This window comes from Leiobunum rupestre, chromosome 9 (genome assembly GCF_980474605.1).
Source record: "Leiobunum rupestre chromosome 9, qqLeiRupe1.1.hap1, whole genome shotgun sequence".
In the NCBI taxonomy this organism is placed as follows: Eukaryota; Metazoa; Arthropoda; class Arachnida; order Opiliones; family Sclerosomatidae; genus Leiobunum; species Leiobunum rupestre.
In genome coordinates this window covers 54,385,038-54,457,126 of record NC_143392.1, presented here as the reverse complement: position 1 = coordinate 54,457,126, position 72,089 = coordinate 54,385,038, and the positions used below count along the sequence as shown (strand labels likewise).

At 38.9% G+C, this 72,089-nt stretch overlaps 2 non-coding genes and 7 pseudogenes across 2 annotated transcripts; all 9 read left to right on the top strand.

Annotated features, from left to right (window-relative positions):
- Positions 1-20,345: 20,345 nt before the first annotated feature.
- LOC149930930 (U2 spliceosomal RNA) lies at positions 20,346-20,534 on the top strand. Its single transcript, XR_016476471.1, has one exon. It is a non-coding gene; the product is annotated as a U2 spliceosomal RNA (small nuclear RNA).
- A 2,710-nt stretch (positions 20,535-23,244) lies between these two features.
- Positions 23,245-23,403, top strand: LOC149930929 (U2 spliceosomal RNA; annotated as a pseudogene).
- A 165-nt stretch (positions 23,404-23,568) lies between these two features.
- Positions 23,569-23,650, top strand: LOC149930928 (U2 spliceosomal RNA; annotated as a pseudogene).
- Positions 23,651-31,023: 7,373 nt separating this feature from the next.
- LOC149930927 (U2 spliceosomal RNA) lies at positions 31,024-31,212 on the top strand. Its single transcript, XR_016476445.1, has one exon. It is a non-coding gene; the product is annotated as a U2 spliceosomal RNA (small nuclear RNA).
- A 4,529-nt stretch (positions 31,213-35,741) lies between these two features.
- LOC149930926 (U2 spliceosomal RNA) lies at positions 35,742-35,879 on the top strand (annotated as a pseudogene).
- A 4,835-nt stretch (positions 35,880-40,714) lies between these two features.
- LOC149930925 (U2 spliceosomal RNA) lies at positions 40,715-40,894 on the top strand (annotated as a pseudogene).
- A 9,810-nt stretch (positions 40,895-50,704) lies between these two features.
- Positions 50,705-50,807, top strand: LOC149930924 (U2 spliceosomal RNA; annotated as a pseudogene).
- A 15,412-nt stretch (positions 50,808-66,219) lies between these two features.
- Positions 66,220-66,398, top strand: LOC149930923 (U2 spliceosomal RNA; annotated as a pseudogene).
- Positions 66,399-67,835: 1,437 nt separating this feature from the next.
- Positions 67,836-67,964, top strand: LOC149930922 (U2 spliceosomal RNA; annotated as a pseudogene).
- Positions 67,965-72,089: the final 4,125 nt, after the last annotated feature.

The window sequence follows — 72,089 nt, the reverse complement described above, 5'->3', positions numbered from 1 at the left end:
ATGGATATTTTCATTCGGATACATGATTACCTGATATGAAAACTGTACAAGTTTCAATATTTGGTTAAGTTGTCCCAAACAGGGGAAAACGGTTTTCGTGTAAAGTTAATCTAACAATGCCTCACGTACATAAATCGTTTACGTATACATTGTTTTATATTACCGTACCATCGAACCATTGGTCTGGTCTAATATGAAAAAGGAATAGCTCACGAAAGATAATCTGTCTAGGGAGAATGATAGGAAATTAAAAAACCATCATTTTTAATATTACCACTTCTATAATGAATTAAGGTAGTGATTTGGGGTTCAGTTGCATTGGAGACATGTCCTACTGTTAGATATTTTTAATGTATAATAAACAAAAAATAATAACTTCTAAGGGGGCCAGCGTCGGCGTTTTGTCCTTAATTGTTATCAATTACTTGTAAAAGTATATTTACATCGTCTTTGTTATGTTAGGTTGACTTCTTAACAGTACATAACGGGTAAATTGTCAAGTGTGGCCATCTTTGCTATTTTTAGGAAATGTACACGCCATATTTCCTTTAGATCATGTTCAAGCTTGTTTTTAAACAAATGGTCCTTAAATCATTTTTATATTAACACGTACCTAAAAGCCGCTAGATACCTTGGGCCTTTGGTATTAGCTGATTATAATTATGACTTTGTTTCGGCATCGTTATTTTAAGTTCAATGTTAAATTCGTTAACCTCGCAGTTTGAAACAAGTTTTTCTTATATTAAGAATAAGCTTGGTACGTCGGGTATTATTAACAACGTTTGCAGCTCTGGCCTTATAAATGTTTCACAGTCTTTACGCACATCGTATACATTTTCCTCAAAATATCAGTTTTACGCATAAAATTTAATATTACCGCTTATAAATCCTAGTAAATATAATGCATTTATACATTGACACTATACGAAATAATTACGTAACAAGGTCGTTTCGCGCTCATGAAATTTAAATAATAGTAAACTTTGTAGGGTAAATCACTTGACTTTGTAATGGATATTTCAATAACCGTTCATCATTTTAATAGATCAATGACGGTTTGAATTAATACTGTGGTATCTTAGGTATAATTAACAACGTTTGCAGCTCTGAATTTTCGTCGCTAAAGGATATGTCCATAAAGATTGATTATAAAAAGTTTAAATCGCTGGTATCTATGGATTCGGGTTACCTAAAACCGTTACTTAAACAAGTCGCCCCTATATGAACTTTTAAACGGTTATTCGTGTTAAAGGTGTACATTGCATGAAACATTTACGACAACATATAACCTTTGTAGTCGAACATGTCTTCGATTCTTTATAATTTTGCGTTAGTTTATCAATAATATCGTGTATATAAAGTATAGTATTAAGAACTGTACTTGTATTGAGGCGTTATAAATGTCGTAAAAATCTTTAATATTGAAATTTAAATCTATCGTATACTACATGTATATTATTCCGTGTTTACCAAGCGGCACGAGGAATGTTTACGTAGCGGTTTAATAAACTTTAACATGTGCGGTCCGTTAATTTTCGTAAGTGGTAGCGAAAGTATGGGAGGAGCCACTACGTGAAAGAACGCTCATTCAATTTGTGAACCTTTAAAATGACTAATAATTTTATTAAATGAGTGTAAAGGTAAAATAGTGGTAATTATATCGTAGCAGACATGGGCTTTTTGTGATATTAACAGACCCTATTTAGTTTTTAGAGCGGCATTGCCATTTCTCACTACCAGGGGTAAACTGAACTCTTATAAACGTTCGATTATTATTAAAGAGCATTATAGTATTGTCATTTCTCACCACCAGGGGTATATTAAGAACTTAGTGGCAGCACACACTATCCTGATTGTAACGACTGCAGTATTAATGTAAGCAATGTTTAAATACTTGACCAACGAATGTTCCTCTATGTTAGTTTAATGTTGATATTTCGGTTAATATTGCAGTAAAAAGCTAAGCCTAACAAATACGTTGTCGTCAAAACTCGGACCAAAAGCTATAACTTGTTACTGAAAACATTTATACTTTCTGTTATAATCTCCCGCGTATTTTACTTGGTAATAATAATGGTTAAACGATTTGAATATAGTTATTGTCAACAGTAAATATATGCCATGGTCGTTGGTATTTTATAGCGTCATATGAAATAATGGGCGGAAATAACTTACTAGCAGGTGTTTTCGGTACCGAGTGTGGTGCTGAAAGTGCAATTTTGGACTATTTGGTCCCGTTTGAGAGGCAGTATTATTGAACTATACTTGATTAGTTTGAATTAAGTTTAACATATTGGAAGAAATGCCTTTCTTCGAAGAGTACCCTTTAATAACGCTCGTCTGTTTAACTATATATTTGGTTTTTTTCCTTGTGCCAGGTGTTTTGAAAACCATAACCACTAGGTAGCGGTTTTTAAGTTACAGCTATGTGACGCCAGTTAAAATTAACCGCTAGGTGACGACAGCGGCCGCTACGTGACGCCGGTTACATTTTACACTAGCTAATTTTTTTACCAGATTTAAATACGTAAAATGCATTTTGAAAGAAAAAGAATAGAGAGTTTCAACTCAAATTTTCCAGCAACCTTTTTAAATGTAAACGAGTTGGCAAACGCCGGCTTTTTTTACACTGGGAATAAAAATATTGTCATGTGCTTCTGTTTTGATGGTTTGGTTAACGATTGGAAAGAGGGGAATGTACCTTTACTAATTCACATCCAACGGTTCCCGAATTGCAAATTTGTTTAGGATGAAACTACGGATAACATTCCCGTGCTTCGCGAAACGAACGATCCATGGCATTTAGGACCTATGCGATCTGAATTTCTAAGATTACAGGCGTTTAAGGATTTTCCGATTGATTACATAGACGTGAGAGATTTAGCACAAGCAGGTCTCTTCTACACGTATAACAAAGATTGTGTCAAGTGCTTCTGTTGTGCTGGAGAGCTATTATTTTGGGACAAGAACGATATTCCGATGGAAGAGCACGCTAAATATTACCTGAGATGTAAATTCGTTTTAAACCAGAACTGCGGAAACATACCTTACGAGTATGATTCAAATCTAGCGCCCTATTCAAGCACTAACGAGAAGGCTCTGGTCTATAGCTTAATTACTCATGTCATTGAAACTCTAGATCGAAAAAAATCTAGACCGTTTGGTAGCATTTTATAATTTTCAACCAGAAACAATTAAATGAGTATTAAAATGTAGACGTTAAATCTATAAAACTTTGTGAGCGAGTGTCTTTCCCCTCGTTTTCAACTGAAAAATTGTGCGAAAAGACTATTCTGAACAAGTTGGTATTGTAATGTTATGGAAATGATGTACAATTAAAATAAGCTAACTATTTTCTGACGTTACGCATCGTCGCTAGGTCTAAAGTAGTGCCTGTTTATTAACCCGAGGAGGCTCTATAACGGTGAAACTATTATTATCATGGTTCCTCGTGTTTATAATTTGCTAGTGTACACTAATTTTTCGTATGGTATAATAACAAAGAACACATTTACTAAAAAAAATTATTTATAAACTGTTTTTCAAATATATTACATCATTTAAACAATGATCAATCAAATCCCTTACGTCAAATGGACAATAACCTATAAATTGTTCCAAAAAATCTTTTTCCACTTGGTGATCCTGAGAAATACGAAACGCGGCGTAAATTTCTATAAAGTCACAGGGGACTTGCTTCTGTAATGGTTTATAACCCGCTTGAAATTTCGAAAAATTGTTGACCAAAACACTAAACATTAGGTCTATAACCGGTACGCTTTGCTTTAACAGACTTAACTGTTCATCTATACACACTTTAATTTCATTTAAAGCTAGCACTTGCGCTCTACTAAGTGATAGACTGGCTGATAAGTTTATTTCGTATTCCAAATATTTTTGAGTAAACGGCATTAAATTCCATGAAAATCTTCCTCCCGAACAAGAAATTTCGAAATTGTGTTCAAAAGTACAATCGGAATAAGGTTCGACGGTCGGAATTGGCAGATAAATCTTTTTTATTGTTGTTGAGTTTAGATTTTCAATGACCGAAGACCATTGTTTTGTAAGGGCGTCCCATGTTTCTAAGGAAATGTCCGTACTTTGTGCTAAATAAGAAATATAAATACCTGGCTCTTTGTTAAAAATTGATACAGTTACCACCAATTGAGTGGGTGATTGTAACGTCAGAGAAACTAAAATAAAATACGTGTTAAATAAAATTAAAGTTTAAAAAGTTTTAACGTACCCTTTTTAAAGGACATTGTATGAATAATCCACTTTTTGTTATCGAATCAATTCAACTATAAAATTTTGTCCTTGTATAAAACGTGCAGGAATTTTTTAATAGCTCGCGGCCTAGCTTCCTTGGCAAAAAACTTTCTCTTTCAGCGAAACTCTCTATCTCTCTCGACGTCGCGCTTTTCGGGGAACCTCGCTTCTTCGGCTAACAACTCTCTCTCTGCGCTTTCGGGGAATCTCGGTGAAACGCTCTCTCTCCACGACGGTGTGGTGCGTGTTTATATCTCACGCCGAGATAACCAGCTGGTGAAACTGCGCTTGAATGAGGGAGGTGTGTAAATTTATACCAAACGCTTTTGGGTCACGTCTGTGTGCATATTATTTAATGTTAAATAATTACACATTTAAAATTTAGTGATATGTAACAATAAGTTTGCCTCTTTTGATTAGTGTGTTGCTTTATTTTTATACAACTTATTATACAATTTTTTATACAATTTTTTATACAATTTTTTATACAATTTTTTATACACTTTTTTATACAAGTTTTTATACAATTTTTTATACAACTTTATTACGGGTTATAAGATAATTTTTAACTCGGAACCTAGAAATGAAAAATGCTATTAGAATTGTAATTATTTTTTCGGAACCTAATGTTTTACCTCCTTCTACTACGATGGTGATTCCCGGAGCTGTAATAAAAATTAAAAATTAAAAATGAGAAACATGATAGTTTTGTTTTATAATTACCATTTCAAAAATCAAGCTCCCTAGGTTTGTTCACTGGAGGTTCCGGGTTTGTCGGAGATGTGGCATGTGGCGATTCGGTCGTGTCGTCCTGTTTCTCGGGATATATTTCTAGGGGATTACCCTCTATACTTTTTACATAAGCGGCCACTTGCATCGCCTTTTCTTAGGCGCACACATTTCTGTAAAATAAGAAATACTATATATTTTCACCGACAAAAGATTGCGGTCATTGATTCATACCGCGTATGGTCGTTTTTAAAATGGTGGTGAAATTCTCCCGGCTGTAGCTCTAAATCGGGGAAATTAGGACACTCGAATCTCGTGGCCACAATTATTCGATCTAAGTCGATAAAGTTTCCCAGGTACTCTTTGGTTTGCCTTTCTTTGACAATAACGTATTCGGCCAGTCGCGCTATATTTAAAACATGGCGATTGACGGCCTCGATATCGTATTGTCCCTGAGCCCTGAGAAGCTTGAGAGAAAGATGTCCTCGCTTAGGATACCAAAGAAATGCTGGATATGTGAGGAACGATACCAGTCCGTGAGAGGTTTCAAACAACATTTAATGACTCATTTATCTTGTAATAAAATAAAAGAAGAATCGGATCTGGCGTGTGATTGTGAGGCGAGTGAATCTCTCCATTACACCGAGCAAGAGGAAATGTCAGATGATAAAATTATCGATTATCTTAACGAACTTGGATGTAAAAAGCGCGATGAAAGAATGGAATCATACGAGTCAACAAAAACTACATCTAACGTGGTTTTCCCGCCAAATTCAAAATGCTGACTGAAAAGCAAATGTATGCTCTGATTTATTTTCAAGAATATTGTAAAACTAATCAAATTCCTAATATTAAAACCGTTGTAAAGAAATTGTGAATAAACGTTCTTTCTATTGAATTCATTGTTATTTTTTAATAACATATTAAGGGGGTCGTATAAATTTCTTTTTAATTAAAGTAAACTAACAATGATTTTTTACAGAAAAGTTCACTGTAAAACGCGAAAATAATGTAAAGGCGGTATTAAAAAACTCGGATACATTTTTTTACATTGGAAAATTGATACTTTATTATAATATTTTTCGTTACACTTTGAAATTAAAAATATGTTAACGACTTTTGTAATATTGTTACATTTCCAACTTGGCATCCTCGAATGAATGGACACAATGGAATTTGATTGCAATGAACTATTAACGGTATGTTGCCCTCTTGCCATTTCTCAACCACTAGTCCGCAAAAAGGACATTTGACACTTGAGTCGTTCTTGAGCAAATAAAATCCCCAGGCGGCCAACTCTTCGGTTCCATATTTAACCCAGTTTTTAAAACTTAATAATCTTTCTTGTTCCGAAAACATTTTTAAAGAAGGCTTCTTTCGTATCGTAGGAAAACCACTTTCAATTTTTATCCTCTGTGCGATATATTTCGCTTGAAGTTTTCGTCTCTGTTGTTTCAATATATTTATACGTTTCAACAGTTCCTTATTTTCCTTATCACTCATTATTCGACTGTCGTCAAGAAATTTTACTGTAAAATTAAATATGTAATTCTTGCTTCGTAGTGTTCACCCTAAACTCGTTACCTAAAACACCGGCCCGTATGTTATTTCCGCCCATTATTTCATATGACGCTATAAAATACGTTTAACCATTATTACTAAGTCAATACGCGGGAGATTATAACAGAAAGTATAAATGTTTTCAGTAACAAGTTATAGCTTTTGGTCCGAGTTTTGACGACAACGTATTTGTTAGGCTTAGCTTTTTACTGCAATATTAACCGAAATATCAACAATAAACTAACATACAGGAACATTTGTTGGTCAAGTATTTAAACATTGCTTACATTAATAATGCAGTCGTTACAATCAGGATCGTGTGTGCTGCCACTAAGTTCTTAATTAAGCCCAGGTAGTGAGAAATGGCAATGCCGCTCTAAAAACTAAATAGGGTCTGTTAAAATCACAAAAAGCCCATGTCTGCTACGATATAATTACCATTATTTTACCTTTACACTCATTTAATAAAGTTATTAGTCATTTTAAAGGTTCACAAATTGAATGAGCGTTCTTTCACGTAGTGGCTCCTCCCATACTTTCGCTACCACTTAGGAAAATTAACGGACCGCACATATTAAAGTCTATTAAACCGCTACGTAAACATTCCTCGTGCCGCTTGGTAAACACGGAATAATATACATGGAGTATACGATAGATTTAAATTTCCATATTAAAGATTTTTACGACATGTATAACGGCTTAATACAAGAATAGTTCTTAATACTATAATTTATATACACGATATTATTGATAAACTAACTCAAAATTATAAAGAATCGCAGACATGTTCGACTGCAAAGGTTATATGTTGTCGTAAATGTTTTATGCAATGTACACGTTTAACACGAATAACCGTTTAAAAGTTCATATAGGGGCGACTTGTTTAAGTAACGGTTTTAGGTAACCCGAATCCATAGATACCAGCGTGTTAAACTTTTTATAATCAATCTTTATGGACATATCCTTTAGCGACGAAAATTCAGAGCTGCAAACGTTGTTAATTATACCTAAGATACCACAGTATTAATTCAAACCGTCATTGATCTATTAAAATGATGAACGGTTATTGAAATATCCATTACAAAGTCAAGTGATTTACCCTACAAAGTTTACTATTATTTAAATTTCATGAGCGCGAACCGACCTTGTTATGTAAATATTTCGTATAGTGTCAATGTATAAATGCATTATATTTACTAGGATTTATAAGCGGTAATATTAAATTTTATGCGTAAAACTGATATTTTGAGGAAAATGTATACGATGTGCGTAAAGACTGTGAAACATTTATAATGCCAGAGCTGCAAACGTTGTTAATAATACCTGACGTACCAAGCTTATTCTTAATATAAGGACAACTTGTTTCAAACTGCGAGGTTAACGAATTTAACATTGATTTTAAAATGACGATGCCGAATCAATGTCATAATAATAATAATCAGCTAATACCAAAGGCCCAAGGTATCTAGCGGCTTTTAGGTACGTGTTAATATAAAAATCCTTTAGGGACCACTTGTTTAAAAACAAGCTTGAACATGATCTAAAGGAAATATGGCGTGTACATTTCCTAAAAATAGCAAAGATGGCCACGCTTGACAATTTACCCCGTTATGTACTGTTAAGAAGTCAACCTAACATAACAAAGACGATGTAAAGATACTTTTACAAGTAATTGATAACTATTAAGGACAAAACGCCGACGCTGGCCCCCTTAGAAGTAATTATTTTTTGTTTATTATACATTGAAACTATCTAACAGTAGGACATGTCTCCAATGCAACTGGACCTCAAAGCACTACCTAAGTTCATTATAGAAGTGGTAATATTAAAAATTATGGTTTTTTAATTTCCTATCATTCTCCCTAGACAGATTATCTTTCGTGAGCTATTCCTTTTTCATATTGGACCAGACCAATGGTTCGGTGGTACGGTAATATAAAATAATGTATACGTAAACGATTTATATACGTGAGGCATTGTTAGATTAACTTTACACGAAAACGCTTTCCCCTGTTTGGAACAACTTAACCAAATATTGAAACTTGTACAGTTTTCATATCAGGTAATCATGTATCCGAATGAAAATATCCATAGATAGCGACGTTTATACCTAAAAAATGCACTGCATGATTGACAAACTAATAATTTAATTTATGGAAGACCCCTTTCATTAACCATAAATCAGATGAAGACGTGACGCGGCTTTTTGATCGAACCATATAGGGAAAACTTATTACAAACGCCGAAACGCGAGTTATTGAAATGTCTTTTGGCCACGCTTGATATTCAATTGACCTTGAACAAATGTTTACGTAAAATGACCCCAAACACGCTTCCTAAAGGACGACAGGATATACTATCTTTACTGTCATTAACGTATTGACTATGTTAAAAACTTGAAATACCCAGCAAACACAAATCGTCCCTGGGACGTCCCAGCATGGTCCTTAGAGCCCAGCTTGGTCCCGTCCAAAATTTGTCCTACGGGACGAATAACTGGCGTCCCATTTTAGTCCTCGTAGAACCAATTTCGTGACATCCGATATTCAGCCCAATCGACGTCGCATGGATCTCCACTATTCGTCCGAAATGTTTCGTCCATCAACGCTCTCGAGAGGTGCATTTATCAGCAATTAATTTTAATTTTTTTCACCTGTATTTGTATTTGAGCTGATAATGATTAATGAACCACAAAATATTAATTTTATTAAAAATATTATTATTTAAATTTACGAGTTTATTTAACGTGAATTTATGAAATTACGTGTTAAATCAAAACTACTTAATTATTTAATTATTTTTTTTGTTCTTAATTTTTATATTTTTTTATATTATTATTTTCTTAATTTTTATTTCCATTGTTTTCATTTGATGAATTATTTCTACAATCACAGCCAATTACTGCGAAAAAGCTGATCTAAGTTGGCCGAGCTAAAGTCCTTTTAAAATATCTGGTAGCCCAGTTTGTAGTTTCTTTTGTACGACGCCATTACTCGATAGTTTGGAATCGGTCACCATAAAGTACATAATGCGTTCTACACAAACGTTAAAGAGTATAACATAGTAATCTCTAGTATTGATGATAATATATCCTAAGAGTAATTATTTTATTAAAAAACTGTTTGATTTTTTGAATGATTTTAACTCGATTTTTTTAATGTGTCTTTTACAGAGGAAGAAAGAAAATATGTTTGATCAAAGTCTATTCATTTTGGACCTGTAAATGTTTCAATTTAACTTTTTAATATTATTCATTACTCTCACTGAACGGTTGGCCTAAAGCTTTATTTCATACTGTTATATTTTATATATTGAATTTTGGAATTCCAAAAGTAAGATTAGCGTTGAATTCTCTGAGAGTTAGGGAAGGTTCGCTGTTTTTAAAGTTCATTTTGGACCTGTACATGTTTCAATTTAACTTTTTAAGTTTATTTTTCATTACTCTCACTGAGTGGTTCGCCTTAAGCTTTATTTCATTTTGTTATATTTTATATATTGGATTTGGAATGCCAAAAGTAAGATTTGCGTTGAATTCTCCGAATGTTAGGGAATGTACGCTGTTTTTAAAGTTCATTTTGGACCTGTACATGTTTAAATTTAACTTTTTAAGTTTATTATTCATTACTCTCACTGAGTGGTTCGCCTAAAGCTTTATTTCATTTTGTTATATTTTATATATTGGATTTGGAATTCCAAAAGTAAGATTTGCGTGTAATTCTCCGAATGTTAGGGAAGGTTCGCTGTTTTTAAAGTTCATTTTGGACCTGTACATGTTTCAATTTAACTTTTTAAGTTTAGTATTCATTACTCTCACTGAACGGTTCGCCTAAAGCTTTATTTTATACTGTGATAATTTATATTGTTAAATTGTAATTCCAAAAGTAAAATTTGCATTGAATTCTCCGAATGTTAGGGAAGATTCGCTGTTTTTAAAGTTCATTTTGGACCTGTACATGTTTCAATTTAACTTTTTAACTTTATTATTCATTACTCTCACTGAGTGGTTCGCCTAAAGCTTTTTAATTTTGTCATATTTTATATATTGGATTTGGAATTCCAAAAGTAAGATTTGCGTTGAATTCTCCGAATGTTAGGGAATGTACGCTGTTTTTAAAGTTCATTTTGGACCTGTACATGTTTAAATTTAACTTTTTAAGTTTATTATTCATTACTCTCACTGAGTGGTTCGCCTAAAGCTTTATTTCATTTTGTTATATTTTATATATTGGATTTGGAATTCCAAAAGTAAGATTTGCGTGTAATTCTCCGAATGTTAGGGAAGGTTCGCTGTTTTTAAAGTTCATTTTGGACCTGTACATGTTTCAATTTAACTTTTTAAGTTTATTATTCATCACTCTCAATTGAGTGGTTCGCCTAAAGTTTTATTTCATTTTGTTATATTTTGTATATTGAATTTGGAATTCCAAAAGTAAGATTTGCGTATAATTCTCCGAATGTTAGGGAAGGTTCGCTGTTTTTAAAGTTCATTTTGGACCTGTACATGTTTCAATTTAACTTTTTAAGTTTATTATTCATCACTCTCACTGAGTGGTTTGCCTAAAGCTTTATTTCATTTTGTTATGTTTTATATATTGGATTTGGAATTCCAAAAGTAAGATTTGCGTTGAATTCTCTGAATGTTAGCGAAGGTTCGCTGTTTTTAAAGTTCATTTTGGACCTGTACATGTTTCAATTTAACTTTTTAAGTTTATTATTCATTACTCTCACTGAGTGGTTCGCCTAAAGCTTTTTAATTTTGTCATACTTTATATATTGGATTTGGAATTCCAAAAGTAAGATTTGGTGTAATTCTCCGAATGTTAGGGAAGGTACGCTGTTTTTAAAGTTCATTTTGGACCTGTACATGTTTCAATTTAACTGTTTAAGTTTATTATTCATCACTCTCACTGAGTGGTTCGCCTAAAGCTTTATTTCATTTTGTTATATTTTATATTTTGAATTTGGAATTCCAAAAGTAAGATTTGCGTGGAATTCTCCGAATGTTAGGGAAGGTTCGCTGTTTTTAAAGTTCATTTTGGACCTGTACATGTTTCAATTTAACTTTTAAAGTTAATTATTCATTACTCTCACTGAACGGTTCGCCTGAAGCTTTATTTTATACTGTGATATTTTATATAGTTATATTGTAATTCCAAAAGTAAGATTTGGATAAATACTAAAATTAAGCTTCGAGAAACAGTAATTTCTAGAGTACATTTTTCATCCGATAGTCTTAATTTTTTTTAAGGAATAGTATTAAATGGCTTAGTTTTATTTTGCTTCTGATTTAAAAATTAATTTTATTGTTTTTTACATTTGTATAAGGAAGGTTATTTAATTTTTTAATTGTATAGTTCGAAATTTATTTTGTTATATAAAAATTAAATAACTATATAAGTTTTGTAATTTATATGTTATCTACCAATACTTGTAGAGTTCGTGTTATTACAATCAAATTGTACACTGGTTGCTAAATTTTTTCCATTATCTTGTATTTTAATGTTTTGAATAAAATTTTAATATCAAGTTTGGCTTTTTAAATTATTTGTTCCGAATACGATATCCAATAAACGTCCTAGTTTCATCCCTATTGAAAGTAGGAGGCCACCAACGGTCAATATATAAGAATTAAACGACAAAACTGGTAAAAAAGACCGTATATTTAATAAAAATAAATCGCGATTTATTTTTATTAAATATACGGTCTTTTTTACCAGTTTTGTCGTTTAATTCATCCCTATTGAGCCATGATTGAACCAAATTAAAGGCCTAAAGACATCTCTAGGTTTTATAGAAAGACATCCAGGGGACGACCGCCGTAATCGCCGTTGGATGTCCGAAAACTCGTCCCCGGGACGTTCTACGGCTATAGACAAACCGGACATTTGGACGTTCTTTAACGTCCAACCGACGTCAACCCCGGATTTTGGGATGTCCTACGGACGAAGGCAAGATCCGAGTGTGACGTCTATCGGATGTCCATAGGACGTGTTTGTGTTTGCTGGGTATCCAATAAAAAACTAAACTACCTAATTTCTTGACCACAAAAATAACCTTGCTAGACTTAACAATAAAACTTTACCACGTAATGCACAATGTTTCTCGCGCGTCGTTATTAAAGGTTAAGTGACGGTAATATATAGTTTTTGATGCATTTACCTTGTCATAATAATAATCAGCTAGGCCCAAGCCATCTACCGACTTTTAATGCGACGTTTTATGTAAATATATATAAAAATCCTTTAGGGACAACTTGTTTAAAAACCAGCTTGAACATGATATAAAGTAAATATGGCAAATTTCCTAAAAAATAACAAAGATGGCCACCCTTTTTAATACACCCTACAGAACCCGTTTGAATATGAAACATTAAAGATGGCGACCAAACTTAAGACCACTTGTTGATTAACCCCAAGACGTTACCTAACGGTTATAAAACATACAAATATGCTAATTTTAAGAGTTCAGCCACGTGACCTCTAAGACGCTTCCTAGCCGTTGACAGGTAATAAAACAGTACGCACCCTACCCATTTCAAATATGCCGATTTAATAATCATGTTAATAAACCTTTCATAATTCAGAGTCTATGATTCATACGTTTACATCACTTAAACACATGTTAAATTCCCGCCAAAAATGCTAATGAGTTGTTAACCATATAGCAACCAGATCAAATACCCCTAACGGTTAATTATAAAGGTACAAACATGTAATAGACCTATAGAGTACAAACTATACCCCTTTTCCGCGCCAAAATCATGTCAAACATGTAATAGACCTATAGTGTTTAACCACTTGTTCACTGATCCTTCCGTCGCTTTCCCAAAACACATTTAAATTCACGCAAAAAATGCTAATGAGTTGTTAACCATATAGCAACCAGGTCAAATACCCCTAACGGTTAACTGGTAATTATAAAGGTACAAACTTTATAACTAGTAAATACAAACTTTACCTCCCCTCCACTTTTTCATTGATCCTTTTCGCGCTTACCAAACACATGTTACTATACTATCCATATAACAGGTCAATAACCCCTAACGGTAATCCACCTAGTAAAACAATAACACGCTCATTAATATTCACCCTTTTTAAATGACCTTGAACAGGTTGATTGACAGGTCGACTAATTAACACTTGTTAATCTCATTAACTTTTCAGGTCACGCGCGCGTGACACGCGCCCGAGGGGGGTCGGCAACGCGGTACCCCGCTTCATTTCCCCGCCCCCGTCACGCAGCTGTGGACGCGGTAGCCACGCCCCCGCTTGGCTAGGAAGACGGGGGTAAACTACTACCATGCTCTACCCGAAGTTGACGTTCTTCGCCGGGATAATTGCGTTCTCGTCACCATTCTTGATTTGGCTCAACTCTTCGGTGGTGGTGCGCGAGCGCGTTCGGTACCATCTCCGCCATCGCATCCGTCTGGACTTCCATCGCTTCGCTCGTCCACTGTTCCTGTCCCGTTGGTGTGATCCCGTTCGGCCGCTGGTGTCCTGGTTTGATGACCTCGACTTTATTTTGCATTTCTAAATTTTTTCGGATTTGATTTTTTCCGCTGAGGCCTTGTAATGTTTCTTGTTCTTTTCAATAAACAATTTTAAATATCTGTTCTTATCAGCTTAATATCTAATACAGGTCTTATCGGGGCACAAGATATTAAACTTATTTTTGGACGGCGGCGGAGAGGTCCTGACGTCATAAGAGGGAAAGTCGTCATTGGCTAGTAGATCATTTTGAAGATTCGGACGGATTTGTTTTGTAATTTTTTACCTTAATTGTCGTACGTTACCAACGGTATGATTTTTTTAAAACACTTTCGTTACTAACAGGAGACATGATTAGAAGTTCACAGCCGGCCGCTTTTCGACATTCACGTTGGCAACACGTCTTCCCCTTTAAAAAAATTATCCCCTCCCAAACCATGGTAACTCCGTTCTCGAAACGGACCCCATATAAGTTATTTACATCGAGTTACCTAGCGAGGATTGCGGTACTATCGCTGTAGAAATAGGGGACTGTTAAAAGCGGGATGGTTTGGAAAAAACGAGTTTTTGTGTTGCTGATGCCGGGGCGCGTACTACGCGGCAACCACGGTCAATTCGTAGTGCCATATCTCATGACACTTCTCTACAGCTGTTCGGTTAAGCGTGCAGGAGGAAACTCCGTATGATCAAGATCTTACTTTTTCTAATTATCGATTAAGCACGGTTCCATGTTGCCACTTATCAAAAAAAAGACCCAGAGAAAACCGAAGATAAATTTAGCCTTGGCGAACTAGTTAGAAACAGCGTAAAAGAAAATATTTAAAAATACACAAATTTTATTAAAAAGAATCAAATACCCCGTTAATGGAAAAAAGGGGGAGATAGGAAGAGAGCAGCCACCGGCACGCCGTGTTCCCCGGTGGTCTCCCTCCCATGAAATGACCCCACTCGACGCGGCTTACCGTCGTTGATGGGTCCGCGTGATATTTCCGTTGACGGCTGAAAACGCTCGATAGCCGTCGATCTTTTTGTTTGAAATCAAGAAGTTGCCTTCTTTGGTCAGACGTGATGGTTATACACGCTCTCATCTCCAGCCACGAGCAATCTGCTTAAACATAATTATGAAATATATGAATGCTCAATCTCACTCTTTTTTTTTTCAACCACCAAAGCCCCCTTTGCCGGTTATCGCTTCTCGGCCTTTTGGCTAAGATCAAAGTGTAGTATCAAGGCAAGCCTGGAGCTATACCACGATCTTAGTCTGAGACGAGAAGCTACGCTACGTTACGTTACCAACGTTTTACGTCACGAATCTTTCGCATATCCGGCTCAGTCTGACGCTGTCAGGCACTGGTCTGTCGCTGTCAAGTTCCTGGCTATCACTGTCTAGTTTCCGGTCCGAGAATCTAGCACGTTCCGCATCGAGTTCCTGTAAGCACTATCAGGGATCGATCCCCGTCGGTAACTGAGAATACTTACCACTCGTCGTCAACAGTCGTCTCTGACATGGCTCCTGTTCCGTCGCAGATGGCTCAACCTGTGAATCCAGCGTTGAAGAAAAATACCGCTAGAATTAAATTCGAAGGAGTTGCGGAGGAAGAATTAGCTACGGCTCTTTTTGACCTCGTCACTCCCTCGGGCATTACCATTTTCCAGATCTTAGGCAAATACGATGTTCTGGTAACTTTCAAGGATGCTGCCTATTACAAAAAAGCCGTGGAAGCAGGGCTAGTAATCGGAGAAAAACAACTAGACATTGCTGGAGTCGCTGATCCCATATCGTTTATTACGGTCAAGGACGCACCCTGTTGGGGGGAACTCCAGTTCCTGAAGGCGGCATTACAAACATACTGTGAGGTCGTTGGCGAGACTGGGGAGACATTCCAGAAGGGTCCTCTCAAAGGTCTTAAAACGGAAACGGGACGGTTGGAAGTTAAGATGAAGAGCCCGATACCAAATCTTATGAAGATTAGCGGTCATCGTGATTGTCCGAAGAAACAAAAGAAAGTACCTATTCTCGCGAAAGAGAATCCAGTAACCAATGACCAACAAGGAGCTGAAGACGAGATCATCTTAGCCAAAGACGAAGGTACGGAGGGTACTTTGAGAGATCAGGTCAACGAGACAAGCGGCGCTGCTGAAGAAAACATGGACGTTCAATCTGAACAGACACGTACCAAATCAGGCTAGGCCTTGGGAAGTGGGAGGGATTCCTCACTTGAGTTGTCACCATCGTCGACTTCGACACCTGAAAAAAAGAAAGAAGCAATTACGAATACTTACCAAACCTCAACATCTTATAGAGATGCACTACAGACGCCAGCGCACGACTCAGCGGTGATGAGCCAAGTCCACACTGATGACCTGAACCAGGGAAACATGACGAAGCTCCGACAACAGACGTCTACACACAAGAGGACCAACTCCGTGAGTTCGTTCTTGTCTCAGAAAAGAAGCAAGTAAATCAAGTACTTTTTACGTTCTTTAATTATCTCTATCTATGATAAGTCTAAATATGGATGCTCTCCTTTAACAAGAGACTCATCTTTTAAGCTCAGACAATTGGTGGTCTATAAGACGCAAATTTTTTACTGACTGTATTATTTTAGTCAGGGGTCGAATAAATCTCGGGGAGTGGTTTTAACCTTTAAAAAACATTTTAAATCTGTAATCAAAAGTTTTCGAGCCGACTATGACGGCCGTATAAGAAGTGTCGATATTCTGCTGGCAAAAAACCGGTTCCGAATTATAAATGTTTATGCCCCGTGTGTTCCGCGAGAAAGAAAAATATTCTTTGATCGATTGTATACCTTTTCCGATGGTCGTTACGACCACCTTATTATTGGCGGAGATTTTAACTGTATCGTCAACCCGGCCCTAGACAGGGAAGGCGGTACTATTTTTCCGGACCTTAGCGTAAAGGCTTTAACCTTAGCTACATCTAAATTAAACTTAGTAGACGCCTGGCGGCATTTATACCCTACTGTCCCTGGGCTTACGTGGGGTAATGGCAGTGTTTTTAGTAGACTGGATCACTTTTATGTCAGTAAAAATAGAGTTATTCATATAGACAAAATTCAAATTACACCTATTGCATTTTCGGACCATAAACTTATCGATTTGGGGGTTAAGAATAAAAGAAGGGGTTCCTAGAGGACGTGGGTTTTGGCGTTTAAACGACAAACTCCTAGTCCCCGAGGACGCCAACGACCAGAGTATCCAACATGAAATTAAATTACTTTCGTCGAATGTTAAAACCTATAAAGATTGGGATAATTTTAAATTTAAAATTGCCGATTTTCTAAAGGCAAAGGGTAAAAAAATGGCCGCTAAAGATCGTAAGAGGTCAGCCGTGTATAGGTGGGTGTTGGGAATCATGAACCAAGCCCCGATAAAAATATCCACTCAGTAGCTATAGAGGAAAAGTTTAAAAACCTATTGCAAGAACAATATAAAACCAAAAACGAGCATATGTGTGGTTTTTCATCTTCGTTCTATCTGCAAATTAAAGGGAGTATTATGCCGATCTGTATAAGGCTGATCAAACTAGTGTCTTTGTAAGGCCGCATAACTTACCATGCCTTTCTATCGAAGACAGTGAGCCTTTGGAAGGCGACATTACTAAGGGAGAATTGCTTTTCGCCTTAAATTCGTTTAAACCCGGGAAGGCACCGGGTCTCGATGGTTTGACCGTCACATTTTATTAGATGTATTGGACTTTGTTTGGACCAATACTTACTTTAGTGGTCAATTCCGCTCTTGAGGCGGGGACGTTGCCGGTGTCAGACAGGGATAATAACTCTGCTCTGTAAAGATGTTCTTTGTAAGCATTTAGTCGAGTTTTGGCGTCCTATTACCCTACTTAATTTGGATAGGAGAATGGTTGCGAAGGTGCTGGAAAACCGTTTAAAGAGCGTCACCGATAAATTAATTGGTCATGGCCAATCTTGCGGGGTCAAGGGAAGGTTGGCGTCCCATAACCTTGTACTACTAAGGGACACCATAGAATCATTAAGCCGCCGACATCAAGCGGGTTACCTACTTTCTACTGATTTTAACAAAGCCTTTGATCGTTTAGACCATTCGTTTATGTTAAAGGTTTTAAACACTTTTGGGTTGGGTACAAATTTTATTGGTTTTATTGACATTTTATATTCTAAAAACACTAGCTCTATTTTAATTAATAACTCTTTAAGTTCTGAATTCCCCGTGTAGCGAGGTGTAAGGCAGGGGTGCCCCCTATCTCCCGTGCTATTCTGTCTCTGTATCGAAATTTTACTTTTCAATATTCAGATGAGCCCCCTGATAAGAGGTCTTCCATGTCCCGGTGCCGCCGTTGTCGATACTTTAGATTATGCTGCGCACGCTGATGACGTCAATTGCGTCAGTGCTGACGTAGATAGTGTTAAAAATTCAATGGTTGAAATTCAGAATTACTGCGATATGTCGGGAAGTTAACTAAATGTTAATAAATCAAAAGCAATCCGACTTGGATCGGGCCATTGTGAAATCTTAGAACATATGCCAATAGCAATAACAAATGGAAGCGTAAAAATTCTGGGTATTGTCTTCGACGCTCGAGGCATCGACTCAATTAACGAGAACACTTACAAAACTCGCTTTAAAGAAACAGTCAAAAATTGGGGCGATCAAAGCATCTCTTTAATTGGCAAAGCTCAATTACTACGCCAAGTAGCAGTCCCACGTTTAACGTACCCTGTTCCGTTGGTGAATTTTTCCGTTAAAACGATACTCGAGCTCGAAAAAGTCATGTTTCGATTTCTGTGGAAAGAAAAAACAGAATTAGTAAATAGAAAAACCATGTACTTACATGTAGATGAAGGAGGCGTCGGTGTCCCAAATCTAGAAAATGTCATATCTAGCTTCAATTTGTCACGCGTGTTAAGCTGTCTAAATGCCGAAGGGCATTTGGTAAACAAATCGGTAACTTATAATTTATCGACTTCTGTAACCACTGTTTTTGGTTTAAAATGGGATTTAAAAATGTCCCACTGTGCAAACGTTAACCCAAATTATATTAAAACAAGAGACTACGCTAAGACTGTTAAATATAAACTTAAAGCTGGTGAAAACCCTCTAGGAATGAATAACGCTGAGATTGGTCAGAAATTAACTGTCAAATATGTACCCCGAATTGGGTCAATGGAACCGCATTTAAATTGGAAATTAATTTTTAATAGAATTGGGTCTCGATCTATAGAAGGACATAAACGCGACTTCTTGTTTAAAATTTTATACAACGTTTTAACAGTAAGAGACATTTTATACAGTCGCCATGTGGCGAAAACCAGATCATGCCCAATGTGCACCAACAACGAGACGGTTGTCCATCTTTTTTATCAGTGTGACAACGCTAAATTGCTTTTGAACGATTTACGAACTTATTTTAATGTTAAGTATCTCTCTGTGCAATCTGTTTTGTACCACGTTCCACTTCCGGTCCCTATAGCGCTTGTTTATCTATTTTCCATAATACTCACTGAGACCAAGTATCAAATCTGGAAAGCCAGAAACAACAAATTGTTCGAAAACAAATTCGTCCCTGCCTTTGTCATCAAAGAAAGAGTTCGTCACGAAGTGTTGAAGCGAGCTCGTGCCGACATTGTGCGCTTTCCGCGGCCAGTCTTTGAACTGAAATGGTGCGCGCAAGAAAAGTCAATCATTAAAATAAATAACAATAATTTATTATTGTTATTCTAAAATGTCTGAACTATAAAATTTTCAAAAATGTTAAATATTTAGTTTCAGCTGATAATAAGTAAATACATAAAAACAAAATAGTCTATCTACTTGGAAAACGTTGCACCGATAGGATAATCTTGGTTGTTTAACGAAAGATTAATTTCAACCTACTTTGACAATACCAGGGATATTTACATATACAATGTATTTTAATTTTTTGTCTTGCCCGAAAGCACAAAATTAAATTCCCGTACGTGGAAAAACGCTGATTATGTTAAATTACATATACTTACGAATATACTTATACACTTTTGAGTATAAATTTTTGTTAAAATTGCTTGACCTGAAAAGAAAACTTGATTAATTAATTCATTTTTTTGTATTTACTTTGCATGTAATAACCTAAAAAAGAATATTTATTTTGTAATTGTTCAATTGCCACCGATAATTTTATGTACGCGAAAGCTTTACAACTATCAAGTTTCTAAGAACCAATATTTTTTCTGACGCGGTGTTTTTTCAAAACACGAAAGTTTAAACTATATTTCCGCTTTTCAATTGCTCGCGATAATTTAAAACCTTAATAACGCGAACAATGTAATTTTGACTGTTTTCAAATAAACAAATTCAGTATCTGTTCTTATCAGCTTAATATCTGATACGGGTCCCATCGGGGCCCAAGATATTAAATTTATTTTTGGACGGCGGCGGAGAGGTCGGAGCTTGCTCCACCTCCGCCACGGGTTGGCCTGGTATTGCAGTTCTTCCAGGATTGGCCCACCTCGCTCAATGAATCTAAAATCAAACACCATTTTTATATATATATATATATTCCTGACGTCATAAGAGGGAAAGTCGTCATTGGCTAGTAGATCATTTTGAAGATTCGGACGGACTTGTTTTGTAATTTTTTACCTTAATTGTCGTACGTTACCAACGGTATGATTTTTTAAGTCACTTTATTTACTAACAAAAGACATGATTAGGAGTTCACAGCTGGCCGCTTTTCGACATTCGCTTTGGCAACACGTCTTCCCCTTTAAAAAAATTACCCCCTCCCAAACAATGGTAACTCCGTTCTCGAAACGGACACCATATAGGTTATTTACATCGAGTTACCTAGCGAGGATTGCGGTACTATCGCTGTAGAAATAGGGGACTGTTAAAAGCGGGATGGTTTGGAAAAAACGAGTTTTTGTGTTGCTGATGCCGGGGCGCGTACTACGTGGCAACCACGGTCAATTCGTTGTGCCATATCTCATGACACCTCTCTACAGCTATTCTGGTAAGCGTGCAGGAGGAAACTCCGTATGATCAAGATCTTACTTTTTCTAATTATCGATTAAGCACGGTTCCATGTTGCCACTTATTAAAAAAAAAAGACCCAGAGAAAACCGAAGATAAATTATGGCCTTGGCAAACTAGTTAGAAACAGCGTAAAAGAAAATATTTAAAAATACACAAATTTTATTAATAAGACTCAAATACCGCGTTAATGGAAAAAAAGAGGGAGAGAGGAAGAGAGCATCTACCGGCACGCCGTGTTCCCCGGTGGTCTCCCTCCCAAGAAATGACCCCACTCGACGCGGCTTACTGTCGTTGATGGGTCGAGAACCAAAGTATTTCGCGTGATATTACCGTTGACGGCTGAAAACGCTCGACGGCCGTCGATCTTTTTGTTTAAAATCAAGAAGTTGCCTTATTTGGTAAGACGTGATGGTTATACTAGCTGTCATCTCCAGCCACGAGCAATCTCCTTAAACATAATTATGAAATAAATGAATGCTCAATCTCACTCTTTTTCTTTTTCAACCACCAAAGCCCCCTTCACCGGTTATCGCTTGTCGGCCTTTTGGCTAAGATCAAAGTGTAGTATCTGTTTCCAGCTATTTCGCTGAAATCCTGGCCGAAAGGCCGTTAAGCGAGTATCCCAGCTCTACAGCTAGTTCCTGTGATGCATACTTACCTGCCGGTATCCTGACGTACCCGTCCCCGTTCCTGTTCCTCTTCCTGTGCCTGCTCCTGAGGCTGCTGCCGCTGTTCCTGGTTCCGTTACTGATCCTGGTTCCGCTGCTGTTCCTGCTGACACTTATTTGTCGCTGCTGTTCCGGACTTCTACGCTGTATCCTGAACTGATTGATTTCTGCCACTACTACTTGACGCAGTTCCTTCCTGGGACTTGCCTTCACCTGACGACCCCTCTAAAGCCATCATGGGTGCAGAGGTGAAGAAACGGACTACTCGCCTGGAAGTAAACACGGACTTCTTGGAAGTTGCCGGAACCTTCCACGAGAAACTGGGAACGGAATGCATAGACACGTTGCAATCCGTGGGTAAAGACTCGTTCCTTCTGACATTTACAACCCTGGAATTCCTACAACAAGCCATATCTTATGGAGAACTAACGATCGCAAACAAGACCTGTAGAATCACCAGCGTAGAAGATGACGGCGTCTGGCTGACCATTAAGCACTAACCATCATGGATCCAATGGGATGCCATATTAACCAACATACGGAAATATGGAGAAATTAAAGCACATCGCTCAGACGAGTATAAAGAATTAAAGGGCATCAAGAATGGAGATAGAATGGTAAAAATAAAAATTTCTCAGACAATACCTAATGTACTTTACTTTGGAAGGACCCGACCCCTGGTATATTATACCGGGGTTGCCAAGAAGTGCTTCATTTGTGAAGAAGAGGGGCACTTTGCCTCTACCTGCGGAAAAAAGAATAACCAGACGACCGAGAAGACAAAACCCCGAACAAACGACAACTTACCCAAAGATCCTGAAATAACTAAAAACTCCACACCTATACTCACCAACGCCACCATTCGAGACGATATCCTGAAAGAAAACCAAGAAAATCAAACAAGTAACTTACCCATACTTACCGCAGCCGACGTATCAAAAAGCTCTGAAGAGAGCTGGACGATGACGTCACCCGAACCATCCAAGAAGAACCCAGATCCTCCAGTCCAAACCAGTCAATACTCCAATGCCCTGAAAACCGCTCCCAAACCCGATGAACCTGAAAATCAATCTAAATCAACAAGCAGTGAACCAAAAAAGAACAACTCCGACTCCGGTACCACCTCAAAAGAAATCACCGCAACAGCCAGACCTCCATATGATCCTACGACCTGGATACCAGGAACGAAACCACCTCTAAAGCATTTAAACAAACAAGAACTACAGATGCTTATCGAACACATGGCCAGGACGGTAATGTTAACTGGTCCATAGGCAAATACTTTGCCGAAATTAAACTAGAAATTCAAAACTACCAAAAACGCCCACGCAGTACCACTCCCACCAAAGAAGCCAAAAAAGGGAAATCTTCACGTTGAAGTTTTTATTGATTTTAAACTTAACCTCTGTTTTAATTCTATGAACTAATTAGTTTTATACTTTTTAATTTTTGTAACTATTTATTGACCTGTTTTAATTTAAACTAATTAAAAAAACAGGAACTATCTGACAGGGTACTGTATTTTATTGAAATTTTTAATAAACAAATTCAGTATCTGTTTTTATCAGCTTAATATCTGATACGGGTCCCATCGGGGCCCAAGATATTAAACTTATTTTTGGACGGCGGCGGATAGGTCGTAGCTTCCTCCACCTCCGCCACGGGTTGGCCAATGTATTCCGTGTGATATTACCGTTGACGGCTGAAAACGCTCGATGGCCGTCGATCTTTTTGTTTGAAATCAAGATGTTGCCTTCTTTGGTCAGACGTGATGGTTATACACGCTGTCATCTCCAGCCACGAGCAATCTGCTTAAACATAATTATGAAATATATGAATGCTCAATCGCTTCTCGGCCTTTTGGCTAAGATCAAAGTGTAGTATCTGTTTGCTCCTTTCTTCAAAGCCAAAGGTCGGGAACCGTTTTTCACCCGTATACGGGAAGTGTACTTACCTGCATTGCTGCTGTTGTTCCAGTCGTGTTGTTCCTGCTCGCCGTAGTCCACCGCCCGAGGGAGCGCCGTCTGGCGTTTCCCAAAGTCAACCATCGCTCCCGATGTCCGAGCGTGATGCCATGCCACCACTCTCGCCAGGGATTCCGGACCACCAAGCTCCTGCTCCTGATCCGGCGTCAGCTTCAGCCCTCAAAGCCGCTACAGCCCGAATACGCTTCGACGGCGTCAACTTGGAAGCCCTAGCTTCAGCTTTACTCGACCACAATGGCCCAAGCAACATCACCGTTTTTCAAATGGTGGCTAATTCTGAAGCCTTGATCACCTTCAAGGATGTGACCAGCTTTCAGAGGGCCGTGGATAGTGGAGTCGTTGTTGGTGGCAAACCACTCGATGTTGTGGGTATCGTTGACCCGACTACCTACATTACGGTCAAAAATGCCCCGAGCTGGTGGGAGTTGGCCGTCTTGAAAAAAGCACTGCGGACAAGCTGTGATGTCCTATCGGAGACTTGGGAAACGTACCAAACAGGCGTCCTAAAAGATCTTCGCACTGGAACAAGGAGGCTGCGGGTGAATGTCAGAGGCCCAATCCCGAACCTGATGACCATTGTTGGACATCGCATCGAAATCACTTACCGTGGAGTCCAGCGGATGTGTTTCTACTGTCATAAGGACACTTATCAGGTTCGGGATTGCCCGAAGAAAAAGAACAAGGCTCGTCAGCCTCCGGAGTCCAACCGAGAACCAATGCTAGCCTCCAGTAATTCGACACCTACTCCATTGGGAGTGATACCTACCAACGCCACCTCTCGAGAAGAAAACCTGCAAGAAAAATCACCGCGCATACCTGAAATACTTACCCAAGCAAACGACTCCAAAACCTCTGACAACAGCTTTTACCTGACAACACCTTCCCCAAATAAATCCGAATCTCCAGCCAAAATTTGTTCCTTTGCCCACGCCCTGAAATCACCGCCACATCACGATATCTTCAATCCAGAACCTGAAAGTGAAAACGACAACAATAAATCCGACAACAGCAAAAAAATAACCAGAACCGCAACAAGTATCAGATACGATCCATCAACCTGGAGGTATGGGCATACGCCAGACCTCAATCAGCTAACAAAATCCGAACTCCAAATCCTCTTCGACACAGTCCGAGCCAGACCTTCCACAAGTAATATTCCATTAAACCAGAAAGCAGACCAACTCCTCGTTAACATCAGTGAAACCCTATTATCCCAGCAAAAACGACGACGCAGTACCACTCCCGAAAAAGAAATGAAGAAAGGAAAAAATATGTTATAAAATTTAAATTTTAAATTTTAATATAATTTTATACTCGATTTTAAATGCAATGAACCCTTTTATTTTTTTTTTAACGATTGTTCGCGTTAACTTATACAATTTTAACACGCGAACAAAAGCAAATGACGACAAATGTAAACATGTAAACATTACTGAACATTAATAAATAAATTCAGTATCTGTTCTTATCCTCAGAGAGAGCAGTCGCACTGTTTTGGGCTCCATCTTTTTCGTTCGTAACAACGGTTTTTTCGCAGTCCGCCATTTTTTAGGGGGCGTTTTCTCGTTAAAGGCGTTAAGCCTAGTTTTGTTTTATAGCTGATTTTAACTAAATTTTTCTGTGTTTAATTTACGTTTAAGCTCCCTTTTGGGAGTAGTTATTTTAAGTTCCTTTTCGCAATGATGGCGTCGTCAACCCTTCGACGCTCTACTTGCCGGGTCACTCTCCACCATGGCATCCAGTATATGGACCTCGCCAAAGCTCTGTATGCACAAGTGTCACCGAATTACATCCATGCCATTCAACCCTTGGGTAAAAATATTTTCCAAGTGACTTTTAAAAGTGAAGATTTTTTCAATAAAGCTATGGACAAGGGCCTCGTCCACATGAGTGGGGAAGACTACGAGTTCAACCATGTCGTTGGTTTAACCAGGTGGATAGTTGTCCGAGATGTTCCAGTTTGGGTCGACCGGGTAGCCTTTCTAACGGCGTTCAAACCCTATGGTGAAATCCTGAGATACGACGAAAAATTTTTTTCTGAACTACCCGGTGTCAAGACGGGAAGTCGTAAAATTCAAATCAGATGTTGGTCCAAAATGGCATTCCAAACATCTTGAAAGTCGGGCAAGGCCACAGAGCTAGAGTATTCTACCCTGGAGTTGAATTCCTCTGCTTTAAATGCAAGAACAAAGGTCATAAGTTCAACGATTGCCCAGAGCGTAAACAGAAGGAAACCGTCCAGAAGCCCGAATTCTCGAATACAGGAATTCAGTCAACGTCCGACAACCAAGATGATGTCGCCATGGATACTCCATCACCAAGTAACCAGGAAGAAACGCCTCAAGACGTAGCCAGTCCAGTTGCTACCAGTATCAACAACGGTCCAGCTTCGACAGGGTCTACGACCAACGCCACCATCAGCGACCATGACGACCTCGTGAGGGAGCTCAATAAGCCACCAAACGAAACTGATAACTTCGACAACGACCTTACCTCGTCCAGTGCTAAGACTTTTTCAACAATGGTTCAAACCATTACGCCAACATCGGGAAACCAGGCCATATCCAGTGTGAAGAAACGGTGCAACAGTCAATCCCCGAACCTGAAAGAAAAGAAAAAATCCAAGTAATAAATTAAAAGACCTACGAACACTTACCGACCCAAAACTCTTTTATTAACTTTTGATACCACGAACTTCCTTTCGTTTACATTTTTATAAAAAAATAATGACTATTACAAATTTAAATATAGGTTCTTTTAACGTGAATGGGCTACGCGACCAGCATAAACACATTGACATAGCGTCAATATTGTATTCCATAAATTTTGATTTCGTAATGCTGCAAGAAACTCACTTAATGCGCCAAGATAATTGGCAAATTTTTAATCAAAACTTTCACATGTATAAAACCTTTTATAGCGAGGGATCGGAGCGTTCGAGAGGTACGGCGATTCTTATCCACAAGTCTCATGACACTAACATCTCCGTCGACGTTTCCATTGGAAATAAAAGAATTCGCATCATTTCCATATACGCACCTAATAACATCACAGAACGAAGACTCTTTTTTACCCAGCTTTACCAATTTCTCGAAGGACCATATGACCATCTCATCCTGGGAGGCGACTTTTACTGCATAATGAATCCCGACCTTGACAAGGAGGGCGGCACTATATTCAAGGACAACAGCGTCGACGAGCTGCGTAAGCTAATAACTGATCTTAACCTCACAGACTCTTTTCGGAAATTACACCCTCAGCGCCAGGAGTATACCTGGGCTTCATCACTCGTTAAAAGCCGACTAGACCGGATCTACTTACCAGACAGCGAAGACATCCAACCTCGGTCGTTCGACGTCATATCGTTCGGCAGAGGTAATTACAATATTTCAGACCACCAACTCTTACACCTGAACTTTAAATTAACAGCGACTATACAGCGAGGGCGAGGCATTTGGCGCCTCAACGACACCCTCCTGCAGCCAGAGACCCCTGGTGACGATACCATTGATCAAAAAATTAAGCAGTTAGCCGGAGAGGTAAAAAGTCGTGAGGCATGGGACATTTAAAAAAAAAGCAAGTGACATCTTCAAAGCCGAAGGCAAGCGGCGGGCGTCCAATTCCCGGAGGGAGTCGGCGATTTCCCGCTGGGCCCTAGATAAAATTAAAAAATCAGATAAAAAAGACCTACTTACCATTTCGATCGAAGAGGAAATCCGCACACTCCAACTAGTTGAATACCAAAAACGCTACCTTACCAATAAAACCAGAATGTCCGCAAACCAGATCTCTGGAGAAGAAACATTCTCCGCAGATTTTACCGCCAGTTCAAGTCCAACAGAACACGTTCAGACATCACAGCTGTAAAAAAGAATGCTATTACTACCACAAAACAAGACCAAATAACTAAACATTTTATAGACTTTTACACAGATCTTTTCAAACTTGAACCAGTTGACGACCCGAAACCCTTCTTTTCACTCAGTCTTGCTACACTTACCAAAGAACAAAGCACGAACCTAGACGATATTATAACCATCGCCGACGCAACAGCCGCCCTTAAATCCATCAAGTCCGGAAAAGCCCTAGGTCTCGACGGGCTTACAGCAGCTTTCTATAAAAAGTATTGGTCAACTATTGGGCCAATACTTACGACAGTATTTAACGAATCCCTATCAGAAGGTCATCTCCCGGAGTCTATGACGCAAGGAGTAATTACGCTGATTTGCAAAGACGAGTCTCGGAAGGACGAAATGGACGTCCGGCGCCCAATCACCTTGCTAGATTACGACCGAAGAATCCTGGCAAATTTTTTTGAAAAAAGAGCATCAGCCGCCGCATCTGATCTCATTAGCCCACAACAAACGTGCGGTGTGCGTGGTAGGAACCCGACACTCAACCTCATTCTTCTGCGTGACCTAATCACCGACATTAATGACCGTAAAGGTTGCGCATTCCTTCTCTCCATAGACTTCAACAAAGCATTCGATCGCCTTAGCCATAGTTTCATCCTTGCAACGCTACACAGATTCGGGTTTGGACCCCGCTTCATCAATGCCATAAGAGTAATGTACAGTAAGAACACCAGCACCATACTTATAAACGGTCATCTATCTGAGCCATTTGCAATAGGGAAAGGAGTCCGCCGGGGCTGCCCACTCTCGCCACTCCTTTTCTGCCTCGCAGTAGAAACACTTCTGGTCCAAATTACAATTGCAATCAGAGGAATTTACTCAACAGGATCACAAGCTAAAGCTAAAATAAAGTATATCGCACACGCCGACGACGTCAACTTGACGGTTACCGATGCAGACTCGATCACGCCACCATGGATGTCGGAAAAAGCTACTGTTCAGTCTCGGGCAGTAAAGTAAACTGTCAGAAATCCAAAGTTGTCCGGATTGGCAAAGAAATACCAGCTTCTGGAGTTCCTCTAACAATTCCACAGACCAACAACACTGTGAAGATTCTAGGGATTTACTTTTGTAAAACCGGCACCCATAACTCAAACGAACCTTACTTTTTACAGAAATTCCTCGAATCCTTTCATCCCTGGAAAAACCGCGAAATATCACTGATTGGAAAAGCGCAACTCATTTAACAAATCGCCGTACCCAAGATCGAATATGCCGTTTCCATGTTAACCTTCACTAACAAATCACTAATCGAAATGACTAGAACTATCTTCCACTTCATCTGGCAAGGAAAACAGGAGACCATAGCACGCTCAACCCTGGTGCTTTCTACCGGGTCCGGCGGAATTGGCGCTCCTGACCTGGAAACCACCCTTGAAAAGGCAGCAGTAAGAAAAATCTTTAATTGTCTACAGAACAAAAATCACCCAGTCCACGACAGTATCATCTATAATTTCTCAACAACCAGCAAGACCCTTTTCAATATCCCATGGAATCCAAAGAAACCACACGCTCCCAAAGTTCACCGCAATTACCGCCAACTTAAAGACTCCATCCTGAAAATAAAGAAAAGATTAAAAAACAAAAATCTTACCCTTACTAACGATGAAATATTCCTTTGTCTCCAGCCTTCCACAATACCTCGAATCGTCAGTTTAACACCGCAAACCAATTGGCCATTGACCTTCAGAAGAACCAGCTCTAAATCCATCGAAACTTCTCGCCGCGACCTCTGCTACAAAATCGTCCACCAAGGTCTCCCGACCAGAGACGTCCTCCACCTTAGAAACATGAGTAAAACCAGTCATTGCCCCAGATGTCCTCAAGCAGAAACTCCTGTCCACCTATTCTACCATTGCACGCCAAGCAAGCTCATCTGGAACCACATACGCATATTTCTTAACGTCAACTTCATCTCTTGGTCCACGGTATTCTACCATACGCCTCTTCCTGTCTCGCTGAACTTAATCTATGCAACCTCGATTTTAATTTCTGAAGCAAAATTTCAGTTATGGAAATCTCGCAACAACCTTATCTTCGAAAACAAACAAGATAGCGCAAGTCTCATCCTTCAACGCATCCGCTTTCACCTACTAAGACGAATACAATTAGACCAGATGCGCCTCAACACCACCGACTTCCTACGCCACTGGCAATACGAAGTTGTTCCATTCATCGACGCTGCCTCTCGTTCGCTTCGACTCCTTTTTTAGTTAATATTTTTTGCTATATGTCTTACTTTACTTAATTGGCTTTTTACTCTATATAAAGAATTTGTTAAATATTTAGATTAGTTGTGTTTAAAAATATTAAGATGTTCGCGTTAATTTAATTAATCAATAACACGCGAACAAAAGTAAATGAACAGTGTACACTTGTAAAACGAACGTAACTTTTAATAAACAATGAAAAGTATCTGTTCTTATCCTGATGACTATCAACGGGCATCGTATATAAATAACATACCGTGGCGTCCAGATGATGTGCTTTTTTTGCCACAAAGACAATCATCAGGTTCGGGATTGCCCGAAGAAAAAGAAGAAAAAACAGCCCATCACTATTGAGGCAGTTGACAACACATCTGACGACGCAATGGGAGAAAAAGAATATGACTTTTCGGAAGATAGCTGGGAGCTAGCCTCTCAAAAGTCTTTTTCAGATTTCCTTGAATCTGCTGCCACAACATCAAGCTATGCAAACGCGTTAAAATCGCCACCACAACAAGAAGATATCGAACCTATGGTAGGGCTTCAATCACCTACTAGAATATTGGAACACTACAGACGCCGCCGGAAAAAAAAGGAGCCATCAAAGGAAGAATTATCGGAATTCGTGAATAAAGCTAAAACCTTTACCTCCACAGACCAAGAGAAGGCACTGACTTTGGCCCAGCCGTATTTCCAAAGCCGCGCCAAACGACGACCAAGTCCTTCCGGCTACAAAGAACCTAAAAAAAGGGAAAAAATCGAACTTTAACTATTTGTATTTGGAAATTTATTTTCGTAAGTTTTAATACTTTTTTATTTACAATTTAAAAGATATTTAAACGTTTATTGTTTTTTTAAATGCGTTTTAATTATTTTTAATTTCGTCTAAAAAGTATTTTTACGTTTTATGTTTGTTTTATACTTACCTGATATACCTGTAACCTTGGAATTACTTTAAACCTGAAAAAAAAGATAAATTAATGTTAAAATTACTAGCTTAAAAATATAAAAAGAACTTTATACTCACCTTGACTTGAGAAAGCGTATCGCGTAACTCATAAAACCTGTTATAACTGAAATGTTAAAAACGAAATCTTTCAAAATGAAACGCTCTATTATACAAAAAAGACTGTTCACGATAATTTAAAATAATTTAATTCGTGAACAAAATATGACGAAAAACGTAAATATGTAAAACTTTACTGAAATATTAATAAACAAATTCAGAATCTGTTCTTATCAGCTTAATATCTGATACGGGTCCCATCGGGGCCCAAGATATTAAATTTATTTTTGGACGGCGGCGGAGAGGTCGGAGCTTGCTCCACCTCCGCCACGGGTTGGCCTGGTATTGCAGTTCTTCCAGGATCGGCCCACCTTGCTCAATGAATCTAAAATCAAACACCATTTATATATATATATATATATATATTCCTGACGTCATAAGAGGGAAAGTCGTCATTGGCTAGTAGATCATTTTGAAGATTCGGACGGATTTGTTTTGTAATTTTTTACCTTAATTGTCGTACGTTACCAACGGTATGATTCGCGTTGGCAACACGTCTTCCCTTTAAAAAATTACCACCTCCCAAAAAATGGTAACTCCGTTCTCGAAACGGACACCATATAAGTTATTTACATCGAGTTACCTAGCGAGGATTGCGGTACTATCGCTGTAGAAATAGGGGACTGTTAAAAGCGGGATGGTTTGGAAAAAACGAGTTTTTGTGTTGCTGATGCCGGGGCGCGTACTACGCGGCAACCACGGTCAATTCGTAGTGCCATATTTCATGACACTTCTCTACAGCTGTTCTGGTAAGCGTGCAGGAGGAAACTCCGTATGATCAAGATCTTACTTTTTCTAATTATCGATTAAGCACGGTTCCATGCTGCCAGTCCCAAATATTAGTTCCACATCAGTGTATTCGAATGGACAAAGCCATACACCCTAGTAGACACAGGTAGGCAAACTAATACAAAGCTTTTGAGGCTTTGTGATTTCTTATCGTTGGATATATAACTTGCCACCCTAAGTGAAAGAGTGGATGCCGCCCACCATCAGGAGACCCGGGTGGGCAAACTAATATAAAAACTGCTGAGCCCATGTGATTAGCTATAGTTAGATATACTATTTACCATCCTATGTTAAAGAGAGGCCACCGCCCACCCTCATGATACATGGGTGGGCAAACCAATTCATAAGCTGTTGAGGTCATTTATTGACTTAACTTGCAAGGTAATTTGACAAAAAGCTATATTTTAAATTTCGATCTATTTGTGGTAGAGCTATAAACGGGTAGTCTTTACGTGAACTTGTTTTGCGAATGGTATACGGCAAAGATTATCGTAATAAATATTTACCTTCATAGATATAAAACTACATATGCCCGAATGCCCCTAGTTTTTGGATGAGTATGGGAGTCCAATAATTAATAATGGCGGTACGTAAGTGTGTGAAGGGAAATAGAGTCTTCAATGCTTTAAATTTTTAAGCGTACGCGTGTTCTTAATAATATAATACCTTCTCCCGATTGTGACTTCAATGTATAATTGTTTCTCTATGGTTCTATTGCTTTTATTACCCAAAAGGAAGTTCGTCAGTGTGGATTGAACTCGTAGTTTGTCTTGAACCTTTTGTTTGGTGTAACGAGTGATGAAGTTTTTTAATGTCTCTTGTTGATTTATTTAAATAAGAAAATAAGTATCTCATTGTGAGACTTTTAGAACATTTATAAGTACATATGGGGAAGGGGGCATTTAAAATTTTCGAACTCGTTTATTCGAGTACTCACTTTCAAGCGAGGCATCTTAAGCGAGTGTGCCCTCCTACCACTGCTCACCACCCGAACATTTAAAATTTTCGAGCTCGTTTATTCGAGTACTCACTTTCGAGCGAGGCATCTTAAGCGAGTGTGCCCACCTACCACTGCTCACCACCCGAACATTTAAAATTTTCGAGCTCGTTTATTCGAGTACTCACTTTCGAGCGAGGCATCTTAAGCGAGTGTGCCCACCACCCACCGCCCACCACCCACCACCCGACGCGAAGTTTGAGGTTCACTTGACCTTAAATTTCGGAAAATATACGTAAAATAAGGCGTAAAAACGGACCAGAATTTCGACAACTTAACTAGCCAACTCCTCCCGCGCCGCTTAAACTAACGAGAATACAGTAGAAGTTCCGAACTTATTTTGGGAAGCTTCAGTGGCCGAGAGCGTAAAGGCGTCATTGTTCGGGGTTTTTGACTGTAAGTTCGAATCCCGGTTTCGCCAAAACTTCAATTTATTTTCGCAGCGCCATCTGCCGTGTCGTTGCTTTCCACACCAAACAAACAAACAAACAAACACACAACACTTAACGACAATCCGTCCATAGCAATAGTCCCACTTCGATATACAGGGTCTTTTTTTTGCTCGGAAAAGTGTTTTTTTTCAAAAACTATTTATAGTACCGATTTCAAATTTGGAAGGTCAATTCTCTATAACGGGGGACATCAGTTTGAGAAATTTGAGCGTTTTCGGTAATGTTTTTCACCAATTTTGAAAAATTATTTTTCGACCACTAGGTGCGAGATAAAAAATTTCTATTATAAAGTTGTAGGCCGTCATCGAAAACCCTTAAAAATTGTTCACTCAACGAAAAACAACTTATTTATCAGTGAAAATTCGAGCTTGAAAAATTTACAAGTTGGTGAAGCCAAATTACGATTGTTTGAAACGATAATTGAAAAGGGAACAAGTCTAATACAAAAGTAGTAGAGTTTTCACACTTGAAAAAATGTACACGTTTGGTTTTTAAATGCAGATATTTTATTCACGCTTTCTCTACCATTTCTGGTGTGACGTCTCGGCAAGCACTGATTATTCGTCTAATGAGTTCCTCCCTAGTTTCAATGGGCGTGGCGTATACCTTTGCTTTAACGAATCCCCAGAGAAAATAATCCAAATTACGATTGTTTGAAACGATAATTGAAAAGGGAACAAGTCTAATACAAACGTAGTAGAGTTTTCATACTTGAAAAAATGTACACGTTTGGTTTTTAAATGCAGATATTTTATTCACATAAATTCTTACAAAACATTTTCAATAATATCACCATTGGCTGCAACACAGGTTTGTGCGCGGACAATTAAGTTCTCAAACGCTTTCTCTACCATTTCTGGTGTGACGTCTCGGCAAGCACTGATTATTCGTCTAATGAGTTCCTCCCTAGTTTCAATGGGCGTGGCGTATACCTTTGCTTTAACGAATCCCCAGAGAAAATAATCCAGCGGTGTTAGGTCAGGTGACCTTGCTGGCCAATGCACTGGACCATTTCTCCCTATCCACCTTTCAGGAAACTCGTTGTTGAGGTGCTCAGTTACTTGCCGGGAAAAATGCGGAGGGGCGCCATCTTGCTGAAACCACAACTGACGTCTTTCAGCCAATGGAAGGTCGTCGATTGCGTCACTCAGTTCGTTCTGTAGAAAATGTAAATACCTTTGGCCGTTGAGGTTCGTCGGCAGGAAAAAGGGACCAATCAAACGGTTTCCAACAAGTCCAACCCAAACATTGACCCGTTCAAATTGAACCTGGTGATGCTATTCAAAACCCCAATGTGGGTTGATGTCAGACCAAAGATGGCTGTTTTGATGATTAAAGGGCCCATCTCTAGAAAATGACGCTTCGTCGGAGAACAAAACATGGCGCAAAAATTGTCTATCTTCTTGGACAGCATTTAGTAACCAGTTGCTAAATTCATAACGTCTTTGATGGTCTCCGTCAATTAGTCCTTGGTGGAGCGTAGCTCTGTATGGGTGATAGCGATTCTTACGAAGAATTTTCCACACACGATTTGCAGAACAACAAAAATCAGCAGCGGCGTTAGCGCAACTGTGACGAGGATATGCCACAAAGTACGCGAGTACATTGTTCTCGAAGTCTAAATCCGGTTGACCCAATCCGCGAAACCTAGGTTGCAAGTTACCAAATTGATTGAAATCGTGAATTGCTCGTCTTACTGTATTTACAGATGGTGCTCCATTTGGATGTCTTTCTGCGAAGATTTCAGTCACTCTTCTAAGGTTTTGCGCTGCTTCTCCATAGTAAATGGCAACTATCTCGGTACGCTCAGCTACTGAATAACGAGGCATTGTTCGAAATATTATCAAACACTGATAATAATCTCCCAAAGTTTTCCTTTAAATACCCAATGCATGTTTAGGATTGACCTATAGCCTCGTGGTTTTTAAATCCGGTCGTTTTTTTAACCAAAGTTTCAACTGGATTAGGTAATTCGGTTTCAATTATCGTTTCAAACAATCGTAATTTGGCTTCACCAACTTGTAAATTTTTCAAGCTCGAATTTTCACTGATAAATAAATTGTTTTTCGTCGAGTGAACAATTTTTAAGGGTTTTCGATGACGGCCTACAACTTTATAATAGAAATTTTTTATCTCGCACCTAGTGGTCGAAAAATAATTTTTCAAAATTGGTGAAAAACATTACCGAAAACGCTCAAATTTCTCAAACTGATGTCCCCCGGTATAGAGAATTGACCTTCAAAATTTGAAATCGGTACTATAAATAGTTTTTGAAAAAAAAAACACTTTTCCGAGCAAAAAAAAAGACCCTGTATATGTATCTCGATGTGGAACTAAAAAAGACCCAGAGAAAACCGAAGATAGAAGTCGTTGATGAGTCGAGAACCAATGTATTACGCGTGATATTACCGTTGACGGCTGAAAACGCTCGATGGCCGTCGATCTTTTTGTTAGAAATCAAGAAGTTGCCTTCTTTGGTCAGACGTGATGGTTATACACGCTGTCATCTCCAGCAACGAGCAATCTGCTTAAACATAATTATGGAATATATGAATGCTCAATTACACTCTTTTTCTTTTTCAACCACCAAAGCCCCCTTTGCCGGTTATCGCTTCTCGGCCTTTTGGCTAAGATCAAAGTGTAGTATCTGTTTTCAATAGTGCTATACGGAGATCTTAGTCGGGGGGCGAGAAGTGTTCTTACGCCTCTAAGGCGTGTTGTTGCTTCTTACCTGGCTCATCTGTCGCTGTTCTTTTGCTGAAATACTTGCCTGTTCTGTTTCTGCTCTGTTCCTGACTCGCACTGTCGCTGTGTTGCTTCCTGTCTCCGGTTTCACTTGCTGGTTCCTGTGACTGATTGCCGCACTCCTCCTAACTCTTCGGAGCTCGTCTCCACCGCCATCTCACCTAGCCACTATGGCTATGGAGCAGAAGAAATGGTCCGCCCGTCTAGAGGTTGACGCCGGTTTCCTCGACGTTGCCAAGGTCTTCCATGACAAACTTGGACCAGGCTGTATAGATACCCTTCAGCCAGTGGGTAAGGGTATCTACCTACTTACATTTACAACATTAGCGCTCCTGCAGCAAGCCTTTAGTTATGATGACTTAAAGGTGAATGACAAAACTTGCAAACTTTCACGTATGGAAGACGACGGCCTGTGGGTTACTATCAAGAATCTGCCTAAGTGGATCCAGTAGGACTCTGTTCTCAGCACGATGAAGCAGTTCGGGACGATAAAAACGCATCGTTTTGACGAGTATCCACAACTCAAAGGAGTCAAGAATGGCGACCGTATGGTCAAGATGAAAATAGAGAAGGATATTCCTAATGTTTTATTTTTCGGCAGAAGCCGTGCTTTAATTTTTTTCAAGGCGTTCAGAAGAAATGCTTTTTCTGTGACGAACCTGGGCATAACGTCTCGAATTGCGAGAAGAAAAAGCTGAAAGCTCTACAGAGGGCAGAAGAAACGAGGGTAGTCCAGACCCTGAATCTGGAATCGTCAACGGAGTTCCCAGTCTTAGGTGAAGAAGGTACTCAAGAAGAATCGGGTAAAACCCGATTACTGGTTAACCCAGCCAGCATCCCGGAAAAGGACGAGATTTTGATGATGGACGAAGACTCGGAAGCCCCTCGGGAAGAGTCATCTGATGACGCTTCAGATGCGTCAACTACCAACTCCGTACATGTTCGGAAGTCCCGAAGTCAGTCACGCCAGACTTCCAGTCAAGGCGCCAACAACTTCGCAGGAGCCGTTTAGCAACCTTCCAAAGCACCACCAACTAACTTAGCTTCATCCAGAAGTGACAGCGCCACCAGCCAGTCTAAAAGAGGACATAGTGGGTCGCCTAAGAATACCTCCAAAAGAGGCAAAAACAAGTCCAATTACAGACCAGAATACCTACCTGCATACTAACCGATTCACGAACCACCCTCAGAAGAACATCTACGTAAGAAGACAGAATTTTTATCCAACTTTTAATGACAATTTTTAAAATTAACGCACTTAACTCGAACGGTTTACGAGACCGTAAGAAGATGGAATCAGTCGCAGCTTTTATTATTACTAACGATATTGACATTTGTCTCCTCCAAGAAACACATTGGCAAAGAACGGACGATTGGTTTATTACCAAGAAAATTTTGCAAACTGCACTATTTATTATAGCAACGCACCATCTACAGCTTCTGGAGGTACTGCAATCCTGATCAAGAATAAATGGAAGTCCAATATTACGGGCTTGCGACCAGACAACAATGGAAGAGTCACAAGCATTAACATCGCCATTGACGGCCACACGATTCGTATTGTATTTATCTACGGTCGAACAAACCGGCGGAGCGCTTCAAGTTCTTCGGCAATCTACACGCCTTCTTCAATGGAAAGTTTAACCAAATAATTTCCGGTGGTGACTTGAACTGCGTTGAGAACCCGCTAATGGATAAGTTGGGAGGTAATCCAATTAGGGATAAAAGCATAACCGAACTTTCTTCCTTTTGTCAAGATTTCAGTCTATATGACGTTTGGCGAGCAACGAACCCCGGAAGAGGTACATACACTTGGCACTCAGCAGCAGTGGAAACTCGCTTGGACCGGTTCTACATTTCCAATCACTACAACATGAATCCAGTAATGTGCGAAATCGTATTGCTCAACTCACCTTTACGAACAGTCTCTGATCATGATAGTTTTCTACTATCACTGCATATCGATCCAAAAACTCCGAAAGGCGAAGGTGTCTCGAAACTGAATCCGACAATATTCGACGATAATGATTTGTCTACGAAATCTGCCGCGATGATTTGAAACGGAACTTAGAAGAGATTCTTGACAAAGTCCGAGGTCCGGAAGGGTGGGAGACCTGCAAGAAAGAAACAGCAACTTACATACGTAATCACTGCAAACACCGAGCGGTGGAAAAAAGGCAACGAAACGCCTTTCTTCGGTGGGCACTACAAAAAGTGTCCAACGTCAAAGAACACACCTTTGAATCGCGACAAGGCAAAGACGAGGTAGCCCAGTAACTGGCCGAACAAGGACGCCGAGAACTTTTGAAACGCCAGTCAACAGCGTTTGCGGAAACCCTACAAGGAGAAGAAACTTTCTCCGGAAAATTTTATAGACGAACAAGAGCCACGAGAAAAACCCATGAAATCCAAACAGTCAATACACCCAATGGTCCAGTCCATAGCCAGAAAGAGGTCAGCGACGTCTTCCGAAACTTCTACAACAACATATATGAAGAAAAACCTACAAGTAAAAACCATACTTACCTACTTGAAAACTTACCTGTTTTATCCAGTATAGACAAAGAATCCCTCGAAGGCCAAATTACCGCTGCTGAAGTGACTGAAGCTATGAAATCCATGAAAAACGGGAAGTCTCCAGGCCCGGATGGACTGGGAGTTGAATATTACAGTCACTTAGGGACCAAAATATGCCCAATTTTGGTGAGTCTCTTCAATGACATTTTGGAGACTGAACGCATGACGGAATCTTTCAAGACGGGAATAGTTACTATACTTTGTAAAGATCTCAACCAGCAAGAAAACCCTGAATTCTGGAGACCAATCACTCTCTTAAACCTGGACCGCAAACTTCTGGCAAAGATCCTCGAACGCCGCATCTCACGAGTAATTGAGTCTCTCATCGGAGAAAATCAATCCTGTGGGGTGAAAAAACGAAATCCATTTAACAACTTACTAATGCTACGGCATATCCTTGAGAGCCGAACGGAGAAGAACCAAGGCGACTACTTACTGGCAATAGACTTTCATAAAGCCTTTGATTCAATTGACCACACCCACCTATGGAAGACCCTGGAAGCTTTCGGCTTCGGGAACCGCTTCGTCGGATTCTTAAAGACGTTGTACAAGGACAACAATAGCCGTCTGGTAATTAATAAAGAACTTACGCCGAATTTTTACATAAGGAGAGGAGTCCGTCAAGGCTGCCCTCTGTCGCCGATTCTCTTTTGTCTAGTTCTGGAACCATTGCTGAGGACAATAATAAATTCGCACCATGTTACGGGAATTCACTGTCCCGGAACGGAAGCAACTCATGAACAAAAATATGCAGCCCACGCCGATGATTGTAATTTCATCATGGACGATGGAGCTAGCATCATACAAGCTATGCTTATTATCAAAGACTTCAGTGAATCTTCTGGCTGCCACCTCAACGTAAGAAAAACTAAAATTATACCTATTGGTTCCAGAATTCCAGAAGCACTGCCGGCGTCTTGTCCGATAAAGCATCTGGAAGAATCGGTAAAAATAATGGGAATGGTCTTTTCACCGACGGGTCTCCATTCCACGAACGAAAGACTACTGAGTCAACGTTTCGATGACACCATTTCCCAATTCCAGGGTATGGGTCTTTCCATGAAAGCCAGGACACAGCTGGTCAAACAGGTAGCTCTACCAAAATTACTCTATGGAGTTCCCCTCGTCAAATTTAACAAGCAAACACTTCAACGTCTGACGTCACACATGTTCCAGTTTATCTGGAACGGTGCCCAAGAGACGGTATCAAGGCTAACGGTGTACTTACCTACAGATCAGGGGGGAATGGGAGTTCCGAACCTAGATCTGGAAAGTCGAGCGATTGAAGTTTCCAAATATTTGGGAGTCCTAAAAAACGAGGGACATACAGCGCATCGAGCGGTCGTTTACAGCTTGTCAACATCCATCAAGACGCTTCTAGGTTTGAATTGGATTTCGAGCCATCCTCATGCATCAGAAGTCCACCGCAACTATACCGAGTTCCGGGATTCGATCCTGAAAATAAAAAATAAAATTAGTAAACCACAAACCATACTTACCTTGAATAATAACTCTATCCGTTGCAGTCTGGTACCGCCAGTGACGCCTCGATCTGTCTCCCTCAAGCCACATATCAATTGGCCAGTGGCGTTTCGCCGCTTGTCCTACAAACACCTGGAGGGTTCCCGAAGGGATCTTTGCTTCAAACTCGCCCATGAAGCGTTGCCGACCAGGGACGTACTTCATATCCGGCATATGACCAACACGAATAAATGTCAGAGGTGTCCTGAAATCTAGACGCCAGTTCATCTCTTCTACACCTGTGAAAACAACAAAATCATCTGGAACCACATCCGCAAATTTCTAAAAACCAAGTACTTGTCGTGGTCTATGGTGTTCTACCGTACTCCGCTGCCGGTATCGTTGGATTGCCTATATTCAACGACACTTATCCTGGCCGAGGTGAAATTCTAGATCTGGAAATCAAGAAATGCCCTGCTCTTCGATAAACGAAGGGACAATGCTAAAGTCATCATTGAAATAATACGGTATAATATCTTACGACGTGCCCAAGCTGACCACCATCGCTTTGATGAAGTAAACATTGGTGCAACGACCTGATTCCATGCATTGATGTTAATCAAGAATAATTGACACTTTTATTATAAAAACATTTTTTTTACTCTTTTATTATTTTTCAAGTAAATATATATATATTTTCTGAGTTCATTATATAGAATTTAGGAGGCTTGCGTTAATTTAAAAATAAGAATAACACGCGAACCAATTATGTAAAGTAGGGCAATGTATATTCATAACGAGCTTTTAATAAACAATTAAAAGTATCTGTTCTTATCAGCTTAATATCTGATACGGATCCCATCGGGGCCCAAGATATAAAACTTATTTTTGGACGGCGGCGGAGAAGTCGGAGCTTGCTCCACCTCCGCCACGGGTTTGCCTGGTATTGCAATTCTTCCAGGATCGGCCCACCTCTCTCAATGAATTTAAAATCAAACACCATTTTTATATATACAGGGTCTTTTTTTTTGCTCGGAAAAGTGTTTTTTTTCAAAAACTATTTATAGTACCGATTTCAAATTTGGAAGGTCAATTCTCTATACCGGGGGACATCAGTTTGAGAAATTTGAGCGTTTTCGGTAATGTTTTTCACCAATTTTGAAAAATTATTTTTCGACCACTAGGTGCGAGATAAAAAATTTATATTATAAAGTTGTAGGCCGTCATCGAAAACCCTAAAAAATTGTTCACTCGACGAAAAACAATTTATTTATCAGTGAAAATTCGAGCTTGAAAAATTTACAAGTTGGTGAAGCCAAATTACGATTGTTTGAAACGATAATTGAAACCGAATTACCTAATCCAGTTGAAACTTTGGTTAAAAAAACGACCGGATTTAAAAAACACGAGGCTATAGGTCAATCCTAAACATGCATTGGGTATTTAAAGGAAAACTTTGGGAGATTATTATCAGTGTTTGATAATATTTCGAACAATGCCTCGTTATTCAGTAGCTGAGCGTACCGAGATAGTTGCCATTTACTATGGAGAAGCAGCGCAAAACCTTAGAAGAGTGACTGAAATCTTCGCAGAAAGACATCCAAATGGAGCACCATCTGTAAATACAGTAAGACGAGCAATTCACGATTTCAATCAATTTGGTAACTTGCAACCTAGGTTTCGCGGATTGGGTCAACCGGATTTAGACTTCGAGAACAATGTACTCGCGTACTTTGTGGTATATCCTCGTCACAGTTGCGCTAACGCCGCTGCTGATTTGGGTTGTTCTGCAAATCGTGTGTGGAAAATTCTTCGTAAGAATCGCTATCACCCATACAGAGCTACGCTCCACCAAGGACTAATTGACGGAGACCATCAAAGACGTTATGAATTTAGCAACTGGTTACTAAATGCTGTCCAAGAAGATAGACAATTTTTGCGCCATGTTTTGTTCTCCGACGAAGCGTCATTTTCTAGAGATGGGCCCTTTAATCATCAAATCAGCCATCTTTGGTCTGACATCAACCCACATTGGGGTTTTGAATATCATCACCAGGTTCAATTTGAACGGGTCAATGTTTGGGTTGGACTTGTTGGAAACCGTTTGATTGGTCCCTTTTTCCTGCCGACGAACCTCAACGGCCAAAGGTATTTACATTTTCTACAGAACGAACTGAGTGACGCAATCGACGACCTTCCATTGGCTGAAAGACGTCAGTTGTGGTTTCAGCAAGATGGCGCCCTTCCGCATTTTTCCCGGCAAGTAACTGAGCACCTCAACAACGAGTTTCCTGAAAGGTGGATAGGGAGAAATGGTCCAGTGCATTGGCCAGCAAGGTCACCTGACCTAACACCGCTGGATTATTTTCTCTGGGGATTCGTTAAAGCAAAGGTATACGCCACGCCCATTGAAACTAGGGAGGAACTCATTAGACGAATAATCAGTGCTTGCCGAGACGTCACACCAGAAATGGTAGAGAAAGCGTGAATAAAATATCTGCATTTAAAAACCAAACGTGTACATTTTTTCAAGTGTGAAAACTCTACTACTTTTGTATTAGACTTGTTCCCTTTTCAATTATCGTTTCAAACAATCGTAATTTGGCTTCACCAACTTGTAAATTTTTCAAGCTCGAATTTTCACTGATAAATAAGTTGTTTTTCGTCGAGTGAACAATTTTTAAGGGTTTTCGATGACGGCCTACAACTTTTTAATAGAAATTTTTTATCTCGCACCTAGTGGTCGAAAAATAATTTTTCAAAATTGGTGAAAAACATTACCGAAAACGCTCAAATTTCTCAAACTGATGTCCCCCGGTATAGAGAATTGACCTTCCAAATTTGAAATCGGTACTATAAATAGTTTTTGAAAAAAAACACTTTTCCGAGCAAAAAAAAGACCCTGTATATATATATATATAATATATATATATATATATATATATATATATATATATATATATATATATATATAATATATATATTTCTATATTGAATATCAATTGAATATCAAGCGTGGCCAAAAGACATTTGAATAACTCGCGTTTCGGCGTGTGTAACAAGTTTTCCCTATAAGGTTCGATCAAAAAGCCGCGTCACGTCATCATCTGATTTATGGTTAATGAAAGGGGTCTTCCATAAATTAAATTATTAGTTTGTCAATCATGCAATGCATTTTTTAGGTATAAACGTCGCTATCTATGGATATTTTCATTCGGATACATGATTGCCTGATATGAAAACTGTACAAGTTTCAATATTTGGTTCAGTTGACCCAAACAGGGGAAACCGTTTTCGTGTAAAGTTAATCTAACAATGCCTCACGTACATAAATCGTTTACGTATACATTGTTTTATATTACCGTACCATCGAACCATTGGTCTGGTCTAATATGAAAAAGGAATAGCTCACGAAGGATAATCTGTCTAGGGAGAATTATAGGAAATGAAAAACCATCATTTTTAATATTACCACTTCTATAATGAACTAAGGTAGTGCTTTGGGGTCCAGTTGCATTGGAGACATGTCCTACTGTTAGATATTTTTAATGTATAATAAACAAAAAATAATTACTTCTAAGGGGGCCAGCGTCGGCGTTTTGTCCTTAATAGTTATCAATTACTTGTAAAAGTATATTTACATCGTCTTTGTTATGTTAGGTTGACTTCTTAACAGTACATAACGGGGTAAATTGTCAAGCGTGACCATCTTTGCTATTTTTAGGAAATGTACACGCCATATTTCCTTTAGATCATGTTCAAGCTTGTTTTTAAACAAGTGGTCCCTAAAGGATTTTTATATTAACACGTACCTAAAAGCCACTAGATACCTTGGGCCTTTGGTATTAGCGGCGGCGTTATCCAAGCATCCTAGCAATTACCAAACTCGGGATCACACTTTGAAATAAAAATGGATATTTTACTATCGCCGTCGCTATGAAAGTACCTAACTCGTCACCTTTAAGTACCCAGTATTTCCCAAATCATTTCGTGACTCCTATGTGTCATCAAAACCATTTTAATTCTGTAAGTTTCCTTATTCCATTATTCAAAATTTTTTTTCATCAGATCACGTGATATAAACTACGTCACAGGCCGTGAAATAATTTTCATAGATGCGTTGTTGTTTTCAAAGCCAGCCGCTATGGGAAAGAGAAAGATGTCAGCGCTTAGGGTACCAAAGAAATGCTGGATATGTGAGGAACGATACCAGTCCGTGAGAGGTTTCAAACAACATTTAATGACTCATTTATCTTGTAATAAAATAAAAGAAGAATCGGATCTGGCGTGTGATTGTGAGGCGAGTGAATCTCTCCATTACACCGAGCAAGAGGAAATGTCAGATGATAAAATTATCGATTATCTTAACGAACTTGGATGTAAAAAGCGCGATGAAAGAATGGAATCATACGAGTCAACAAAAACTACATCTAACGTGGTTTTTCCCGCCGAATTCAAAATGCCGACTGAAAAGCAAATGTATGCTCTGATTTATTTTCAAGAATATTGTAAAACTAATCAAATTCCTAATATTAAAACCGTTGTAAAGAAATTGTGTATAACCGTTCTTTCTATTGAATTCATTGTTATATTCTAATAACATATTAAGGGGGGTCGTATAAATTACTTTTTAATTAAAGTAAACTAACAATGATTTTTTACAGAAAATGTTCACTGTAAAACGCGAAAATAATGTAAAGGCGGTATTAAAAAACTCGGATACATATTTTTTTACATTGGAAAATTGATACTTTATTATAATATTTTTCGTTACACTTTGAAATTAAAAATATGTTAACGACTTTTGTAATATTGTTACATTTCCAACTTGGCATCCTCGAATGAATGGACACAATGGAATTTGATTGCAATGAACTATTAACGGTATGTTGCCCTCTTGCCATTTCTCAACCACTAGTCCGCAAAAAGGACATTTGACACTTGAGTCGTTCTTGAGCGAATAAAATCCCTAGGCGGCCAACTCTTCGGTTCCATATTTAACCCAGTTTTTAAAACTTAATAATCTTTCTTGTTCCGAAAACATTTTTAAAGACTCGTAAGAAGGCTTCTTTCGTATCGTAGGAAAACCACTTTCAATTTTTATCCTCTGTGCGAAATATTTCGCTTGAAGTTTTCGTCTCTGTTGTTTCAATATATTTATACGTTTCAACAGTTCCTTATTTTCCTTATCACTCATTATTCGACTGTCGTCAAGAAAATTTACTGGAAAATGAAATATGTAATTCTTGCTTCGTAGTGTTCACCCTAAACTCGTTACCGAAAACACCTGACCGTAAGTTATTTCCGCCCATTATTTCATATGACGCTATAAAATACGTTTAACCATTATTACTAAGTCAATACGCAGGAGATTATAACAGAAAGTATAAATGTTTTCAGTAACAAGTTATAGCTTTTGGTCCGAGTTTTGACGACAACGTATTTGTTAAGCTTAGCTTTTTACTGCAATATTAACCGAAATATCAACATTATACTAACATACAGGAACATTTGTTGGTCAAGTATTTAAACATTGCTTACATTAATAATGCAGTCGTTACAATCAGGATCGTGTGTGCTGCCACTAAGTTCTTAATTAACCCCTGGTAGTGAGAAATGGCAATGCCGCTCTAAAAACTAAATAGGGTCTGTTAATATCACAAAAAGCCCATGTCTGCTACGATATAATTACCATTATTTTACCTTTACACTCATTTAATAAAATTATTAGTCATTTTAAAGGTTCACAAATTGAATGAGCGTTCTTTCACGTAGTGGCTCCTCCCATACTTCCGCCACCACTTAGGAAAATTAACGGACCGTACATGTTAAAGTCTATTAAACCGCTACGTAAACATTCCTCGTGCCGCTTGGTAAACACGGAATAATATACATGGAGTATACGATAGATTTAAATTTCAATATTAAAGATTTTTACGACATGTATAACGGCTCAATACAAGAATAGTTCTTAATACTATAATTTATATACACGATATTATTGATAAACTAACTCAAAATTATAAAGAATCGCAGACATGTTCGACTGCAAAGGTTATATGTTGTCGTAAATGTTTATGGAATGTACACGTTTAACACGAATAACCGTTTAAAAGTTCATATAGGGGCGACTTGTTTAAGTAACGGTTTTAGGTAACCCGAATCCATAGATACCAGCGTGTTAAACTTTTTATAATCAATCTTTATGGACATATCCTTTAGGGACCACTTGTTTAAAAACAAGCTTGAACATGATCTAAAGGAAATATGGCGTGTACATTTCCTAAAAATAGCAAAGATGGCCACGCTTGACTATTTACCCCGTTATGTACTGTTAAGAAGTCAACCTAACATTACAAAGACGATGTAAATATACTTTTACAAGTAATTGATAACTATTAAGGACAAAACGCCGACGCTGGCCCCCTTAGAAGTAATTATTTTTGTTTATTATACATTAAAAATATCTAACAGTAGGACATGTCTCCAATGCAACTGGACCCCAAAGCACTACCTTAGTTCATTATAGAAGTGGTAATATTAAAAATGATGTTTTTTTTAATTTCCTATCATTATCCCTAGACAGATTATCTTTCGTGTGCTATTCCTTTTTCATATTAGACCAGACCAATGGTTCGATGGTACGGTAATATAAAACAATGTATACGTAAACGATTTATGTACGTGAGGCATTGTTAGATTAACTTTACACGAAAACGGTTTCCCCTGTTTGGGACAACTTAACCAAATCAGGTAATCATGTATCCGAATGAAAATATCCATAGATAGCGACGTTTATACCTAAAAAATGCATTGCATGATTGACAAACTAATAATTTAATATATGGAAGACCCCTTTCTTTAACCATAAATCAGATGATGACGTGACGCGGCTCTTTGATCGAACCATATAGGGAAAACTTGTTACACACGCCGAAACGCGAGTTATTGAAATGTCTTTTGGTCACGCTTGATATTCAATTGACATTGGACAATTGTTTACGTGAGATGACCCCAAACACGCTTCTTAACGGACGACAGGATATACTTTATTTACTGTTATTAACGTATTGACTATGTTAATATCCAATAAAAAACTAAACTCCCAAATTTCTTCACCACAAAAATAACCTTGAATACACAGTTTCCAATTTATAAATTTTAGGCTTATTATTTACGATTGCTAGGCTTAACAATAAAACTTTACCACGTAATGCACAATGTTTCTCGCGCGTCGTTATTAAAGGTTAAGTGACGGTAATATATAGTTTTTGATGCATTTACATTGTCATAATAATAATCAGCTAGGCCCAAGCCATCTACCGACTTTTAATGCGACGTTTTATGTAAATATATATAAAAATCCTTTAGGGACAAAATGTTTAAAAACAAGCTTGAACATGATATAAAGTAAATATGGCAAATTTCCTAAAAAATAACAAAGATGGCCACTCTTTTCAATACACCCTACAGAACCCGTTTGAATATGAAACATTAAAGATGGCGGCCAAACTTAAGACCACTTGTTGATTAACCCCAAGACGTTACCTAACGGTTATAAAACATACAAATATGCTAATTTTAATAGTTCAGCCACGTGACCTCTAAGACGCTTCCTAACCGTTGACAGGTAATAAAACAGTACGCACCCTACCCATATCAAATATGCCGATTTAATATTCATGTTAATAAACCTTTCATAATTCAGAGCCTATGATTCATACGTTTACATCAATTAAACACATGTTAAATTCCCGCCAAAAATGCTAATGAGTTGTTAACCATATAGCAACCAGGTCAATTACCCCTAACGGTTAACTGGTAATTATAAAGGTTCAAACTTTATAACTAGTAAATACAAACTTTACCTCCCCTCCACTTTTTCATTGATCCTTTTCGCGCTTACCAAACACATGTTACTATACTATCCATATAACAGGTCAATAACCCCTAACGGTAATCCACCTAGTTAAACAATAACACGCTCATTAATATTCACCCTTTTTAAATGACCTTGAACAGGTTGATTGAAAGGTCGACTAATTAACACCTGTTAATCTCATTTATTTTTCAGGTCACGCGCGCGTAACACGCGCCCGAGGGGGGGGGTCGGCAACGCGATTCCCCGTTTCATTCCCCCGCCCCCGTCATGCAGCTGTGGACGCGGTAGCCACGCCCCGCTTGGCTATAAAGACGGGGGTAAACTACTACCATGCTCTAGCCGAAGTTGACGTTCTTCGCCGGGATAATTGCGTTCTCGTCACCATTCTTGATTTCGCTCGCTAAGACTTGTCACGCCTACCTATGGTCTGGGAATGCCGAATGGGTCTCTCGCCGTACGGTGTCTCTTCCGGTTTCACAGGGAGGTCACGGACTGTCGGACATCGCTACCATGTTGCGATCGCTTTCGGTCGTGCGCTCCTTACACGCTCTCTTCGTTCGGGGTCATCCCGTCTCCGCGTTCCTTCGCTATCTGCTTTCAACCAGTACGCGCTTTTTGTCCGCTCTTCCGTGGTCCAATGCCGAACCTCATTTGGCCCACGTCGCGCCGCAGTACTCCGGATTTATCGACTCGTGTCGCTCTCTTCATTCCCGCCACAATGGTCCGATACCTTGGTCGACGATCCTCGACTCGTGGGTCTACGACAAGCTGCTTGAGCCTAACCCGCTGCGGGTCGTCCTGTCGTCTCCTACGGTCAACTGGTGTTCGGTTTGGCGGTCGGTCTCGTTTCCCGGGAGCGTCGGAACTCGATTCGATCTTCTTTGGCGGTTGGCCCACGATGTCTTGCCAACTAGCGATTTTTTGTATCGTCACGCTATGGCGCGGTCGTCGGCTTGTCCTTTTTGCGGGTCGCTGGAAACTGCGGCCCACCTGTTTTTTCATTGCCGCCACAGTCGTGGAATCATCGGACTCGTGGTCTCGACTTTCGGCCTCCGCTTCCTTCCCGTTGACACGGTTCTTCCGGGCACGCCGATTCCTGTTCCTGCTCGCCTCAGGTATGCCTTCCACGTGGTCCTCGCGGAGGTACGTTACCAGCTGTGGCTTTCCCGTAACCGATTTATTTTTGAACGTACTCTCGACTCTTCGGTGGTGGTGCGCGAGCGCGTTCGGTACCATCTCCGCCATCGCATCCGTCTGGACTTCCATCGCTTCGCTCGTCCACTGTTCCTGTCTCGTTGGTGTGATCCCGTTCGGCCGCTGGGGTCCTGGGTTGATGACCTCGACTTTATTTTGCATTCCTAAATTTTTTCGGATTTGATTTTTGCCGCTGAGGGCTTGTAATGTTTCTTGTTCTTTTCAATAAACAATTTTAAGTATGTTCCCAGCTATTTCGCTGAAATATTGGCCGAAAGGCCGTCAAGCGAGTTTTCCCAGCTCTCCAGCTGGTTCCTGCGATGTTGCCTTACCTGCCGTTATCCTGACGTCACTGTTCCTGTTCGTGTTCCTGCTCCTGAAGCTGTCGCTGCTGTTTCCGGTTCCGTTGCTGTTCCAGGCTCCGCTGCTGTTCCTGGTCCTGGTTCGGCTGCTACTTACCTGTCGCTGCTAGTTCCTGGTCTCCTCGCCGGCGCCTCTCGGGGATCGCCCTCTGGTGTTTCGTGGGCCCGTCTCCTATTGTCTCTTGACGTCCGCAGTGGTGGAAGCCATGCCCCCTGCTTCGTCCAGGATATATTCCTGACGTCATAAGAGGGAAAGTCGTCATTGGCTAGTGGATCATTTTGAAGATTCGAACGGATTTGTTTTGTAATTTTTTACCTTAATTGTCGTATATGCAGGATGGTACCGGGAGGTTCGTTGTTTCTCTTCTCCAAGTGCGTATACGTTTACGGTAAATATTAATACAAACTATTAGAGATTTAACTCACCTCGACTCACTTATTGCTAATCAATTTCATATTTTAGAAAATTCTTACCGTAAGCTTCCCATAATTTTAAATCTTAAAGGCTAATTGAAGCTCTCATAAAATTTGATTGAAAAGATTAAAAAATATGACAATTCGCTTAAGAAAGCCAAAGAACTCCCGAATGTTTTGTTATACATATCTCGCTTCCAGAGGGCGCAATGTCGATAGTAGTATCTATCTTACGCTGTGACCGGTAACATTTGGAGGGGACTGTTAAAAGCGGGATGGTTTGGAAAAAACGAGTTTTTGTGTTGCTGATGCCGGGGCGCGTACTACGCGGCAACCATGGTCAATTCGTAGTGCCATATCAATTGACATTTATCTACAGCTGTTCTGGTAAGCGTGCAGGAGGAAACTCCGTATGATCAAGATCTTAATTTTTCTAATTATCGATTAAGCCCGGTTCCATGTTGCCACTTATTAAAAAAAAGACCCAGAGAAAACCGAAGATAAATTATCGCCTTGGAGAACTAGTTAGAAACAGCCCAAAAGAAAATATTTAAAAATACACTAATTTTATTAAAAAGACTCAAATACCGCGTTAATGGAAAAAAGAGGGAGAGAGGAAGAGAGCAGCCACCGGCACGCCGTGTTCCCTGGTGGTCTCCCTCCCAAGAAATGACCCCACTCGACGCGGCTTACCGTCTTTGATGAGTCGAGAACCAATGTATTCCGCGTGATATTACCGTTTACGGCTGAAAACGCTCGATGACCGTCGATCTTTTTGTTTGAAATCAAGAAGTTGCCTTCTTTGGTCAGACGTGATGGTTATACACGCTGTCATCTCCAGCCACGAGCAATCTGCTTAAACATAATTATGAAATATATGAATGCTCAATCTCACTCTTTTTCTTCTTCAACCACCAAAGCCCCCTTGGCCGGTTATCGCTTCTCGGCCTTTTGGCTAAGATCAAAGTGAAGTATCTGTTCCCAGCTATTTCGCTGAAATCTTGGCCGAAAGGCCGTCAAGCGAGTTCTCCAGCTTTTTAGCTAGTTCCTGCTATGCGGTCTTACCTGTCGGTATTCTGACGTGCCTGTTCCTGTTCCTGCTCCTGAAGCTGCCGCCGCTGTTCCTGGTTCCGTTGCTGATCCTGGTGCCGCCGCTGCTTACCTGTCGCTGCTGTTCCGGCTCTCCACGCCTGTATCCTGATTCCTGCCAATACCACTTGACGCTGTTCCTTCCTGGGACTTGCCTTCACCTGACGACCCCCCTAAAGCCATCATGGCTGCAGAGGTGAAAAAACGGACCGCCCGACTCGAAGTTGACGCTGGCTTCTTGGAAATTGCCCGCACCTTCCGGGAAAAACTTGGAGTGGACAGTATTGAAACTCTCTAGCATTTCTGCAGCAAGCTGTCTCTTATGGAGAAATAAACGTTAACAACACTACCTGTAAAATCATAAGTGTCGAGGACGACGGCGTCTGGCTGAGCATTAAACAGCTTCCGCCATGGATACAATGGGACTCAATATTGACTACCTTACGAAAGTACGAAGATATTAAGGCACACCGCCTAGATGAATACAAGGAACTAAAGGGAATTAAAAACGGAGACCGATCGGTAAAAATTAAGATGAATAAAACGATACCTTATGTGCTTTATTTTGGAAGGAGCAGGGCCCTGGTGTATTATACCGGGGTCACGAAAAAGTGCTTCATTTGTGAGCAGGAGGGGCACGTTGCCTCTACGTGCGAAAAAAAGAAAAATCAGACGACAGAGAAACCTGGAACCAAAGACGACTTACCAAAAGATCCTGAAATAACCAGAAGCTCAATACCTACACTTACCAAAGCCTCCACTCAAGACAATAACCTGGAAGAAAAACAAGAAAACCAAATAAGCCAATTACCCATACTTACCGCATCCGACAACTCAAACAGCTCTGAAGGGAGCTGGACGTTGACTACTCCAGAGCCATCCCCAAAGAAACCTCAAGGCTACGCTGAGGCCGTTAAGTCGCCTCAGAGAATGCCAAAACCTGATCTGCCAACACAAAAGGAACCTGAACCAGAAGTGGAAATTTATAACCGCGATTGGGATTTCGCTGTAATGACGAGACCCGAAATCGAAGAGTTCTGCCGCCGAGCCGTAGCATTAACCTCCACGATTAAACCAATCACAGACTGGCGAGACAACACACTAAAGATGGCCGAGAAAGTACTCCTTCATCGTTCCAAAAGAAGGCAAAGTCCCTTAGATGCAAGAGATCCTAAAAAAGGGAAAAATATGTTATAAAATTTAACTTTTAAATTTTGACTTCGCTTTTAGCTCGCTTTTAATTTTACAATGTAAATTTTTATTTTAACGAATGTTCGCGCTAACTTAAATAATTAAAACCGCGAACAATACTGTCATATATGTATAGTTTGTATCAAAACGACATTTTAATAAACTATTAAAAGTATCTGTTCTTATCCGCGGAGAGAGCAGACGTGCGTCCGCATCGCTCCGTCGACGCGGTTTTCTCTCTCGTCTCGCGCGTCGTTGCCTTTTTCAAGGCGGCGGCCGTGTTTTAGTTTTTCATGCCAGGCGCTAAGCCTAGTTTCGCGTTTTGCTTTGTTTTGCGTTACGACGGTATTTGGTGTTTTAATTTCTAACTCCTGCGGGATAGTTTAATTTTGAGGTGTTTACTGACTGCCATTAACATGGCGTCAGAGGAGAGGTCGCGAACAGCGCGATTGATAGCAGACAAAGCTACCAATTACTTCGATGTCGTGAGGGCTATATATGCCCAGGCCGGGAATACTCTTCAGCCCGTGGGAAACGGTAATTTTATAATCACGTTTCTTTAGAAAAGCACCTATGACCAGTTCATGGAAAGGATTTCGAATTACAAGAAGTCGACACCAGCACTCGATGGATCACCATCCGCAACGTACCCAAATACATACAAGCAGCCACGGTATGTACTGCATTGAAACAATATGGGGAAGTTAAAGCCCACGAATTCGAGACGTACAAAGAAGCAGAATTGGCGGGAGTCCGCACCGGCAACCGCCGAGTTAAGATCAAAATGACGAAGCTTGTCCCAAACATCTGGACATTTAACCGTCAAAACTACCTCGTCACGTATTCCGGGGTTAAGCAGCTCTGCTTTGGTTGCCAAAAACCAGGCCACAACAGGGCCAACTGCCCAGACAAAAAGAAAAACTTACCTGAAAACGAGGTTAAGGAAACCGCCCACGTGGAGACGAACAGTACTCCCGACGGCGATATCGCCGGTTTATCAACAGCGACCCCGCCTGCAGCACCCGTCCCCGGCGGTGAAGCCTCGGCCGGTGACGTTTCGGAGATTTTTCTCTCCGCCGACGAGATGGCGAGCCGCGCGTTCACGGAGCAGGAGAAAGGAGAGGCATCCGTGCCTTTATTCGATGCCATCATGTCTGGGACACCGGTTCAAAGCTACGCCAGCGCGCTTTTGACCCCTAAGAAAATGAAACCCGACGGTCAGCAACTTCCCGGCCTTGAACACAACCCGTTCACACCACTCAAGAGACAGAACAAGTCATCTCTCCTGATCGGTCAAACCACACCGAGCTGTGAAAACGAAGTCACCAAGAACCCATCTAGAAATTCAGAGAACTCTCACGGCAGCGACTCGGATGGCGAGATAAGATTTTAATTCGTTTTTATTTAGTTTCATTCCTTTCCGGTCATAGTGAACTGTTTACCTTTAATACTAGTAATCTTTAATTTAAATTTAATGTCCAAACGTTTACTAAATTTTTCCACTTTTAACTGTAACGGTTTGAGAAGCAGACTCAAGGCTGTGGACACTGCCGCTTTTGTCAGTGCCCACGGTCTAGATTTCGTTTTTCTACAAGAAACTCACTGATTAAACACGGATAACTGGCTCACGATCCGGTCTCTTTTCACCGGTTATAAAGTCTTTTATTCTGTTGCCATTTCCGCCTCTAGTTGTGGTTCGGCCATCTTGGTTCGTGACGTTTTCGCGTCCTCTGTCACTGGTTTCCGGTGTGACATCCAGGGACGTGTCGTGAGTCTGAACGTTCGCGTCCAAGACCAATTATTCCGTCTCGTATCGCTTTACGCGCCGTGTCGGCCAATACAACGCCTCGCGTTTTTCGAAAACCTGCCGAATTTTTTCGGAGGGAAGTTTGACCGTCTCGTACTCGGCGGTGACTTCAACTGCGTTTTAGACGCCAATCTTGATCGTGACGCCCTTCCGCTTGGTCCCCCAGACCTCAGCGCTTCTACCTTAGCCTCGGTCGTAACCGACTGGAACCTTCGTGACGCATGGCGTCAACTGCACCCGACCGCCAGGGCCTATTCTTGGCACTCCAACCACGCCAATTCACGCTTACACACTTTCTTCGTGTCTATCAACGACACCATTGTCCCGCAGTGCGCTGATATTTTGTCTTTACGGCATATTTCGGACCACGATGCCGTCCTATTGTCCGTTTGCGTTTCGCCACCGCGCCAGCGTGGTCCGAGTGTCTGGCGCCTTAACACCGCCATTTTGACCGACGGCGACCGGGAAACCCACAAGGCCGCGCTCCGTCATATTTTAGCCAAAGTTGACTCTGTTTCCGCCTTAGAAACTGCCAAGTTAGAGTGCGCGCGTTATTTCCGTCACGTCGGGAAAAATCGCGCGGCGAAACACCGCCAAGAGACGGCGTTCCTTAGATGGGCACTCCAAAAGGTTTCTCGGGTTACACCGGAAACTACCATGACTGTAGCGGCTAAGGAAGAGGTCCTGTCCCTTCTTCGCGCTGAATACATACGCATTTCCGCGTATGGAACGCCAAATGTGTCACAATTTGCCCAAAGTATGCGCATTGGAAAATTCGGCGCGCAAAATCGCGTTCTCCAATCCGGCACAGAAAACAAGTTTTTAACCAATCAAATGCGTAAAATGTTTGCGTGCAAAAATATTTCGATGCGTGTCAAAATATTTCGGAGGGTTATTTAAAAATACCGAGTCTTTTTAACGCGCAAGGCCTGTAAGCCAATGAATTTTAACTTTACATATCAAAATTTAAATTCAACCAATTAGGTTTGAATTGAACGTAGAGGCGGAGTTTAGCGAGAGTAGAAAACATTTCAGCACGCCAAAACTTTTAGCGCGCAAAATTGGTTTCTTGCGGGTTAATTTCTTCAATGTCATTTGCACTTTCCCATTGGTTGATATTTGTAAACGAGCACGCTATTGGCTTATTTAGGACACGCCCAATTTTTGAAATTAAAATTTTGGCAGGTGCGCAAGATTCTAACGCGCTAAATTTTCACCCGTTAATAATATTTTTGGCGAGTGCAAAATGTTACATTTTGCATTTCATAACGCGACAAAAGCAAAATTTAACGCGTTATATTTTGTTTCGACGCGCAAAAAAATCGCGGTCATCAAAATATTTCGACGCGCTGAAAAAAAACAACGCGCCAATTCCAGAAGCCGCGCGTCAAAACTCGCTTCCGGCGTGCAAGAAACTCGCTTCCGGCGCGCAAGAAACTCTCTTCCGGTGCGCAAGAAAATCGCTTCCGGCACGTAATTAAATGTGGAATTTATTTTAGAGATTCGAAAAATAAAGCGCGAAAATAAAGATTCTCTTTAGTAGTTGTTTAGATAGTTATATAAAAGATGTCGCTTATTTTTCATTTAACCTAATAACTTAAAAAACAGTGTCTGATAATTAAGATATATTTCAAACTTTCAATAAAAATCATTATCAAACCATAAAAATACTAAAAGTACGGAAAAACTTGTACTTAATTCGTGAATGATCTTTAAAAGCTGAAGGGGATCGTACGAAGCACTAAATGTGGTAAGGGCCTTTCGCTAATAAAAAAAAGTTCAAAATCAAATTTCATGGGAATATTACCTCCTGTCAATTTTGAGGGAAAATTTGACCAAAAGTTAACTAATAATAGCTAGAAATAATAAAACAAAAATATTGCGAACAAAATAATCATATTTTTGAGATTATAAAATTATTACAAATGAAAAACACATGGTAATATTTTTAAAGGGACTACCTCACGACCATTATTAAATTAAATAATTTTTAGAGACTCGATTTTAACGCTTAAAAAGTGGGTAGATGTCACTTCTTTAAAACCAAAATACACAAGAACAAATTTGAATACAATAAAAGCCCACATCAAGTACAGTCTTTTGACACCAAAAAATATTTTTTTTAAAAATCAGGTATTTTTGGTATCGGCAATCAAACTTTTTTTAAATTTAATTTCCATGAAATACCTTGCCAAAATTTCACGATGGACCTACTTTATCTCCATGTCCAAACCAACGCGTTCTGCTAAACCCAGATTTGGTCGAAGTTTAAATCTAAATTTAATTTTAGTTTAAGAAATTTTATATGATAGAATTTAAAACATAAAGTTGTTAACTGATTTCATACTTTGGCCAATTACAATTGGTTGGCGTTTTAAGGCGTGAGATTTTATGGCAATTAGAATGATTGAATTGTGATTCGAATGATTGAATTCGTTATAAGACTGAATAAATCATGATTAGAGTTATCGAATCGTGATTAGAACAATTGATTGAATCGTGATTAAAACATTTGATTGAATCGTGATTAGAACATTTGATTGAATCGTGATTAGAACATTTGATTGAATCATGATTAGAACATTTGATTGAATCGTGATTAGAACATTTGTTTGAATCGTGATTAGAACATTTGATTGAATCGTGATTAGAACATTTGATTGAATCGTGATTAGAACATTTGATTGAATCGTGATTAGAATTATCGAATTGTGATTAGAATCATTAGATTGACTGAATTGTTATAAGGTTTATTGATTTGTGATTTGATTAAATCGTGGTTAGGATTACTTCAATTGTTGGTACGTTTTTGAATTGTAATGTTTTGAATAAAACGTGGCTATAGTGAATTGGAAACGTAATTTCATTGATGAAATCGTGATTAGAGTAATTAAATCGCGATTCGAATGTATGACTCTTGATAATAATCATTTTAACGCACCCGAAACGGAAGTAAGCTGCCTTTCAACTCAAACTCTGATGGCAAACAGGCTTACTACGCAAAAGATTTTTTTAAATTCCGCCAGGGTTGTTATAGAGTAATGTCGAGCCGTCACTAGCGAGAATCTTGTACAGGCCTTGATTCTCGTATTCCGAATCGAAGGAATCCGTGATGGAATTTCGAGAATCTAATATGATTATTCCAAATTTACGAATCATATAAAATCATTCCCCATTTTCCCGTGTTAAAGGGAGTATAACTTCTGTTGTTTGGAACACCTAGGGTTCTTTTCTTCACCACTCTGCCTTGGTTTCAGATATTTTTGGTGCTGTTTAGTGGTTTTGGGGGAGGGGCGGGGGGGGGGTTAAATAAAACGCCTTAATGGTTATATTCCCTTTAAGGAGGAAGAGTACTATGGTCATTGCCTACTTTATCTCTAGTTCGTGTAGTACTCTTCTATCTTTGTGTTGACACTTAATTATAAACAACTAATAATAACTAAAATAAATTTGGCAATCTGAAATTGAATAACCCCGGAACTAAACAAGTTGAGAATTTCCCGATAATTCAGCCAGGAAGGACGTTAGATACCGTTAACTACTGATCTTGGAATTACCAAAATTATTTTGAGCACTATATGTTCGATCAGTCGGACGAAATATATAATTACAGAATGGATAAATATTTAAATTAAAACGTTCTATTAGAACTAGAAACTGATTGACTGACCGGTTAATTACTAAAGATTACTGCCTTTAGGGAAATATCAGAAATGTTTTATCTTTTGAAGAAAATAATTTGGGAACTTCGAATACCGATTGCTAAAAGACTACTGTTAGAAGCAATGTTATTCCTACGAAACGTGCCCAAGGCCAGACGACCAAAAGTATAACAGCAAATTCGCAAGAGAAAGTGGAAACAAGGAATTTCTCTGAACAAAAGGAGAGAGTTCTCCGATCATGATTAAATCGGATTTAATCAATATAATCATGAATAATCACGATTTAATCATTCAATCAATATCAAGATAATCACGATTCAATCATTCAATCAAGATCAAGATCTAATCAAAATAATCACGATTCAATCATTCAATCAAGATCAAGATCTAATCAAAATAATCACTATTCAATCATTCAATCAAGATCAAGATCTAATCAAAATAATCACGATTTAATCATTCAATCAATATCAAGATAATCACGATTTAATCATTCAATCAATATCAAGATAATCACGATTCAATCATTAAATCAAGATCAAGATCTAATCAAAATATTCACGATTTAATCATTCATTTAAGATCAAGATCTAATAAAAATAATCACGATTTAATCATTCAATTAATTAAGATCAAGATCTAATCAAAATAATAACGATTAAAGTATTCGAAACATTTCAATCATTTTAATCATGATCTAATCTTTAATCATGATTAAATCAGATTTACTGAAAGAAGGTACCATAAAGCGTTCGCACGTGCATAAGTTCTCGGAACTGGACTTCCCGTAATCCGTCAATTGTTCGCACCGAAGAAAATTATTGGTATCTCACCCCCCTAGGTGATCAGAAAACCGGAGGCGAACATCTTCGAGGTCCGCCTCCGGTTTTTTCGTCCGTCTTTTCGCTGAGCGTTCGGACTGTAAAAATGCTCACCTAGGAGGGTTATTTGACTATCCTAGGTTACCCTAGCTTCTCCGTGCGATCAGGAAGCGAAAGATAGGGGACATTTGACATAAGAGATGAATTGGGAATAGCTTTCGAGGTCGAGGTCGGGGGTGGGGTTCGAAGTAATTCGAAGAAATGGGCGAGGAAAGGAGTCCGAAAAAGGTTATTTTTAGACCCCTTGTAAATTATATGCAAAGATTATAAACTATAGAGTAGTATCAGTGCGACGTCACGCTACGCCATCCATGCTTTTTTCTATAGAGAAAAAAAACCGCCAAAAAAGGCGGCCATGGTCAAAGCTACGGAGTGACATTACCGCATTCCAGGGTTCAGTCACTTCGAAAGATTGTGTACAAGATTCCAAATCAAGGAATCCATGATCCATGATCCATGATTCTTAGATTCTACTGTGATTCTGGAAAAACGATTTTCGAACTTTGAATCCGCGATTCCTATATACTCCTGGTTGATTCTCTATATTTCATTAGATTCCACTTCCTATTCCGTTATTTCCACTATAGATTCCATGATTCTTTAACTGACTCTTTGATTCTTAGATTCTACAACGTTCCAGTAGTAATATATATTATTTGAAATCGATTTTTAAACTATTAAATTAAAAGCAAACCGGCTTCATATTTTGGTATTTTGTAGTCGGCTTATCGTTTTAGGAAAATTTTCTATTTTTGCTAATAATGTGAGCTTTTCAAAATTTAATGTAATCAATGTTAAATTTTCGTAAAATAATTTATGGTTTTTAAACAACTTTTTATAATTTTTATTTAAATTTACTAAATAAAGGTAATGTTAAGCTTTAGCTAGCTTTATACGCATCTGGGTACTTTAGTTTAAAAACCTCGTAACATCAATAATTAAGATCCGAGAAAATCAACTTTGAAACTGATTTCTATATGATATATATTATAGCTCTAGTTCACAATACAGATGTATTATAAGTTTCATATTTATTATACGTTTATTGTTAAAATGCGCAATTAAATATAGAGGTCGGGGATGGTTAGCTTTTATTCAATAGATAAAGCTCTCAAAATTATTCGGAAAATGTTTTGATCAAGTAATTTATATTTCTGTATTATCCGATTAATTTTTTGATAAATTTGTAAAATTAATCGGAAAAACGACGTTTTTTTCTAGTGTTGTAAGTCGGAAAATTTTCCGGAAAATTACCGAGGCCTTTTTTCCGGAAAATTTTCCGTATTTTTCCGAAAAATATTAAAAACGTTTTCATTCCATGATTAGTCTAATATTGTTTGCAAATTTAAATAAAGCGGCATTTTCACCTCATTTTTTCTAATCTAAAAGTAAAACTAAACCTCTAGACTAGCTTTAAACAGATTAACAATGTAACACTATTAATGTTTTGTAGTATGTTTACTGATATTAGTCATTTTAAATCGATAAAAAGTTTAAAACATTAAAAACCCTTGAAAAGTAATTTATGTTTAAATTTTTTATTTTTCGGATTTGCGGAATAATTTTCTGGAAATTTTTCCGCATTTTATTTTTCCGGAAAATTAACAACCCTATTTTTTTCGATAAAAAGCTCAAATTTTACGAATAATACATTTTTTAAATCATTTTCCGAAATATTAACCGGTAAATTTCTTTGTTTACATTTTTTTCCCGAAAAAAATCAATTTGAACATGGCTAATGATTACCCGTCCCCGACCTCTAATTAAATAGTTTAAAGATTTCATTTCTTTTGTTTTTTTAGTCCAGTCTGTACTGTCACAAAAAACACATTCGTGTCCATGGAATTTAAAAAGTGGACACTCGACGGAAATATGTTCTATATATGTCCTAGTAATTTTTCAAGTTTACATTTTTAAATCTTTAACCTAAAAGTATCGCAGAATAATTTCAAATACATATTTTAATAGGTATTTGACTAAGGCACAACCCTCTATGTTTTAAATGTAGTTAGTAATTAAGGAAATAGTTAATTTCAACTGGATACGTTAAGAAATATAGTCGAAATAAATTCGGACGTTCCTTCATTTTTTTCATGTTGAAAGATGCGAAAAAGGCTTGAAACGATTTTAATTAAAGTTCCTTCATCTCTTTGTTAAGATATTGAGGGTTCTTGAGCATTGTTTTTAGTATTAAACCGTGATAAGAACCGCGTAAGATCAAAAATGTAATTTGAACTAATTTCTACATTTTCCCTTCCCCTTTTACCCGCATTGTTCCACCCCGATTGTACGAGATTTTCTTTAAACAACTGCCTATAAAACGATACCTTCAATTTCATCATGTGATGTTCCTTTTAAGAGATATGGGAACATTTTGGTTCAATAGGGGTGAAAATTCGAGAAAAAGCTGAGAGTTTTTAAATTTTTGCCACCTTTCCGCCCCTTTTGCCCAACTCTGAACATAATTGGTTGTTCCTTAGTCAAATACCTATACAACGATATATTTGAAATTATTGTACATTGCTCCTATCAAACGCTACGGAGACGTTTAGGTTAGAGGGGGTAAAAATTCAATTTTCGACCCCCCTTAAAAACGCCACTGGTTTAAAATAAAATAGAAACCTCTGAAAAATAATACTAGGACACATAGAATATATTTCCGTGGGTGGAGTTTCTACTTTTTGCATTAAATGTGTCCACACGAAGATATTATTTTAGAGCTACGAAAAAAATATAGCTTATTGGGACACCATATTTCACCTCTGGATGTAATTTCATAGTGATTGGTCAAGGATTGCATGTGATCACCATCCCCCCACATTTTGGGGGTAAGTGTGATCAGTAACAGAGTTAAATTAAATAATTAATATTTAAATAACTATTTACTCGATATTAATTTTTTGCGTAGTTGTGTAGGATAAAGTGCCCATATTAATGGTGCCAATTCTTAAGAGTATGCTATTTTGAGTTTAGGAATAATTTCAAGTAAACTCCCAAAAAAATATTTTGATCACACATACCTCCATTGACCCTATCTCAAAATATTTCAGATAAAAAAATAAAAATATTTCAATAGGGGTAAAACAACAATTATTTTCTAATTATATCTGGAGCCATTTTAAATATGTTTTAGTATAAATAAAGGTATTCCGAGGGGCAGATCACTTTTTTTACCAGGTGTCCTAATAATCATGATTAAAAATTTAATCATGATTTAATCATTTTTAATCTTTGTACTGCCAAAGCTACAGATTTAATTTTAATCATGATTTAATCATACGAGGGTGTCCTATAATCATTGGAGTGAGCTGCCCCTCGATGTATTCTTTCAAAAACTTTCAAAATTAAACAAATTCGCATAATTTGCGTAGCGAATTATGATTGAATCCTAGTGTGAAAATAATGTAACATTTTGAATAAAATAAACAATTAGACTTGCTACTTAGATAAGCTTACACTATAGTAAAATAAAAAACTAAGCATACCATTTTTATCGATTCTGTAAATCTGTTTTATTGAACTTTCCACATAAATAGAACGTGCGCATACGATTTCAACTTTCAGTAAAATTGCGCGAGCTAGTGTAGATCGAAATTTTAGGTAAACCGTCAGCCCGTCCTCCGAAAACTTAAGAATTTCATAAATGTATTTGTTAAAATTGCATTGTAGAAAGATCTATTGAATAAATGTGGGTTTTGTTTACAACGACGCGTGTAATATGAAAACGTTGCTGACCTCTTGATGGCGCTTTTAATTGCTATAAAATATCACGCCTTAAAACGCCAACCAGTTGTAATTGGCCAAAGTATGAAATCAGTTAACAACTTTATGTTTTAAATTCTATCATATAAAATTTCTTAAACTAAAATTAAATTTAGATTTAAACTTCGACCAAATCTGGGTTTAGCAGAACGCGTTGGTTTTGACATGGAGATAAAGTAGGTCCATCGTGAAATTTTGGCGAGGTATTCCATGGAAATTAAATTTAAAAAAAGTTTGATTGCCGATACCCAAAATACCTTATTTTTTAAAAAAAAAAAAAATTTGGGTCTCAAAAGACAGTACTTGATGTGGGCTTTTATTGTATTCAAATTTGTTCTTGTGTATTTTGGTTTTAAAGAAGTGACATCTACCCACTTTTTAAGCGTTAAAAACGAGTCTCTAAAAATTATTTTTCTATAATAATGGTCGTGAGGTAGTCCCTTTAAAAATATTACCTTGTGTTTTTCATTTGTAATAATTTTATAATCTCAAAAATATGATTATTTTGTTCGCAATATTTTTGTTTTATTATTTCTAGCTATTATTAGTTAACTTTTGGTCAAATTTTCCCTCAAAATTGACAGGAGGTAATATTCCCATGAAATTTGATTTTGAACTTTTTTTTTATTAGCGAAAGGCCCTTACCACATTTAGTGCTTCGTACGATCCCCTTCAGCTTTTAAAGATCATTCACGAATTAAGTACAAGTTTTTCCGTACTTTTAGTATTTTTATGGTTTCATAATGATTTTTATTGAAAGTTTGAAATATATCTAAATTATCAGACACTGTTTTTTAAGTTATTAGGTTAAATGAAAAATAAGCGACATCTTTTATATAACTATCTAAACAACTACTAAAGATAATCTTTATTTTCGCGCTTTATTTTTCGAATCTCTAAAATAAATTCCAAATTTTACTACGTGCCGGAAGCGATTTTCTTGCGCACCGGAAGAGAGTTTCTTGCGCGCCGGAAGCGATTTTCTTACGCGCCGGAAGCGAGTTTCTTGCACGCCGGAAGCGAGTTTTGACGCGCGGCTTCTGGAATTGGCGCGTTGTTTTTTTTTCAGCGCGTCGAAATATTTTGATAACCGCGATTTTTTTGCGCGTCGAAACGAAATATAAAGCGTTAAATTTTGCTTTTGTCGCGTTATGAAATGCAAAATGTAACATTTTGCACTCGCCAAAAATATTATTAACGGGTGAAAATTTAGCGCGTTAGAATCTTGCGCACCTGCCAAAATTTTAATTTCAAAAATTGGGCATGTCCAAAATAAGCCAATAGCGTGCTCGTTTACAAATATCAACCAATGGGAAAGTGCAAATGACATTGAAGAAATTAACCCGCAAGAAACCAATTTTGCGCGCTAAAAGTTTTGGCGTGCTGAAATGTTTTCTACTATCGCTAAACTCCGTCTTTACGTTCAATTCAAACCTAATTGGTTGAATTTAAATTTTGATATGTAAAGTTAAAATTCATTGGCTTACAGGCCTTTCGCGTTAAAAAGACTCGGTATTTTTAAATAACCCTCCGAAATATTTTGACACGCATCGAAATATTTTTGCACGCAAAAATTTTACGCATTTGATTGGTTAAAAACTTGTTTTCTGTGCCCAGATTGGAGAACGCGATTTTGCGCGCCGAATTTTCCAACGCGCATAATTTGGGCAAATTGTGACACATTTGGCGTTCCATATCCGCGATCAACAAGACCGCGCTTAGGCAACGCAATTAGCGGAAGAGGAGGACTTTAACTCTTCCTTCTACCGTTGAATTAAAACCCCAAAACAACACGTCGCTATCATCGAAGTCACCACCGCGACCGTTATTTCGTCCGTTGACTCGGACATCCATGACTATTTCGTCCATTATTACGAAGCTCTGTATACGAGGGACACTCTCAGTGATGCGGACGCGTTCTTCGAGCGTCATGCCGCCGCGCTGCCAACCCTTTCTGAACTAGACCGCGACTTCTTAGACCGTCTTATCGCGGAGGACGAGGTAATCCAGGCGTTACACCGGTTGAAAAGCGGTAAAGCCCCTGGTCCGGATGGCTTACCTACAGAGTTCTACTCGTTTATGTGGGCGGAACTACGTCCCATTCTTACCAATGTCTTTAATGACTTCTTCAGCGGTTCGGACTTACCTGAATCGTTCCAAGTTGGCAACGTTACGCTTCTGTGCAAAGACGAAATCCAGAAAACCTTTCCGTCGTCGTGGCGACCTATCACTCTAATTAACAGCGATAGGAAGCTGTACGCGACCGTTTTAGACATAAGAATCTCCAAGGTCACGTCCAATCTTTACGGACAAAATCAGACCTGCGGCGTGAGAAGGCGCCAGCCCATCTATAACTTGGTGGCCCTTCGCGGCATTCTCAATGATTACCGAGAGCGAACCCAGGCGGGTTTCTTGCTTGCGGTGGATTTTGAAAAGGCCTTGGACAGAGATCTTAGTCGGGGGGCGAGAAGTGTATTTACGCCTTTAAGGCGAGCTTTGCGGCACCGTTGCATGTCCTGTCTCCGTACCGTTCCGTTCCACTGCTGCTCCTTAAAAAGTACTTACCTGCTGTTCCAGTTCACCAGTTCCAGTCCTGTTGATCCTGTCCAACGCTGTCCTGGACCCGCTACGAAAGGGATCGCTCACTAGCGGTTCCGGAAGTCCACCAGTGATCCTGTCATCTACAGAGCAAGACACAATGTCTTCTGTGGAGTCGAAGTCACCGCACGTACGAGCTACTGTTCCAATCCCGGATCCAGTCCTCGCTCTCAAGACGGCTACAGCCCGCATCAAGTTCGACGGTGTCGGCGTGGAGGATTTAGCGACAGCCATTTTCGATCACGTCGGCCGTGAGAACTTCACCGTTTTTCAACTGATCTCCAAGTTTGAAGTTCTGGTCACCTTCCGAAACGCTGCCAGCTTCCAAAAGGCGGTTGACAGTGGCATCATCGTCAGCGATTAAACTTTAGATGTAATCAGTGTAGCAGATCCTGTTTCATACATAAAAGATGCTCCGAGCTGGTGGGAGTTGGCGATTTTTAAAACCGATCTGCGTTCATGCTGCCAAGAACTCTCGGAAACCTGGGAGACGTACCAGACAGGAGTCCTGATAGACCTTCGCTCCGGAACTCGACGCCTAAAAGTAAAGGTCAAGGGTCCAATCCCGAACCTGATGACCATCAGTGGCCACCGCGTACAAATCACGTATCGAGGTGTCCAACGTATGTGTTTCTTCTGCCACAAAGACACTCATCAGGTTCGGGATTGCCCGAAAAAGAAAACCAGAGCTCGTCAAACTACGCCGAACTTGAACCTCCCGGCCCCTATTCCAGTACGCAAAGACCCTGCAAATCTGGAAGGCTTGGCACCGTCATCAGCCATTAACTTCAGAAATAACGAGGAGAGTAACCAAGCAAATATGGACGACGAAACACCAGAGGCGGACCACCCCAAGATTGACGACGAGGGATGGTTTTTGTCATCTCCCGAAACATCTGGGATAACATCCAAAGGCTACGCTGACGTCTTAAAAACTCCTCCGCAGCAAGCAGTACCAACCTCAGAACCTGTAATGGAGAAACCGATCTATTCTCGTGATTGGGACTTCACGAAATTAAACAGAGAAGAATAAAAGGACTTCTGTCGACAAGCAGCAGTGGTGGACTGCGCGAGGCCGCATATTCTGGCCTGGCGCGAAGACGCGGTGCGAAAAGCCCAAAACCAACTCCAGGGGCGTCTCAAACGGCGACAGAGTTCTTCGGTTTCCAGTGAACCCAAGAAGGGAAAAAAATAGGACCAATTTTAAATGCGTAATTATGAATTCAAATCCGCGTTTAGTTAAAAGTAAATATTTTACAATTTGTTCTTAAGTTAGGTTAAAAAAAATATATATTGATAATTTTGATCTGGTCTGCCATATAATTTTTTATTTATCGTAAAAAACTGCTAAGAAAAATGAAATATACTTTCCTTGTTGACAAAACCTGAAAAAGAAATAACTGTTTGACAATGTTCGCGCTAATTTAAACTTAATAACTCGAACAATTGAATCTTGACCAAGAATTTCAAATAAACAAATTCAGTATCTGTTCTTATCAGCTTAATATCTGATACGGCTCCCATCGGGGCCCAAGATATTAAACTTATTTCTGGACGGCGGCGGAGAGGTCGGAGCTTGCTCCACCTCCGCCACGGGTTGGCTTGGTATTGCAGTTCTTCCAGGATCGGCCCACCTCGCTCAATGAATCTAAAATCAAACACCATTTTTATATATATATTCCTGACGTTATAAGAGGGAAAGTCGTCATTGGCTAGTAGATCATTTTGAAGATTCGGACTGATTTGTTTAGTAAATTTTTACCTTAATTGTCGTACGTTACCAACGGTATGATTTTTTAAGTCATTTCGTTACTAACAGGAGACATGATTAGGAGTTCACAGCCGGCCGCTTTTCGACATTCGCGTTGTCAACACGTCTTCCCCTTTAAAAAAATCACCCCATCCCAAACCATGGTAACTCCGTTCTCGAAACGGACACCATATAAGTTATTTACATCGAGTTACCTAGCGAGGTTTGCGGTACTATCGCTGTAGAAATAACCGGTTTTGACTTCGTTTTGGAGAATGGTTGTTTATTTTTAGAAAGAAGTATGGTGAAAGTGGGTTTTCGCTTACGGTGAAGTATGTGGCAGAGCGAATCATGGCTTGAGTTCTAGATGCCTAGTATATGCAGGATGGTACCAGGAGGTTCGTTGTTTCTCTTCTCCAAGTGCTTATACGTTCACGGTAAATATTAATACCACCTATTAGAGATTAAACTCACCTCGACTCAATTATTGCAAATCAATTTCATATTTTAGAAAATTCTTTACGTTAAGCTTCCCATAATTTTAAATCTTAAGGCTAATTGAAGCTCTCATAAAATTTGATTGAAAAAGATAAAAAATATGATAATTCGCTTAAGAAAGCCAAAGAACTCTCGAATGTTTTGTTATACATATCTGTTAAAAGCGGGATGGTTTGGAAAAAACGAGTTTTTGTGTTGCTGATGCCGGGGCGCGTACTACGCGGGAACCACGGTCAATTCGTAGTGCCATATCTCATGACACTTCTCTACAGCTGTTCTGGTAAGCGTGCAGGAGGAAACTCCGTATGATCAAGATCTTACTTTTTCTAATTATCGATTAAGCACGGATCCATGTTGCCACTTATTAAAAAAAAGACCCAGAGAAAACCGAAGATAAATTATCGCCTTGGCGAACTAGTTAGAAACAGCGTAAAAGAAAATATTTAAAAATACACAAATTTTATTAAAAAGACTCAAATACCCCGTTAATGAAAAAAAGAGGGAGAGAGGAAGAGAGCAGCCACCGGCACGCTGTGTTCCCCGGTGGTCTCCCTCCCAAGAAATGACCCCACTCGACGTGGCTTACCGTCGTTGATTAGTCGAGAACCAATGCATTCCGCGTGATATTACCGTTGACGGCTGAAAACGCTCGATGGCCGTCGATCTTTTGGTTTGAAATCAAGAAGTTGCCTTCTTTGGTCAGACGTGATGGTTATACACGCTGTCATCTCCAGCCACGAGCAATCTGCTTAAACATAATTATGAAATATATGTATGCTCAATCTCATTCTTTTTCTTTTGCAACCACCAAAGCCCCCTTTGCCGGTTATCGCTTCTCGGCCTTTTGGTTAAGATCAAAGTGTAGTATCTGTTTTCAATAATGCTATACTGAGATCTTAGTCGGGGGGCGAGAAGTGTTTCCACGCCTATAAGGCGAGTTTACCTGCCTTGCTGCATGTTCCGTTCCTGTGATCTGTTCTGCTGCCGTTCCTGAAAGAATTACCTACCTGACGTGACGCTGAATCTCCTGGGATCCCTTCCGAGTGTGGCGCTGCTCCTTTGGACTCTCTTCTACTGGTGAACCTCTCATAGCCAGGATGGCTTTGGAGGTAAAAAAACGAATGGCTCGCTTGGAGGTTGATTCCGGCTTCCTGGAAGTCGCTCACACCTTTCAGGAGAAACTCGGATCCGAAAGCATCGAAACTCTACAACCTATTGGTAAAGAGACCTTCCTACTTACCTTTTCTACACTGGCCCTTCTACAGCAAGCAGTCTCCTATCGAGAAATTAAGATCGACAACAAACCATGCAAAATAACCAGCGTCGAGGATGACGGCGTCTGGTTAACTATCAAGCAGCTCCCTTCGTGGATTCAATAGGACTCAATTTTAACAAACCTTCGACAATACGGAGAGATCAAAGCACATCGCTGCGACGAATACCAGGAACTAAAAGGCGTCAAGAAAGGAGACCGTTCGGTTAAAATAAAAATGACTAAAACTATACCTAATGTGCTTTATTTTGGGCGAATTAAAGCACTTGTGTACTATTCAGGAGTCGCAAAGAACAGTTTCTTTTGCGACCAGGAGGGGCATGTAGCCTCAACATGTGACAAAAAGAAAGCGATTATGATGGAAAAACCAGTATCTCGTAAGGACCCTAAAAGACCACCAACCACCGAACTACCCGAACCAGAGCTGGAGGACGAGACCTCTAGCGAAGTACATGAATTACACGCCACCAATAACCCGACACCAACCAGGAACGAAGACGACGCCGCCCCAGTTATGGACCCCATTGAAAAGAAAGACAACGATAACGACAACCTTGAGGACACACAGGCTGACCCACCGTCTATCTTCACTGAAGGCTTCTAGAAATGGTTAGTCGGGTTCTTACCAGACCGGTTGGACGAATATGAAGCCATGGTCAAAAAATTTGCAGACACCACTTCGCCCCAGAAAACAGCACTCATCAACCATGGAAAATTACAGGCACGAAATTCATCACGACGACGCCCAGCCACTCCCCCTCCGAAAACTAACAAGAAGCCCAAAAGCAAGTAGACCAATGACGACCTACCCAGCAAACACAAATCGTCCCTGGGCCGCCCCAGCATGGTCCATAGAGCCCAGCTTGGTCCCGTCCAAAATTCGTTCTACGGGACGAATAACGGACGTCCCATTTTAGTCCTCATAGTACCAATTTCGTGACATCCGATATTCAGCCCAATCGACGTCGCATGGATCTCCAATATTCGTCCGAAATGTTTCGTCCATCAATGCTATCTAGAGGTGCGGTTATCAGCAATTAATTTTAATTTGTTTCACCTGTATTTGTATTTGAGCTGATAATGATTAATGAACCACAAAATATTAATTTTATTAAGAATATTAATATTTAAATTTACGAGTTTATTTAACGTGAATTAATGAAATTACGAGTTAAATCAAAACTACTTAATTATTGATTAATTTTATCTGTTCTTAATTTTTATATTTTTTATATTATTATTTTCTTAATTTTAATTTCCATTATTTTCATTTGACGAATTATTTCTACAATCACAGCCAATTACGGCGAAAAAGCTGATCAAAGTGGGCCGAGCTAAAGTCCTTTTAAAATATCTGGTAGCCCAGTTTGCAGTTTCTTTTGTACGACGCCATTACTCGATAGTTTGGAATAGGTCACCATAAAGTCCATAATACGTTCTACACAAACGTTAAAGATTATAACATAGTAATTTCTAGTATTGCTGATAATATATCATAAGAGTAAGTATTTTATTAAAAAACTGTTTGATTTTTTTAATGATTTTAACTTGATTTTTTTAATGTGTCTTTTACAGAGGTAGGAAGAAAATATGTTTGATCAAAGTATTTTGACTCGTTACCTTCATGGAGTATTCACATTAACTCTCACTGAATGGTGGACTTATAGCTCAAATGTGTTCTGTGAATAGATTAGTGAATTTGTATTTCCAAAAGTAAGATTTGCTGAGTATTCTCCGAAAGTTAAGGAAGGTTCGCTGTTTTTGAAGTTCATTTTGGACCTGTACATGTTTCAATTTAACTTTTTAAGTTTATTATTCATTACTCTCATTGAGTGGTTCACCTAAAGCTTTATTTCATTTTGTTTTATTTTATATATTGGATTTGGAATTCCAAAAGTAAGATTTGCGTTGAATTCTCCGAATGTTAGGGAAGGTTCGCTGTTTTTAAAGTTCATTTTGGACCTGTACATGTTTCAATTTAACTTTTTAAGATTATTATTCATTACTCTCACTGAACGGTTCGCCTAAAGCTTTATTTTATACTGTGATAATTTATATAGTTAAATTGCAATTACAAAAGTAAGATTTGCGTTGAATTCTCCGAATGTTAGGGAAGGTACGCTGTTTTTAAAGTTCATTTTGGACCTGTACATGTTTCAATTTAACTTTTTAAGTTTATTATTCATTACTCTCACTGGGTGGTTCGCCTAAAGCTTTATTTCATTTTGTTATATTCTATATATTGGATTTGAAATTCCAAAAGTAAGATTTGCGTTGAATTCTCCGAATGTTAGGGAAGGTTCGCTGTTTTTAAACTTAATTTTGGACCTGTACATGTTTCAATTTAACTTTTTAAGATTATTATTCATTACTCTCAATGAACGGTTCGCCTAAAGCTTTATTTTATACTGTGATAATTTATATAGTTAATTTGTAATTCCAAAAGTAAGATTTGGATAGACATTAAAATTAAGCTTCGAAAAACTGTAATTTCTAGAGTACATTTTTCATTCGATAGTCTTAATTTTTTTTAAGTGGCTTAGTTTTATTTTGCTTCTGATTTAAAAAATAATTTTATTGTTTTTTTTTACATTTGTATAAGGAAGGTTATCTAATTTTTTAATAGTTTAGTTCGAAATTTATTTTGTTATATAAAAATTAAATAACTATATAAGTTTTGTAATTTATATGTTAACTGCTAATACTAGAGTTTCCAACTTTCGAAAACCTATCGTAAAAATTAAACCGTATATAATAAATTTAAATTCTTAATTTTTATGCAGAGTTCGTGTTATTACAATCAAATTGTACACTTGTTGCTGGATTTTTTCCATTATCTTGTATTTTAATGTTTTGAATAAAATTTTAATATCAAGTTTGGCTTTTTAAATTATTTGATCAGAATACGATATCCAATGAACGTCCTAGTTTCATCCCTATTGAGCCATGATTGAACCAAATTAAAGGCCTAAAGACAACTCTAGGTTTTATAGAAAGACATCCAGGGGACGACCGCCGTAATCGCCATTGGACGTTCGAAAACTCGTCCCCGGGACGTACTACGGCTATAGACAAACCGGACATTTGGACGTCCTTTAACGTCCAACCGACGTCAACCCCGGATTTTGGGATGTCCTACGGACGAAGGCAAGATCCGAGTGTGACGTCTTTCGGATGTCCATAGGACTTGTTTGTGTTTGCTGGGTGGGTTAGCGTCTCGATGCTGGTGCAAAAAGGGCATTGCCTGGTTGTTGCCATGTGCCGCCCGTAGAGAATGTCTCTAGTCGGCACGACGTTGTGGGATACTTTAAAAGCGAAGTCTCTTCTGGAACCGGCGAGGAATTTACTGGAACATCGTTTGAAGGTAATGTCCCATTTGATATGTGGTTGTAAGGATACGGTGCTTGGTATGGTAAGTATAATTTTTGCCAATTTATTTTTAACTGTTTTATTTTTTTCTTGCAGGAGGATGGTTGAAGGATCCAGCTTTTTTAGTGAAAGTGCGGTCTAGCGGAAAAATTGATACTGTTCGCTGATGGAGCTTGCGAGAGATTGGTTAGGTATCCATGGGATGTTGAAAAGGGTTTTGCTTGTGGTCGAAAGATGGTAGATAATTGATGATTTAACCGAGTGGTTGTCTTCTTTTAAGCAGGAAAAGTATTTAGAAAATTCAAAAGATTGGACTTCTTGAGGGAGATTCGGTACCCCCCTACCACCTTTTTCAGGGGCCAAGTACATGGTTTCTCTCGAAACGCTCTCTTGGGCGCCATTCCAAATCAATTTAAAGGTTGCTCTGGTTAGATTCTCAA